The sequence below is a fragment of the Rhinolophus hipposideros genome, assembly GCF_964194185.1.
Source record: "Rhinolophus hipposideros genome assembly, chromosome: 6".
NCBI classification, from domain to species: domain Eukaryota; kingdom Metazoa; phylum Chordata; class Mammalia; order Chiroptera; family Rhinolophidae; genus Rhinolophus; species Rhinolophus hipposideros.
In genome coordinates this window covers 70,017,497-70,089,585 of record NC_138052.1, presented here as the reverse complement: position 1 = coordinate 70,089,585, position 72,089 = coordinate 70,017,497, and the positions used below count along the sequence as shown (strand labels likewise).

The 72,089-nt window shown below is 37.5% G+C and overlaps 3 protein-coding genes across 9 annotated transcripts; 1 reads left to right on the top strand and 2 right to left on the bottom strand.

Annotated features, from left to right (window-relative positions):
- Positions 1-17,123: 17,123 nt before the first annotated feature.
- Positions 17,124-26,453, bottom strand: MAIP1 (matrix AAA peptidase interacting protein 1). Of its 3 annotated transcripts, none has more exons than XR_013993585.1 (5): positions 25,768-26,453; positions 20,843-20,914; positions 20,316-20,442; positions 18,951-19,052; positions 17,124-17,430 (listed from the first exon to the last, which is right to left on the bottom strand). XR_013993585.1 is itself a non-coding variant. In XM_081052792.1 (5 exons), exons 1-5 carry the CDS (start codon positions 26,215-26,217, stop codon positions 18,397-18,399), a joined length of 828 nt encoding a protein of 275 aa, XP_080908918.1. In that variant the 5' UTR covers positions 26,218-26,453; the 3' UTR covers positions 17,124-18,396. The 3 variants fall into 3 exon arrangements, 2 of the variants coding, with proteins under 2 accessions (XP_080908918.1, XP_080908917.1); XM_081052792.1 differs by having other exon boundaries at positions 17,124-18,427; positions 18,951-19,098; XM_081052791.1 differs by having other exon boundaries at positions 18,951-19,098.
- A 45-nt stretch (positions 26,454-26,498) lies between these two features.
- Positions 26,499-47,207, top strand: TYW5 (tRNA-yW synthesizing protein 5). Of its 5 annotated transcripts, none has more exons than XM_081052788.1 (9): positions 26,519-26,620; positions 27,506-28,264; positions 31,972-32,107; positions 35,915-36,006; positions 38,392-38,436; positions 39,296-39,433; positions 41,180-41,267; positions 41,659-41,775; positions 43,793-45,685. In XM_081052788.1, the coding sequence occupies exons 3-9, from the start codon at positions 32,095-32,097 to the stop codon at positions 44,047-44,049; spliced, it is 750 nt and encodes a 249-aa protein (XP_080908914.1). In that variant the 5' UTR covers positions 26,519-26,620; positions 27,506-28,264; positions 31,972-32,094; the 3' UTR covers positions 44,050-45,685. The 5 variants fall into 5 exon arrangements, with proteins under 5 accessions (XP_080908913.1, XP_080908912.1, XP_080908914.1 ...); XM_081052789.1 differs by having other exon boundaries at positions 26,524-26,620; positions 31,972-32,126; positions 35,937-36,006; XM_081052787.1 differs by lacking the exon at positions 27,506-28,264 and having other exon boundaries at positions 26,499-26,620; positions 31,972-32,126; positions 35,937-36,006; positions 43,793-47,207.
- An 852-nt stretch (positions 47,208-48,059) lies between these two features.
- Positions 48,060-59,290, bottom strand: LOC308499397 (mitochondrial protein C2orf69). The gene is made up of 2 exons (XM_081052785.1): positions 58,815-59,290; positions 48,060-50,957 (listed from the first exon to the last, which is right to left on the bottom strand). Exons 1-2 carry the CDS (start codon positions 59,148-59,150, stop codon positions 50,130-50,132), a joined length of 1,164 nt encoding a protein of 387 aa, XP_080908911.1. The 5' UTR covers positions 59,151-59,290; the 3' UTR covers positions 48,060-50,129.
- Positions 59,291-72,089: the final 12,799 nt, after the last annotated feature.

Here is a 72,089-nt window from a genome sequence, read left to right as displayed (position 1 = left end):
ACAGAGCCCTCCCAAGGAAAACAGGAAACAAGCTGCACTGGGGGGAAAGCACAAAACCTTTCTCAAACAAACAATCCTACATGCAAGTGGAAACTTGAAAGGAGATATAGAACCACAGACTCTCACACAAACACTCAGTAACCACATAACAGCTGCTTGATGCAGAGCAGAATCTGTGAATATGTCTTTGAAATTATCAGTGGCAACAGCTGAATAGGACAGAAGCTGTGAAGCCTTCTCCTCTGCTAAGAGAGGCTTTTAGAAAGGATCGGGGAGCCCATGGACTTCATGATTTCAACAGCAGGAGAAGAGTGTTTTAAAGCTCTAAGCCACAGCTTGAATGTAAGAATCGCTTAAAAAGTTATATTTAATTACAAAGAAATCAACACAAATTTTCAATGGGGACACTGTTCTACACACCTGAGGTTAAATGGAAAAGGAAAATGTCAATGGCTGAAGCAGCCTCTCCAAATAATTTAAACACCTTTCCAGAAAGAATTTGACACCATTCTTTGTAAAAACCCTAATCTGCAAAAATATATTCTGGCATTGACAAGGCAAGGTATTTTAGCCACAGTGAAAAAAAAAAAAAAAAAAAAAAGAATCCCCCAAACCAATTTTGAGATAGGCTATTGGATTACAGTTGATATTCTTGCCTGGCGGGAAGAACACTGAGGCTCATTTGAAATACTGTGTGCAGCTCTGATAAGGACATAAATATGGAGAAGGTGGAGCAGAGAGCAACCAAGTGATAAAGAGACTCAAAGGAGACCTACTTTACATTAGCACATATCTTGCAAAATCAGCAACCACACAGCACCTGGTCAGCAAAGAAGAGGATTTATGAGAGAATTGCATTGAGATGTTGAGAAAAAATCTAAAGGGATTACAAATGATAATGCAACAGGGCTGCTTGACTCTAAATGTAAGACCAGGGCCTGCAAATTCAGGTAAATAAGAAAGTAAATTTAAAAAACTGTTTCCTGTTTGTTTCTTTTTTGGAGGAGGTTTAGGGTTTTTGAGGTGGGAGAGCGGCCTTGAGTAGTGTTGAATGAGAAAGAGGGATAGTGAAATAATTGTCAGAACTTTGGAAAGGATAAAGAAAGGAGAAAATGAATTCAATAGCATCTTGAACATAATGGTATAAAACCATTGTGGAGACAGTCCCAGAGAGCAGCTTCCAGGCTCCCGGCCTCACGTCGAAAGGTGCTAACTCAGTTATTAGATGTCATCAGCTGTAATCAGATGGCCATCCACTGTGGCTGGGTGGCCATCAGCTGTTACCAGTTAGCCATTAGCCACTAATATAACTGCTGTGGCTACGCTAGGGGGTTGGTTGGTGGGTTGGTTGGCAGAGAAGCAGACAGCGGATTGCAGCTAGCAAGTGGGGTGGTTTGGTTGGCAGAGAAGCAGACGGTGGATTGCGCATTGTGTGGAGCCTGCTTCCTGTGTCTCCAACCCAGCCGCCAGCGAGACTATAGAGGTATGAACTCCCCATCCATAGCTCCGTTGGTGTTCCTTTTTGGCCTCACCATATCCTATGTTCTTGTACAGGGAGTGGGATCTGAGACCCTGCATGACAACTATCCTACCCTAGACTGGAAAAATAGACATTTCCCTCCTTGGGGGTCACCTGATAACATAGTTTATGTATAGATATTTCCCTTTTTAGGTCCACTACTTGGTGGATTTTGTGTCATCCTACTCCATGAAGCAGAAAGTAACTTGTTTCACTGTGATAAGAATCTAGATCAAAGGTCTTAAAGTTCTAGCAGGCTTTTCTCTTCTGATATTTCAAGTCGAAGCCATCTTCAAGATTCAGCCCAAATTCTTTCTCCTCTGGGAAGTCTTTGCTGGCTTCTCCAGTTGAAAGTGATTTCTTTCTGGTCTGAACTCATCCAGCATGTATTACCTTTCTATTCATTTGATACTCTTTAACTGCAATGGAGAGGAACTGTGGGGACAGAGCCCCAGAAAGCAGTTTCCAGACTCTCGGCCTCACATAGAAAGGCGCTGGCTCAGGTAGTAAATGGCCATCAACTGTGATTGGATGGCCAGCAGCTGTGGCTAGTTGGCCGTCAGCTGTAACCCGTAAGCCATTGGCCACTAATATAACTGCTGTGGCTACGCTAGCAGAAGAATGGGGGCTAGCAAGAAGATGGTGGCTGGCAAGCGTGGAGTGCTGTAAGGATGGAGGGTTGCAGATTATGCAGATCCTGCTTCCTGTGTCTCCAGCCCAGCTGCCAGCGAGAATATATTGGTTTGACTCCCCTATCTATGGCTCCGTGGGTGTTCCTTTTTGGCCTCACCATGTCCTGCATTCTTATGTGGGGAGCGGGACCAGAGACCCCGCAGGCAGCCCTGCACGACAGGAACTCAACTAGATCATAAGAAATATAAAGGCAGTAACATATCTTGTGTGTTTTGTGTTTTCCCTTAATACCTCTTATTGCACTTTTTTGATAAAGGGCTTAAAAATGACCGAGGGTTTGGTTAATGACATACACACAAGCATCTTATAATGAGCTCATTGAATCTTGTATTCCATGGCTGGTTTACAAGGAGAGGCAAGCAGGAAAGTTCTGTCATGGTAATAATAGGGACCATTTATTGTGCACTTACTAGGTACCTACCATAAGTTAAGTCAAGAACAAAGGGGAAAAAATGAAAAAGTTAGGGAAGAGTATGGCATTTTGAGTGGGGAGAAGAAGCAGGACTAGATGAAAACTAGGGAACTCTAGGATCTAATTCTAATTAAGATTTTAAAATTAATCAATTTTCTTAGAAAAAATAAAAAGGTCTTTTAAATACTTATGTATAGTTATATTTATGCTACATTATTTCATTATGTTTTCATTAGGTGGTCTCTCTCTCTCTCTCTCTATATATATATATGTATAGATAGATAGATAGATAGATAGATAGATAGATAGATAGATAGATAGAGAGTCTATCACTTAGTTACTCCATGCCTTAGAGGAAATTGCAGTTATTAGCAAGTATATGAGTTCTAGAGGGACATATACCTGCTAATAACTGCAATTTCCTCTAGGGAATGGAGTAACTAAGTGATAGACCCTTAAAGGAGAGCTAATTTATCTGACCACAACCATGGAGTTTGAGAAGGGAGAGAAGATGATTGAAGATTTTCGATTTGCCTCCATTTGTAAATTATTTTTATTTTTATAAATGCATATTCATGTGTGTTATCAGCCAGAGTGTCAGTCAGAAGGTATAAACCACCACAATTATTTTAACAGAATTTAACATAAAGAATTCTTAACTAGGTATAAAAGAATTGAAAAGGCAAGAAGGGGACACTGCAGTATCCCAGAGGTAATAACTGCACATAACAGCCACCATCTAAGGCTGGGGAACAAAGCGAGGAGGTTGGGATTATTCAGTTTTAGGAGCTTGAAAGGGAGATTGGCTACTGCTGGTGCCTCAGGATCTCGGAAGACAGATTCAGATTTATGACAAGTGGTTGTCTGGAGAGATTGGGAAAACTGCAAACTGGAATCGACTGCCTCTGAGGAAGGGTTAGGATGAAGGGATGAAGGGCCGTTGCTGGGCTACCCCCACAGGAACAGGAAGCATAGAGTAAACGCCTAGTTCATAACTTTTCCTTCCATCTTTCTGTCTCCCTTTGGCGCCCCCTAATGGAGATAAATGGCAGAGCTTCTTTCTCAGTTCCAGAGGCACGTGTATAGCTTATTGATGATCCACATTCAGTTTATTGATTAAGCTGTGCTGCAAACTCTACCATCCTGGTGGGTGAAATAAACAATTCAGCTCTCTCATACTCATAGGAGTCAGAAAAGGCCTCGAAGAGTTCAGAAATGAACCCTATGTTTATTTGTATCTAGTTTTCTTGGAGAGGAACATTGGTTTGGTAGAGTACGCACAGTTAGGAACCAACATTTTTAATTCTGTTTCTGTCTCTGCCACTAAATGGGCAGTCCTATATAAACCATATAATCTTTTTTAAAATAACAATAAGAATTAATTCCTGTATGGTGCTTATAATGTATCAGGCACTGTTTTGTGTATATATATATATATACATATATATACACACACACACACACACACATATATATATACACACATATATACATATATACATGTATATATATGTATATATACGTGTGTATATATGAATGTATATATACATATATACATATATATACATATACACATACATATACATATACATATACATTCCTTGCAGCAGTTCTATGAGGAACAGGGACTTTAGTTAATTTACCCCAGGTCACAAAATAGTAAAGGGGAAACCAGAGTATGAACTCAGCAGTCTGACATATACAGATTTTTCTCTTCAGTACCAAGCCTTGCTGCCTCTCTCTCTAACATTTACATGAGGCTTATCATATGCCAGGCATCTTTCTATGCCCTTAAAATATAGAAAAAGCTTCTGACATAAGGACTGTCATTTTTTAGCTGAGGAAAATGAGGCCTGAAGAGACTATAACACTCTCTGGCCTCCATTTCCCTTTCTGTCAAATGAGGAGGTTGGCCCAGCTGACTGAAGGCTGTTTCTACAAGACACCGAGATTCTGATACGAAAGAGCTTCCAGGTCCTGGATAAAACACAACTAGAAAGAGTCCTCTTACATAATTATAGACCCCCTGATCTCGCAGAGTTGACAATAGCACAGTCTTGTACATCAGCACAAAAATAGCCAATTTGACACAGGTTATTTTCCCCCATCATCTATTCTCCTGCTAAAAATTAGATGGAAAATAAAAGGAAGGAGATCAACAGCTTTTCAAAAACATTATCTAGGATTATCTGTTTTTTGGTTTTGGCAAGTAGCTCTCTGGCCATATCCACATCTGGCTATTGTGAAGCAAAATTAGTTTTAGACTGTAATAAATAGAAAGCATTTATTTGAACAAAAGGAGCTACAGTCCAGAGAACACAGATTCAGGTAGCAATTCAGACTGTGCTCCACTGAAACAAAGGGAGGCCACCTTTTATAGTGAAAATTCCCATCAGTTAGGTGCATTTTATGGAAATGAGGTATCTAAATTGTACAATTCTGATTGGACAAGGCAGGTCTCAGGCTCTTGGTAGAAAGAGGCAACCAGGGTTTCCCAGCAGTGGTTGACCCAGACCACTGCTTGTAAACAAACAGGGAACACATAGTGCAGGAAGCCGAGAGGTCAGGCTGAGGTTTCTCCAGGTAAATAGAGTACATGAGAAGGCCCTGTCAGCAAATGGCTGCGAGGCTGTTATTATTCATAAAATCTGGGTCCTCCATTGATCATGGGGAGCCCATCTCAGCAGATAAATTCCTTCGCAGTGTTCAGATCAAATGAAGCTTTCTTCTTGGCATCCACACTATCATCCTTACTATTAAACTGGGAAGGAGATAACATGCATTTTTTATTACTTTGTTTTTTTCCCATTTTTATATCCTGTTTGACTTTAAAATTTTCAGTCTACCACAAGCCTTTGAGATGGGTCAGTATTTTTACAACAGAAAGGTTCAGAGCCCAGGGAAGCTTTAGAACTTGCTGGAGGACCCCCACCTGAGCTTGGATTTGAACTTGTGATGAGTTTTACCTAAAGTGACCTTATCAGGGCTGCTAAGACTAAAATGGATCTTGTCTTAGAAATCCTCTTTTTTAAATAAAAACTCTCCTGTCAATGTATAACTTTGTAACTCTTGACCAGCCAGGGATAGGGACATTGATAAATTGCCAGCCTCTCAGCCAAGTGACTCAACACCACTGAATTCCTGGTAGCATCACCGTGCAAGTCACAGGCCAACCATGCACCATGTTGACACCATCTGGGGTCCACAGGTATCTAACTTTCCTGGGAACATCACACTACACGATAGGGCCTGGTATGTGGACTGTGGCAAAACCTCCATGACCCTTGGGAATGTGGTGATTTGTATAAGGACAGACACCAATTTTCCTGGAAATGTTCCTATGGGGGGGAAAAAAGTGCACATAAGCAAAAGCAAGTCTTCTCTGTTCACCATAAGATGACTTAGCCAGCACTTTTGTAGTGACCCTTTGGGCTTATAAAAAGGTTTCTAATAGCCTTTAGGGCTCTAATCTGCTGGGAAATAGAGGGTTTACTGTAATAACCAGAGGCCTGCCTCAGAGAGACCTTGATGCTTCATTTGAACATCCATAGAACCCCACAAAATAAGTTGTATAGGGATGACAGTGAAGGGAGGAGAGCAAATCTTCCCAAGGAATGGTACTGTAATGCAGGTGTCATGTAATTTACTCCAAGAATAGTTAAGCAGAAAGAGGGTGGAGAGCTGCTCCAGTTGCTCCCTTTCCATCCCCAGATAGGCTGGAAGTCCTTTGGAAATTCTATACTCCTCTTTACAATGCACCTACCACAGTTTGTGCCAATGTCCTCCTCACACTTGAAAATGAATTATAGTCCTGTGTGCTGCATAATGACTTTTCAGTCAAGACAGACTGCATATACAATGGTGGTCCCATAAGATTATAATGGAGCTGAAACATTCCTAGTGCCTAGTGCTGTTGTAGCCAAACCTAATGGTGTGTAGCACAACACATTACACAGATACTTACCATTGTGTTACAATTGCCTATAGTATTCAGTACAGTAACATGTTGTTTATAGCCTAGGAACTGTAGGGAAACAGAATTTGTCACCCCAAAACATGTCTTCTTGGCATAAGGATTATTTTAGGCTGCTTACTTTTAAGAAACAGCAGACATGGGAGAAGCTCTGAAAACCAAGTAGAAGTTATCCTTTGTAAAAGACATCTATCACAGACAATAGTTTAGTGGTTACCAGAGGGTAAGGGGGGAGGGAGGTGGTAGATGAGGGTAAAGGGGAACAAATATATGGAGATGGAAGGAGAACTGACTCTGGGTGGTGAACACACAATGGGATTTACAGATGATATAATACAGAATTGTACACCTGAAATCTATGTAATTTTACTAACAATTGTCACCCCAATAAACTTTAATTAAAAAAAAAAAGACATCTATATTTGTAAGGGAAATCTCCATTGATAAGTGTGTCTACCTCCCTGTACCAGGAAGAGGGGAATGAACTTATCTCTAGAAACTCTTGTCAATGCAGAAGACAAAGAGTTAAATCTGCCTAACAACCTTACCTTTGTTTACTTTTCCTGGTAACCTCCCATAACTGACTACCCACCATCTCTAATATCTTTTGTTTGCCTTTAGTTAGAGTTGTTATTTAAGGTGATGGCTTGGACCGTTTCGCAGTTACTCAGTTTTCGTAGGCCTCTCTCATGTATACAGAAGGTATATATGTTATTAAACTTTTCTTTTTCTCCTCTTAATCTGTCTTTTATTATGGGGTTGTCTCAGCCAAGAACCCAAAAAGGGTTATAACCCAAAATTATAAAATATTATAATCAGTTATAATATAATAAGACCTGGTATTATATTATAATAAGACCTGGTATTATATTATATCATATCATATTACATTAAAGACCCGGTCTTATATTAAAGTAAGACCAGGTCTTATATTAATTTTTGCTCCAAAAGACGCATTAGAGCTGATTGTCCGGCTAGGTCTTATTTTTGGGGAAACACGGTACCATAAACTGGGTGACTTAAAATAACAGAAATGCTTTCTCTCATAGTTCTGGAGGCTGGTAGACTGAAATTGATATTAACAGGGCCTTTAGGGAAGAATCCTTTTTTGCTTCATCCAGCTTCTGGTGGCCCCAGATGTTCCTGGGTTTATCACAGCATAACTCCAATCTCTGCCTTGTCTTCACATGGCCTTCCTCTCTGTCTCTGTGTTCTCTCATTTTCTTACAAGAACATCAGTCATTAGGTTTAATCCAGGATGATCTCATTTTGCTCCTTAACTAATTATATCTGCAAAGACCCTATTTCCAAATAACATCAAATTCTGAGGTTCCAGGTGGACATGAATTAGCAGGGGGTGCACTGTCAACCCATGACAACTGGGTAGGGGGTTCAATGAGAAGAGTCTCATACAATACTTGCATGTTATAGGTCTTTAATAAATAAAGAGATGGTTATTGTATTTGTTGTTATTGCTGCTGCAAGGGTCATTGTTTTCGGAGAGAATGAAGAAAAAGGTTTGATTTGGAAATGAAAGGGTAGGCCTGAGGATTAGCAGGGGCAGGGGCAGTAGAGAAAAACTGGGAGGTTCAGAAAGCGGAACAAGTTCTAAGGTGACAGTCATCTGCTGGGCTTGCTTGGTTCTTGTGCCCTCAGAGGCCAATGCCTGAGATAAGCTATCCGTGTTGGTCAGGAAAACTGGACACCTCATCCTGGCCCGTTTGGCCATCTCCACAGTGCCCTTACTTCTCTGGGTGAAAAAACAAACAAACAACAACAAAAAAAACAACAGAAGAATCAAGGGAAAGAAACTTAGCATGCCCATTTTTTTTTTTTTTCTGGCATAGGTATTTCAGAATTTTTCTTATGGGAGTGGGAGAAGAATTGATTCTGGAAGCTACACTCTCAGAGTGCTGAGGCCTTCTCACTGAAAATGAAGTGAATCTCAATGCTGAATGTGGAGAGAAACTCCTATGATTTCAGAAGATTCCTGAGCCCTGGAAATGAACCAAGCATAACAAAAATGTGAAGTCAAAGGCAGTTGGAAAAGCTAGGCCCCTTCCTTCCCAAGGCCAGGATAACAGGCATCCTGGATGCTCTAAAATGTACTCAACATATTTCTGAATATGCCAAAATTTCATTCCGATGTGAATTGTACACTGCCAAGCATTGTAACTAATAGCTTTGATGTAAGTGTGACACATCTTTATGTCACCAGAAGAGGTGGAAGGGCAAGAGCTGAGTCATGACTAAAACTTATTAAGTATAAAGATTCCCTTGAACACTTAACTTTTTCCTCCAGAGACAGGCTCCCAGCCAGTTGTTCTTAACTCTTTTTTGTACCATGAACACTTTTGATAGTCTGGTGACCTACATGGGCCCCTTCTCGGAATAAAGTTTTAAACTAAATAAAATACATAAGATTACAAAGCACACTGATGATATCAGAAAAAAGTTATGAAAATACCAACATCAAAAATAATAAATTTATGGTATGGTCCACATGTACTTCTTTACTGATGTGTTAAATAGCAAGATCCAGCAGCAGTTCCTCTAGCTACGGTATTTTGAAGCTATGAGCGATATAAACAATATTTCAAAATCTCTGCAGCAACTACAGCGTGATCTACAAATACCTGTGATTTCTTGCCTCTATTCATAACGGAAGAAAATGCTAAATTTCAGTTGAAATTTAGGGAAAATAAACAGTTTTTTCCCCCATCAAAGTTCACAGAATTCTATCCGTGGAGCTTGGTGGTCCCCAAATTGAGATCGTCTGTTCTAAGCAGACTTTTCAAAGGTACTCAATTTTTGGTGGGGCTCTGTCCGCTAGCCTGAGCACCTGTCAGTTATGTTAGCAAAGGAAGCCTCCTAGTAGCCAAAAGGCTCCAAATCTTCAATCAGAAACTCATTTAATTGCCCATGTTAGAAAACAATAGGTCAGGCAATTAATTCACTGGCTCATAGCGAGAAACGGAGCAGGAAGGCTACTACTTGTCAGCCAGGGCCCGTGGGATCTAATCAGCCCAGATTTAAAAGTGCCGTTTGGCTTCATGGCAAAGTGCTGAAGGTTTGTGCTGTTGGTCATTAGCAGAAGACATGGTGCCAGCCTGGCAGGCTGTTTCTAAGGGGACTGCTGCTCCCACGTCCCCCACTCCTAGTCAACAAAGGTTAAGATTTCCCCATGGGCTTCTGTGACCAAGGCTTTTAGGACCCACTTTCAGTGCATGGAACTTGGAGCCATGAAACAAGGAAAGAGGAGAAATGAATTCAGGACTTACTATGAGCCAGAAACCAGGCTAAGTATTTCCACATATGCCATTGCAATGAATTCCGAAAGCAAACCTCCATGGAAATAATAATAAGTATTGTTATTATTTATAGAGGCAACTAAGGCTTGGAGAGGAAAGTTGTCATTTGCTCATGGTCATTCTGAATAAATGGTGGGGTTGGGGAGCCCATCCAATGCCCTGTCTCTGCCAGCAAAGGCAAGACGAAGAGCTTCCCTCAGCAGTTCTGGGGCCTGGAGCCAGTTGCCCAGTTTGAATCCGGGGCTTCACCACTTACTAACAGTGTGAATTTAGGCAAGTTTATCAATCATTCTGTGCCTCAGTTTCCCTACATGTAAAATGAGGATAACCAGTACCTATTGTAAGATTGTAAAGATTCAAAGTAAAACCCTTAGAACAGTGCCCAATACCTGTAGGCATTCAAATACGTGATAGCTAGCTGTTGTTACTTTCAGACAATATCGTCTCCAAATACCAAAGCACCAACAAGGTTGCCAATAATCTAAACAAGTGCTCCTCTCCTGTTGGTGATTTTCTTACCCAGGGGACATTTGGCAATGTCTGGAGTCATTTTTGGTGGTCACAACCAAGGGGAACCTAATGGGTAGAATCCACAGGTATTGTGAAACATCCTACAGTGCACAAGATAGCTCCCCACATAGAATTATGTGGGCCCCAACTATCAATAGTGCTGAAGTTGAGAAACTCTGACCTAACTGAACACCAGTGAGGCAGAGAACATTTTGCCAGATATGATGAGGTGCTAAGTTGAAATGGCAAGTCTCCATCCTGATAGAGGGAAGCCAGACAATAAACAAATACTTAAGAAACTACCAGATGACAAGAAATGCTGTGAAAGAAATACAACTGGATGGCGGGTAGAGAGTGATGGGGTCAGGCTGCTAAGGATTGGATGACAAGAAAGTCTTAGAGGAGGTGGCATTTAAACTGGAACGTGAATAGCAAGAAGTGTCTGGCTACTCGAGGTCAGAGCAAGGAGCAAAGCTGGCAAAGGGATAGTTCCTGAAAAGAGCAAAGGTAGGGACACTCTTGATGTGACTGAGGAACAGAAAGAATGGGAGTAACCATGAGAGTCATTGCGGGAAGACAGATAGGGAGCTGAGTGAAATTCCAATAAAGCCCCACAGAAAGGCTTTCTTTGGACAATACTACTGCTTGGATTACTCCCTTGGAAAAATATTGCCTCAAAGTACTAGACGGTGACTAAAATATGCAATATTATTATGCATATTTATGCATATAATTATGCAAAATTATGTTATAAATTTTAAGTTTGTTTTAAAGTGTTTTTTTTTTCTTTAGGAAACAATAAAAGGAAGTCTTTTACCTAGCAATGAATTATTTAATAAAGTCAATTATTGGATTGGTTACTTCTGGTTTAAGATAAATCATATTGTGTCTTCCTGTTCTCTATAGAATCGGGACTATTCAAATGTGGTAACATAAGAAGGAAGTTAAAAGGAGGGGAGACTAGAACACAGTTCCGTTTTGCTCCTTTTGAGCTTTTCAGCTGCCCTAAGTCGGATGTAATATTCCAATGCATAGTTTGAGAATCAATAAAGCCAAGATGGAGGGCAGGGAGGAGAGCAAGCAGGGTGGTCTGCTAAACCCTTTGCCTGCAACTACTCTGCATTCATAATGTCAAAGCCTAAGGGAAGGCACCTAAAAAGGAACCAGTGATTGAATTCTTCCATTATTCCTGGTGGATTTCTTTACATGAAGGCAGTGAAGTCAATTTTGATAGAATGTCCAATAGACTGATTAACCAATAAAGAGGTGGGGGGGGCAGGCAGGAGGAGGTTTCTATTGTTTAAAATGGGATAAACTATATTCAAGGTCCTCCAGACAGAAATATGTATGTGGTATAATCAACAGGAAGTGAACCCTCAGAGGTCTGGATATATTATTTGGAGCATCCTTAAAGAGCTTTGAAATCAAAAAGGGTTTTCTGGATACTCTATTACATTTAGGCTTTAAAAATTAGCTGGGCAATGTTTAGGACTATGAGCAGACCCTGAGGTCTCTGCAAGCTAAGCTCTTGGTGAATGAAGCTGGCAAAGCAGGCCTGCCAGCTATTTACCAGAGTCAGCTCTGGTTCATGACTCAAATAACCCAGTTGGGGAAAATTGCTAGTTGCCTCCTCCTCTCTTTAGTCTTAGGACTCCTAGTTATATTTGGGCCAATAAAATGTACCTAGCTAAAAGACTATATTTATACTATTTCCTTGCACCACAAAAATTGTGTGGTCATGTGACTAATTCCTAGCCCATGAAATTAAGTGGAAGTGTTCTGTGTGAACTCTGGGAAAGCATCTTAAAAGACAGCTGTCCATTTTTTCCCCCCTATTCTCCATTCTGCTGCCCGGAATACGGATATGGTGGCTGGAGCTCTACCAGGCATTTTTGTACTAAGAGGATGGGGGTCATATCGTAAGAAGGGCAGTGGTGACTAGAAAGAGCCTGGATCCCCAAAGACTTCATGGAGTTGGCATACTAGCGCAGAGCATTCTGTCTCAGGCCTTCTGTGATGTGTAAGAGAAATCAACTTTTTTTTTTTATTATTATTTAAGTCAGGATCTTCAAAGTTTTTGTTTCATGCAGTCAGAACTAATCCTAGATGATACACCAACATTTGCATAATCCATCCACATTGTGAGATTTAATTACTAAGGCTGAGTACTCTCATAAAAGTCTTATTTTATCTAACTTTCTTAGTTATTATTTTGAAACAATAAGCAATTTATAATAAGGCTTAGCTGATCAATTTTTATTTCATGTGGTATCCCCATTAATCGAAGGGATGTTTTAATGCACCTTGGCATATCTCATACAGTGAAGAGAATGGAATTCAGGTGTCCTATGGCCTTTCTCATTTAAAACTAGTTTAAGACAACTGCAGTCACTGGTATACAGGAAGAGAGACCCTAATCCTCAGGCTCCTATAGCAGAGTAGTCAATAAATCTCAGGTAATAATATGTCACCGGAAGATCTGGGAAATCCCTCTTTCTCCTGAGCCTCCTGATGTCTGATGCAATAATGTGGCTGAATGGCTCTACGATAGCCATCCCTAGGGTTAAAACAAGAGAAATCATTAATTGCTGCTTGTGGAAATCATATTGCTGCTCACAAAATGCTTCTCACTGTCTGCTTCCAGCCTATGCGATAGAATTATACTTCCTGGATCTCTGTGGTTGAGTAGGGCTATCCTCTGGCCAATGAATTGTATCACTTCCGAGTTTAGCAAGTAATTGCTCATGTGCAACCCTTCAGAGTTGTTTTCCATTTGCTGTAGTGTCAGAGAGCAGCTGTTAGGAAGGAGGGTGATGCCACCACCAGAGTCCCCACGTGTCTCTTATTGGACATGCAGTGTGAACAAGAAATATACTTTTTTTGGGGGGGTCTCAAACCACTGAGATTTGGAGATTCTCTATTACTGCAGCATAATCTACATTATCCTGATTAGTACACCACACTATCCAGAAAAACCCTCTGAGGATTGGGGTAATCACAGAGAAACTGAATGATATTATCAATGGTTTCAGCAACCAGAGAATAGATGTGGGGGAAAGTTCCCTCTGACCCTTTTAACACCAACACCTTCTGTTCATAAAATTCTTGTGGCCAGTAGTTTCCTATATCTATCTACAAAAATCTGTGGGTAAACAAAGCAACCCTCCCATTGCTCGGGGACTTCAGACCTTCTCAGGCTCACTGCTGACTCTGGCATTTAGATTCCATACACAATTAGCTCCACCGTGTGGTGTTTAGGATAAAGGACATTTATTATAGGACCGTAAAACCAAGGTCACATATCCAAAACCCTATACACCTTGAGAGGGGGAGTGTACCTGCTAAATCGCATTTAGCTTGCTAGGGCAGCAAATCAAAAGCAATGGGAATACGTTCCTGTCACGTGAGTCAGGAAATTCAACAGTAGTGAGGTCCACTCATTTATTTAGTGTTTCAGCTAATATTCACAGAGCTCTACTATGTACCAATATTGTTCCAGGTTCAAGACACAAAAAGTTCCTGCCTTCGTTAGAAAGACAGACAATGGAGTAAATCAATATGGTAGGCTATTCGATAATGTCAGATGTGGGAAGTGCTATAAATTGAAATAAATCTTGGTTTTGGGCAGAGAGAGTATGGGGGAGGGACATTTTAAATAATGTTGACAGAAATAAAGGCGAGGAGTCCACATTTAGCATTCCCAGAGTTCCTTTAGATAAATGATCCAAAATCTCAAATACTTATATAAATATGAACATTCTTTTGCAGACATAAAATGTCAAAATATTTCAAGATGCCCAAATCTTGGTTTCTAAACATCATTCCTGTCTTGATTTGTACATGCTGCTAAAACAAAATACCATAGACTGAGTGGCTTAACCAACAAACATTTATTTCTCACAGTTCTGAAGACCGGAACGTCCAAGATCAAAGTGCCAGTAGATTTGTTGTCTGTTGAGAGCCCACTTCCTGGTTAGCCATCTTTTCACTGTGTCCTCACATGGTAGAACCTAAGGAAGCTCTCGGGGTTCTTTTTTTATAAGAGCACTAATTCCATTCATGAGGGCTCCACTCTCATGATTTAATCCCACCCAAAGTCCCCACCTCCCATCACATTGGGTGGTAGGATTTCAACATAAGAATTTTGGGGGTGGGACGGACACAGGCATTCAGTGTATAGCAACTGCCCTGAGGAAATCATGACTCCTTGGAGAAGCCACCGAGTTTTCAGGTCTGAGGCAGGAAATGGACAAAAGATCCTGGGACATACTGTTATGCAGAAAGTGCAGAAGCACTAAGACTAACAACAGGGTCACGTAGGGGCTCCCACTGGCTAAACCGGGGGCTAGTTAAGCATCAGGAAGAATGACTCTAATTGATACACTGGATAATTAAAAGCCATGTGCTCGGTGTGATATTTAACAAAAAAATAAAGGGAAGGGGGCTGTTTTATAGGATGATGCCAGTAGAAGATATAGAATTAGAGAATCATCATTTCGCCAACTATTATGTAATACTGATTCATGCAAGGATCACGTTGTGTATTAATTTTCCTGCTGCTGATGTAACAAATTACTGCAAACTTACTTAAAAAAACAGTATGCCTGAAACTTATTTTCAAATGCTTTAGATAAAAACTGTGTGTGTGATATTGTGATTTATACTATGTATGTGGTCTTTATCCCAGTTTCTGGCATAGAGCTCCTAAAAACCTTGGCATTTCCTAAGCGATAAGAGAAATAAAGGTGTCCTGATATTCATAACAAACCTTTTCAATCATACCTGAATTTATGTTGATGAGGTGACTTTTGGAAAGCACCTAAGGACGTGGGGCTCGTTCCCAGAACTAACCATGATTAGAGCGTTGGAACTTTCAGTCCCATTTCCCTGTCTTTGGGGAGGAGAAAGGGGCTGGTGGTTGAATCAACAGCCAACAGCCAATGATTAAATCAATTGCCTTTGTGATGACTCCTCCATAAAAACCCAAAAAGATGAAGTCAGAGAAGATCCATGTTGGTGAACCCTTGCAGCTGTGGTGACATGGGAGCTCCACACCCCCTTTCCACAATCCTAGCCCTATGCATCCGTTCCACCTGGCTCTCCCTGAGTTGAAACCTTTTATAATAAATGGGTGATCTAGTAAGTAAAATGTTTCTGAGTTCTATGAGCTGCTTTGGCAAATTAATGAAACCCACGGAGGGGGTCATTGCAACCTCCAATCTATAGCCTGTTGTCAGAGATGGGCATCTACAGATGTTGTTTGACTGGCATCTGTAGGGAAGGGGGGGGGCAGTCTTGTAGGACTGAACCCTTAACCAGTGGAATCTGATGCTATCCCCAGATAGTGTCAGAATTGAGTTGAATTGCAGGACACCCTGATGGCGTCCCAGAATTGCTTCATGGTTATGGGGAAAGCTCTCCCTAACACACACAATGGAACCTAGTACCAGATTTGTGTGTGTGTGTGTGTGTGTAGAAAAAGGGAGAGTGAAAACAATATGGCAAAGGGTTAACCTTTGTTGACTCTAAGGGGAGAGAACATAGTTGTATACTGTGGTAATTTAAATCTGTCGACTTGACTAGGTCACAGAACTCAGATATTTGGTCAAACATTATTCTAGATGTTTCTGTGAAGGTATTTTTTAGAGGACAATAACAGGACTTTGAATAAAGCAGATTACCCTGGATCGTGGCGTGGGCCTCATCCAATCAGTTGAAGGTCTCAGTAGAAAAAGACTGATCCCCCAGAAGGAATCCTGCTAGCCGACTCGTTTGAAACTATAGCATCAACTCTTCCGTGAGTCTCCAGCCTGCTGACCTATTCGGCAGGTTTTATACATGCCAGCCTCCACTACCTTGTGTACCAATCCCTTAAGCAAAAATCAGTTGCCCAGTATGCATGGGTCCACTTCTGAATCTATTCTGCCCATTGGTCCTTAACATTTCTTATAAAGCAGGTGTACTGGCAACAAATTCTCTCATCTTTTCCCCATCTGAAAAAGTCTTTTCTCACCTTTTCTGGATATTCTTGAATTCTACATCAACAGGGTTTTTTGTTTTTTGTTTTTTTTCTCTCAGCACTTTAAAAGATGTCACATTCTTTGAGGGGGAAAAAAATGCAGTCATTCTCTGCAATGGAATTTTTTCACCAGCTGATTTTACATTTTCCTTTGGTTTTCAACAATTTGATTATGATGTACCTCAGTGAGGTTTTATGTGTTATCCTGCTTGTTGAATTTCTTGAATATGTGGGTTTACAGTTTTCAACAATGAAGAAAATTTTGGCATTAGTTCTTACATTGTTTTTATCTCCCCTACCTCAACTTCTAGGACTCCAAATACAGATATGTTAAGAGACTTGATATTATCCCACACGTGGATGAGGGACTGTTCAATTTTTTTTCTTTGTGCTTTACAAAGCTTCAAGATCTTTGTTCTGCAGTGACCAATCTACCATAATCCCATCCATTCCTCCTTCTCATCTATCCAGTGACTAGAGGTAATCAAATAGCATTAAATTGTAAAAATAAACCCTATATGTAATTTGAATTATTGGTATAAATATATTAACCACAAATAAAATATTTAAGGACTATTAATTTAGAAATGTGTAGTTTTAATACCTTCTTTATTTTCTATAAAATTAGTTTGTATATACACACATATATATGTAACATTAGAAACGATACTGAATATAACACCAACGACGAGCTATTGTAGTTTCTTTATTTTGACCTCTTTTATAGAAGGTGATAACAATCTGTGGAAAATGCTTTACTGTATCATGCCAATATACTACAAGGAGTATTGCAAAATAATACAAAAGTAATCCACAGACTTGACTAAGTGAAGATCAACTGATCCAAAACTTTTCTTCCTTAGTTTTCACAGCAATTGCTGAAAGTCCAATAAACTTACTTTTCCCAAGAAAGTTTATTCTAATAACTTTGAGTGATCAATCCGTGAAATGATCCAGTCAGGCTTTACTCCTTGTGTAAACTCCCTCTGAAATCTCGAAAAAGAATTACAAATAATGTGAATCTTACATTAGTCCAAATACTTCTTAGATATCTATATACTCTGCAAGTGTACATTAAAGCCAGCTTTTAGCAATAAGCTAATGGTCGATGGTAAATAAGAATTAAAATTAACAAAAATTTAATCTACCAATTCAATCACAAAAAATATTCCACAAAATTAGAAGCACACTGTCAAGTAAAATGAGTATTTTTAATGGACTGATTTACGCTCCAACATCTGCCAGTCCTTGAGAGAAACTAGGGTATTTTTATGTTGTGAAATACCAGCTATAACATATGCCTAATATGAGGAGAAATAAATTGGACTATGGTGATTAAAAGAGCACTTTAGTGGAATTTGGTTTATATACATTAGATCAATCTTGAAAATAACAGTGTTTATGAGCTGCCCATGGTATTCGTAGGGAATATGAGAAGAACCAAAGGTTAGTGTTGATTATAGTGTTCTTTAATTATAAATGACGTCTCAAAAGAGACAATTTAGTAGATTTAAATTTAAAAAGTATTTAAATATACAATGAGGTCTCCATTGAACTTGTTGGACTTGTTCACTGCTCCAGATTTTATTAGCACAAAAATACACTACAGTGTCTCTTTTAAACAATTTGCTAATCTTCTACTAGACAGTACCTCCTTAAGGGCAGGAACCCTTCAGTTTTGTATCTGAACCCCTACCAGAGTACTGGGTAAATGGGCGATGGTCAATAAATGTTTAGTGAGTGGATGGACAGTCCATGTGCCCATTATGGCAGATTTTATTTTCCAGCAATGGCCATAACTGTATCTCCCATCCAGTGTGCTCTCCTGCAATGGGAACGTGCTGTTGCCCCATCAAAAGGTGGAGTTTCTCCAGGCCTTTTAACGGTGCAGATCCCGTGTCTGTTTTGACCAGTGGACTATGGTGGACATGTTGTTGTTCCAATCCTGGGCATAGTCCTCTACCGGTCTGGCATCTTCTGTCTTCTGCTTCTTGAAAGCCAACCAGCATAAAACATGGAATGAGCCTGAGACAACCACAAGCCCAAGCCATGAAGAGAGGCCTTGAAGAATGAGACAGTATGTGGAGAAGCCAAGAGCACGCAGGTGCTGCACATGTGAGCGAAGCAGCCATTGTGGAAATGATTCCTCCAGCCCTGCCACCCCCGATGGTGCCAGGTGAAGCAGAGAAAACCTCACAGCTGAGCCTTTACAAAATTCCTGAGTAGTACAATAGCGGGCAAAACAAATGAGCTGTTTGAAACTACTGAGTTTTGGAGGGTTTGTAATGCAGCAATAGATAGCTGAAACACCGTTTAATTACATTCAGAAATATTACCTCCTCCTAATTTCTGAACGCTCCAGCTGCATGGCCAGTATGTCACTGACTTTTTCTCTTCATAAAGAACTTGAAAAATTTTAATCCTTTTCCCCTAAAGCTCCCTTTAGTTTTTACACCTTCACACTACTTTCCGTTTTCTAGAGAAAGGGAACAATGAAATGTGGTTAGACTTACTCATAGCTTGCACTAAGAAGTTGTTTCGTTTCCACGTTCTGATCCCCCAACTTAACCTGGAATACACCGGCTCCACTTAAAGTTTCACTGGGGATGTTGGCACTGGTTAGATACCAAAAGCACATCAGGATGTTAACAAACTTCCTTCCTTAGGGAAAAAACACACACACATACACACAAATACAAATCACAATCATCTATCATCCATATATCCAAAATGAAATCAGAAAGTGGCTGTGGTTGTTATAGACCAAATTCTGTGCTTATTCTAGCCTAACAAGATACCTATATTGATACCTTTTTATTTTTAGAAAATTCTTAGGGGTTCTGATATATTGGCCCTCTTTCCATTGCAGTAATAACAGCGACTATTTACTGAGCATGTACTATTTACTAAGTATACTACATGGATTATTTTCGATTTGTGGCATTTTCTAAAATTATAACGTATCTGTTGTCAAACCAAAAATGAAGGGGAAAATTCCATTCCTTGCTGCTAAGTAATTAACTTAACCCAAACTGCCAGAAAGAAGAAAGACTCCTATTCTTCCCTAATGCACTTTGCTATGCCTGGTGATTACGACAATGTCCTGTATAAAAATCAGGTAGTGACCATGGTGCTAAGATGCAATTTGAAATATTAGGGGAGGAAAAGATATTTTTAAAAAATATGTAAAAGTACCTTTATAAATGTTTCAAATTAATGTGTATGAACACAAATTTTAACTATTAGGAGTCCAAATCAGAATTGCCTCGAGAAGTGTGTAAGGAAAGTCCAGATTTCCTGTGTGCCTGGCACATAATACATATGCAAATATTTGTAGCAGGAATAAGTCAATTCATTTTCAGGAATGCTATAGGGAAGATGTAGCATCAGATAGCAGATACCACTAAAGTTCCCTTCAACTTTTTAAACTGTCTCCAAATAAACCGAATTTGGGAGTTCTGGAATTAATCTTGCTTTGGAAACAGTCTTTAGCTGATATCATTTACTTTTTATTGTACTCCTTTTATTTAACATACAGCTGGACATTTAAAATGCTCAATAGTTTCCATCAAGTTAGGAAATCTGAAACACAAATATTTTTAATTTGATACATGGGAGCAGCTTGTCCTAAACAGATTGTTTTTATCAACCTGTGTGACAATACCCTCTCCTGTGAATTAAATAGTAGAGAGAAAAGTTCCAGGTGGAAGGGCATAAGAAACTATTACCGTATCTCAATTCTTGCAGAGCTAGGTCTTTAAAGACTGAACATATTATTTTATCTGAAGTTCTACAACTATCCACTTGTACCTACAAACCCCCACTATTTCATGATTATCCAGTAGCCTAACTTATTTTGATAACGATGGACCATTTACCTTTCTCATCGTAGTAAATGGAGATGTCCCCTGTTGATGTGTAGACAATTTCATCTATGTCAGCAGCAAGGGCATTTTTATGGTTGTCAGGTAGTGAAGTGATCTTTTCTTTCAATACATTTAGTACCTATGTTTGGAAAAATAAAAGCATAATTCAGCTATTGAGCTTTTGAAAGCTTTTCAAAAGCATGGTGAATTCTTCATGGAATGAATTTTTCTAAACCTATTTTTAAATTTACTACCATATTTACTCATCTTCTAAAACAACACTGAAAGTAACTAGTTATTCAACTAGATAATTCCTAACAGAACATTCTCTATAAGAACAACTGAAAGACATCCTATTTACTTGCTTTTATGCCTCAAGTAGCAAGTCATTCTATGTTTTTATATGACCCAAAGTACTCAAAAGGAATGATGGCACACATACTATTTTCAAGCATAAATAAAGATGATGTACTATATATCATTCTGTTGCAAGAGTAGAATACATTTATTTTTAAAGGAAAACTAAAAGTATACTTTACCTCTTTAGCCACAAGTTCTTCCAAAAGATCAAATTTACACTGTGACAGCAACTTGGACACATGAGCAAAAGCCTTAAAAAAACAGTGGAGGGAAGGTGGTCATTATTTCCAAACACCATGCAAAATACCATGTATGATGCTCAAACGTAAGGGCTAAGTATAAAAAAGACTATTTTATGATAAAGGCGATAAACAATGTCAAACACTAAGATATCAATGTTAGGCATGACTCCTAATCAGTTGGCTTTTGTTTTCTCATACAGCCTTCCCACATATATAGTAGTAAGTGAATGGATTACTAATAACATCCACTCTCAGGACCTGGGAAAAGCTAGTGTGTGGTGTATACACTAGGTCCTCAGTAAAAATCCTCCTCTGTATTTCCTTTTAAAATAATGATGAAGTAATCAACCTGAGTGTTATATGACAACCTCCCTTCCACCCCCCATCATACAGGTAACAGCTGGGAAGCAGCAGTCTAAACTATACTGGGAATCTGGGGATCTGGGTTACAGTCTGAACCTTATTAAACAGATAAGGCAGGCTTAGGAAAGTGTCAGAAAAGATGATGAGTTCACAGTCTACTACAGGGGGTTCTAATTTTGAAGTATGAGGTCCCATTTTAAAGTGTGTGTGTGGGGGGAACCAACTGCAATCCTCCACATTCTGAGCAGTGAGAAATGAAACTGTGCATGAGATGTGACCATATCTTCAAGGAGCTTTCAGTCTACTCAACAAGAGAGGCAAGTAAATTGTCAAGAATTATGACAGGGATAAGAACACGATGCTTTGGGAGCATACAGAAGAGCCACTTAAGTCATCCTAGAACGATCAGAGAGGGCTTCCTAAAGGAAGTAACATCTAAGATGAAATCTGAAGAACTGGCAGGAGAAAGGATACACAAACATGTCAGAGAGATAATACTGAATAATTACTAAGGGATGAATTGTGTTCTCCCAAACGCATATGTTGAAGCCTTAACTCCTAATACCTCCGAAGGTGACTGACTTTATTTGGAGACAGGGCTTTTAAAGAGGTGATTAAGTAAATGAGGGTAGGCCCTAATCCAATCTGATTGTTGTCCTTATAAGGAGAAATTGGGACACACAGACACACCAGGGGCATGGGCACACATGGAGAGGGAAAAAACCACGCGAGGACACAGCAAGAAGGCAGCTAGCTGTCTGTGGGCAAAGGGAGAGCCTCTGCAGAAACCAAACCTGCCAACACCTTGATCTTGGACTTCCAGCCTCCAGAATTGTGAGAAAATAAAACTTCTGTAGTTTAAGCAACTGAGACTGTGGTATTTTGTTATGGCAGCTCTAGCAAACTAGTACAATAATGGAATTGAATTTTGAGAAATTGCACACGTCCAAATGGATTAAAGGACCCTCTGCAAACACTTTAGAAGGGAAGGCCTCAGGGTTCAGAGACGCCATACGAGAATGTTTCAGTAAGACTCCGTGTATGGAATGTGGGTGATATTTTGGTAAAATGAAACGAGACCGTAACCATCATATTGAAACCCAACCATTAGATTCCAGTTTATGTGGCCAAGGAAGATGACACCTAAGCAAGTTATCCTATAACGTAATAATGAACAATTTGGAGGCTGCCCTGATGAGGCTTTGATGATACAGGAGTATCTAACGTAAAGATTACTAAGGGATGAATTGTGTTCTGGGAAATAGCCCTCTTTTTCATAACAAAGTAAGTAAAATGTCCAAAGTAAAATGTGCAAGTAAGATATAGGAAAACTGACATGTGATTAATGTGGTTTGAGAGCAATAAAAGGGAAGATATATCATATGCACATATCAGTGGTGTGATACTGTGATGTAATAAGAAATACATATTTGGCCTTCATTCTGGTTCCTGGCACAGAGCTCCTAAAACAAGCCCCTTTCAACCATACCTGAGTTTAGGCTAACAAGGTGACTCTTGGAAGATGGGGGCTGGTTGTCAGAGGAAGCAACCATGTGTTTAGAGGGTTGGAGCTTTCAGCCCCACCTCCAGACTTTCACAGAGGAGAGCAGGGCTGGAGATGGAGTTAATCACCTATGGCCAATGATTTAATCAATCATGGCTACACAGTGGAATCTCCATTGAAAACCCTAAATGAAGGGATTAGGAGAGGTTCCAGGTTGGTGTCAAGTGGAAGTGAGGGCCGAGTGGTACGCCCCTAGAGACAATGGCAACTCCACACCCCTTCCCACATGCTTGCCTCGTGCATCTCTTCCTTTATAATAAACTAGAAGTAGCAAGTAAAGTGCTGTCCTGAGTTCCATGAGGCATTCTAGCAAATTACTGAACCCAAGGACGGGGGATGTGGGAATCCCTGATTTATAGCTGGTTGGTCAAACGTAGGGGAGGCCAGGACTAGGGATTGGTGTCTGAAGTGGAGCCAATCTAGTGGGGCTGAGCCCTTAACCTGCGGGGTCTGCATTCAATCTGGGGAGTTAGCGTTAGAACTGTTATAAGTACCCCCAAAAAGGCTTTGAAGACATAGAAGTGTTTAACCTAAAGAGTCTTTTAGGAAATAGCTGCCTTTCTTATAGAAAAGGCTAAAGTGTGCCAGCAAGATACAGGAAAAGAAACAGTACATGATGAATGGGGTTTGATGGCAGTAATAGGGAAGATATGTCATATACACTCTGTGAGAGCACGGTCTGCGGGGTTAATAAAGTCATTTATAGCACTGGATCACCTATTCTCCTGGTTCAGGTGATGAATAGAAGCTGCGTACATTGTACGGAACCATCTCAATGTTGGTGACTGGAGGACCGAGACGAGAATGGGTCACAGGGCAGTGCGCCTCAGCACTCACTAGCTACACATCCTGGAGCCAAGGATGGCACTTGGTTATCATCTGCAAAGGGGGATTAGATTAGAATAAGCCCTAAGGTGCCCTTTCATTTTCATATTCTATAATTAACAACAACAAAAAATCTTAATGAACATGATCTAATTGGTAACTTGATGTTTACAACCCAAGATAACATCTATTTGCTGGGAGATTAATCTAAGGAGAAAGAGCCAGGGGAGCTCACGAGAGTAGATACTTGTACACTAGCCAGTGTTTTTGCACCACATTATTTCCAAGCCCTTGAATTATATCCATGCAAGGGAAGGTAGTTTGCATTATGAGACCTAGTATGGGGAAGGTTTTTTAGTTCTGTCCTTTTAAATCTTAGGTGTTGAAGAACTGATTTGCTTGATCTGAAAGATACGTTAAGTGACCACTAATGTAAGGGAATCAGAAACATTTGCCGTGGGTAACCCAACATCCTTTTTGGATATCAGAATAGCTAGATGCACAAGAATTGACTTAGGTGAGGCAAAACAGCATACCAATTAGTTAATGAAGGGGTGGAGATGCTACTTAAGAGCAAAAAGGGGTGCTAACATAGCTAACAGCTGGAGGACCTCTAAGATCAGAGTGACTAAGTGTTTCATGCTCCTCTGTGTTCAAAGGAAAGGGGGACTAAAGCCTGATCTTGTCTACAGTAGGGAGACGATTTCCATTCCTTATTAACACATAAATGAACTGGTCCAGTCGTATGTGTTATGAAGAAGACAAGCTCACGTCATCAGTGGGTATTGCGGAAAACAGTAGGATCACGCCAGTTTACCTCTACGTGGACACATATTTTGAACTGACATGAGCAGAGGTGATGATGTTATTAATCAAGTTGCTCTTTGCTTTTTAATTTTTTAATAAACACATAAAGCAGTGAAACGTTGACTCAGGAAAGCAGGAAGCAGGAGTTAATGTTGACACTGATTATAACATTTAATTTATAACACAGGTCACCTAAATAAATATAAATGGCTTTGTTTACAGAAGTAATCTGAAATAAATTAGGAGTAAACATATCAATAGCAGTACATAATCAAATGTAAAATGACTACACTTGATGGCCTAATTTTAAGATAAATGGAGGTATGAACTGGGAAATAAACTATGACTTCTATTGTTTATCAATAGTTCTGAAATGTTTGGGAATGACGAACTCTCTAAGAGATTCAAAAGAAAGTTATAGACAGACTTTTATCCTAGAAAAATGCATGTATGCACAAGATCTGCAAATAATCACAGGACCCAAAGCGATAGACATGTGGCAAGGAGCTAATGATGGCTTTATTAGCTCCACAGACCCTGTTCTCCACTGATGTCTATACAGGACGTGGTATCGTCCCCATTACTGTCATCAAACCACATTAATATTATCAGCCACTTAGAAAGAGGGGCACGACTGTCAGGATCAGGGGGGTGAATTACCAAACGCTGTTTCTCAGTGTGCAGAGTGGTGTGCCTTTATCAGTGCCCAGGTTGTCTCAGCAAATTCTTTGAAAGGGAAGAACTGCTCCTCTCGACCCAATTCTTTAGAAGTATAACGGGGAAGGTTGAGGGTAGGCGGTAGGATGAGAAACGGGAAACAGAGCTCTGGTGGGAGGTTTTGTCTTTCTACCCAAAATGATATTGTATAGCACTTTAAAAATGTTCTCAATCTTCCAAACAACCTTATCCACTCATCCATTGATTCAACAACCATGCACGGAGTGCCTACTATACGCGCGGCATCGTCTTTTTCCATTCTGCAGATACGCATGTTGAGAAACGACAAAGCCATATCACTTTTAAGTGGCACAAATGGGCTTTGAATCCGTTTCTGACTCAAATCCTGTGGCGTGGAAAAGGTAACTGGGGGCCTTCACCCTGGTGTTTCGATCGAATACCCCTTGTAAACAGAAGCAGAGGCTTAATGTGAAGTCAAGAAGCGGCCCGAGGGGTCCGGGCCGGGGTCACCGCCCACGTTTGATAAGTAGAGATTCCGTGGGGACACCTCGCCGCTAACTACTCTGACGTGTCAGAGGTGAATGCCTGAGAGGCGGACAGGTCAACTCCAGCGAAAGACACAAACCTGCTTCGCTCCCTCCGAGAATTCCGCGATGCTGAACTCCTTGTCGAAATAGGCCCAGATCAGGAAGGCGTAAATTCGAGTCCGAATCCAGGTGATGGGGTTGGACAACCCCAGAATGATCATCTTGGTTTTCTGGCGCTGCTGGGGCTGCTCCTCGGTGCTGTAGCTGCGCCGCGGGCTGCCCGGGACAGCTGGGAGGGCGGCGGGGCGTCCGGGCGGGCTGAGCGGGGGAAGCCGGAGGCCCCGAGCAGGCAGCGCGGAGGCTGCCGACGCCCAAGTGAACCGAGGACCTGGGCTCGTTCCCGAGCCCATGTGGCAGCGACAGAAATAGCAAACTCCAGCCAACGGCGGCCTCCCCTGGGCTGCATCGGGAATCGGGCGTCGGGCGGGCCCGCCGGGCAACCTCCAAGACAGCAGGAAACGGGGTAGAAGCCCAGCAGCCAGCGCCATTTTCGTGACCTTTCACCGCGGGGCTGGCCTGTGCTGTATGGAAAGAAAGTCGGTGGGAAACTACCTCAGCGGGGTTCAGAGAGAGACACTGGAGAGTAAAGCCGGCCTGATGCTGCCACCTCTGGTGAGTACGCCCCACCCCGGCTTTCCACACACGATCCATACAGAGACCTCCAGCCCAGCGCTCGGAACCGGCCCTTTCACGAGTCCGCAGGCCTTGCGGACCTTTTCTCTCCGGGTCTTGTTTCCGGACGGATCGCCAAGTTGAAGAACGTGTTTAGGGCAAAGGCTTCTGGGACTTGTGATAGGACGAGCTTCAGCAACCATGGCCCGGCTGCGCTTCTCTGTACCTCGGCTCGAGGGCGTCTCTCAGGAGCACTTCACGCAACACCTCTACCCACAGGTGAGGCCCTCGCACGGGTCGCATCGCAGGAAGCCGGGAGATACCTGTCCCTACCACTCGAGTGGCTCCGAATTGGTTTCTGGCGACCCCAGGGTGTGGGGAGGAGGTGGCAGGCGGCTGGAAATGCCTGGTTAGCTCTGCGGCCAAGGAGAGGGCACAAGGGGGATGTCAGCTGGTTCATCTATTACTTCTTCCGGAGAGAACAGCTCCGCGTTCCTGGGGAGCAGGGTAACCGCAGAGAGCTGAGTGCGAGAAACGTTTTCACTAGTAAGCCCTGCTCGCTGCGAAAAGCGGCCTTGCCGTAAGTCGCCCTATTCCGTAGTCTTTTGCCGTTATCAGGGCAATGGCAGTTTCTCCACCACCACCTCCGCCCCGTCTCTATTTTCCTTCAGGTTTCCTAAAGTTTAGAGGTTCTGCGGACCCCCGGTGGCGCGAACGGCCCGTCAGTCCACTGGAGTTACTGTATTTAAAGGAGCAATTTTTCACTGTACTGAGTCAATAGAAGAAGCAATGGGAATCCCCCAGGAAACTTCCACCGGTCTTGGTCTTGGATTCTAACTAATCTGGGTTCTAGTTCAAACGTTGTAATCTTTTATATGTGAATCCAAACCTTTGTTCTTTAAAAGAAAATTGAGAAAAATATTAAGGGGAAAGAAGTATTTTTACTTGCCGTGCTTTGCAAGGGAGTCGGGGGTTCCAAAAACTGAGAATAAAGAGCCCAGCAGATATTAAAAAAAAAAAAAAAAAAAAATCCACCAGTTTACAGTTAGTCTCTTGATGGTAGAAAACACCCTCAGCAGTTTTACTTGATATTTACATCTATAAGGGTGGTCAAGGAGCTACAGTTCTAGTGTAAGGGATGAATTTTTTTTTTCTTTTTTTTAGGAGTTAGCAACCTACAGAGAAGATTCAAGCCCTCATTTATTTGGGGAACTAGTGCTGAACGAGCAGGCTGTTGTTGCCCACCTCAGAATGTGCTAGTATAAAATACCTGCAAGGCAGTATTGTGAATATCGAATGATATATGTGGAAGTGCTAAGTAAGATGCATAGCAAAACGTGTTTTGTAGTTTAATCTTTCCAGACTAGACATATAAGGTCAATTAAAGTTTGAGGTCAGACAACTAAGTTTGCGAACTCATTGCAATAATGTTGCTAACGTTTTTTGATATCAGAGGGGTATATTCATGATGAATTTGTACCAATTGGACAGTTATCTAAGTTTACTATTTGGAAGTGCTGAAAAGGCTGCGTGAAAAAGTTAGACGACCTGAGAAAAAGTTAGACAACCTGAACTTTTCACCAACAATTCATGGCTCTTGTATCACGACAATGCACCAGCTCACACAGCACTGTGAGGGAGTTATTAGCCAGGAAACAAATAACTATATTGGAACAACCTCCCTACTCAACTGATCTGGCCCCCAATGACTTCTTTCTTTACACGAAGATAAAGGAAATATTGAAGATATTTTGATGACATTCAGGACATCAGGGGTAATACAAAGACAGCTCTGATGGCCATTCCAGAAAAAGAGTTCCACAATTGCTTTGAAGGGTGCACTAGGTGCTGGCGTTGGTGCACAGCTTCCCAAGGGGAATACTCTGAAGTACTCTGAATACCATAGTGATATTCAGCAATGAGGTATGTAGCACTTTTTCTAGGATGAGTTCACGAACTTAATTGTCTGACTTGCGTATGTCACAAAGAATCACTAAGTTTCATAAAGTGGAAAATCACAAACAACACTCTGGTCACAAAGTAATATAACTAGAAAATTAATAAAATTGCAAAATAAGACCTTGTTATTTTTACTTGGAAACACTAAGGTAAAGCTATGAAGGACATACATACGCCTGTCATATTTTAAATGTTTTAATAATTAACGGTGTGGTACAGGTGCATGAATAGACAGTCCAGAGGAATAGAAAGTCTGTATATGTTATATTCATATATCCACATATACAGAGGGTACCAAAAAAATGTATACACATTTTAAGAAAGGATAAACTATTAAAATTGTAATACTCAATATATACTGACAACAAAAGATGAATACAAGTCACGTTTGACTTCTGCAATTACAAGAGGTTCTCAAAGTGGTTACCATCAGCGTCCAGACACTTCTTATTACGGCAAACTACTGCTTGAGCAATGTTGACCAAAGCGTCCTCTTGTATACATTTTTTTGGCACCCCTGGGATAGATAGATAGATAGATTAGATAGATAGATAGATAGATTAGATAGATAGATAGATAGATTAGATAGATAGATAGATAGATAGATAGATAGATTAGATAGATTAGATAGATAGATCCATATATATATATCCAGAAATAAATTTCCATTCATACGGAAATTTAGTGTGTGATGAACGTGTCATTGTAAAAATCACTGGGGCAAAGATGAACTTTTAAATCAATGGTGCTGGGACAGCTGGATAGTCATTTAGAAAATGATAAAATTAGATTTATATCTGATACCTTACACAAGAGTACTCTCCAAAGGGATCAGAGCTCTAAATGTAAAAAAATGAAACTACACAAGTACTAGAAGAACAGGTAAATTCCTCTCTAATATAGGTGTATAGGAGGGCTTTCTAACTGTGACTGAGCTGTAATTCAGGTGTAATAAAAAGATTCAAGTTTACATAAAATACAAACGGGGAAAATATTTGCAACATATATTTCATAAAAGGATAGTAAAAGCCCATGTATGTGAAGAACTTACAAAAATTAAGTAGGGAAAGGCCAGAAGCCTGATAAAAGGTAAGCAGTTGACAAAAAAATAAAAATGCCCTCTAAATATTTGAAAAGATGTTCAACTTGGCTTTATAAGAGAAATTGAAGCTACACTTAGGTACCATTTCTTACCTATCATATTAGCAAAAATTAAAAGACTTTAATAATACACTCTTGGTGAGGCTGTGAAGAAACTGTCACTCATACTTCATGCCAAGTGGTATAGCTCTTATGGAGGGGAGTCTGGAATATGTAACATACATAGGAGAGTGATTGATTAAACTGTCCATTTACACTGTGGTGTACTAAGGTATAAAAGGAATGGAGATAATCTGAACTGATAGCAGTGATTTCCAGGATATCAGATGTAACATAATTATACTAGTTTAAAATTTTAAAAAGCAAGCTCTAAAAGAAAGTACACGATACGCTACTTTTTGTGTAAAAAAGGAGGGGGAGAAATAAGGAAGTATATGTTTTTGATCACTTTGCAAAAAAGATACAGGAACCATAAGTCAGAAATTAATGAGACTGATTATTTGCAGGGGATGAGTACAGGGTGGAAGAATGTGGCTGGAATGGTCTTTTTGTATAATTTTTACTTTGTCAATCACATTAATATTTTACATTCTAAAATGATAGTAATAAAATTAACAAGGATGAGGAATGATTTAAAAAAAAAATTCTAATATAGAATATGAAAAAAAAACCACCAAGTGTATCTAAGTAATGGGGAGGATGAGAAGTAACCCAAGTCGTTTTTTAACCCAATACTTTGATTGTGTGTTCTCAGTAAAGACAAAAAGAACTGTAAACAAATACTGAATTCTAGTTAGTATGCTTGTTTTTTAGTCTTATGACTTAGTAATTCTAAAAGTACTTGTGAATTCTGGGATTCCGCAATTTGTTAAACATTGAGGGTGATAGGAACCAGGTTCCTCACTGTTAGAGAAGGGAGTTACAAACATAAAAATAAGATTAGAATGAATCTTGTCATGTAAGATCAGAATTGGAGGTATCATTATTGAAAGTGTTGTGGTTCGTATATCCATTAAGTGTGCATACGTATATAGTATATATGGAGAGAGAAATAAATATAGATATATGCATATATGGTGTGTGTGTGTATTTTGGGGGAAGACAATTTCCTAGCTCTGTCCACTGAGAAGGCCTAGAAGTAAAGACACCCCCATAGCAATGAACACATCTAGCACACAGATCATGATTTCTAAATAGGGTTCCCCACTAAAAGAAACCAGAGCTGCTTGAAGAAATGACTGTAGGACTGAGAGAGAACAAGTATAAAGGATGCTGGATTGTGTTCTTTTGTCGTAAAGTAAGGAAGTGCTCAGGTAAAAAGTCCCAAGAGCCAGCTTGAAGGGGCTCCTATTGGTCAAATCTGGGATAACTTGAGCATCAAAATTATGTCAATAAATTATAACCCAGTGATTAAAATAAATAAATGGAGTAGTTAGAGCTCATTACGTTAGAATGCCAGCTAATGTAGAAGGTGATGGAATTTTTAAAAAGCACGAGTTTTGCACTCATCATAGGCATCCTTGACTCAGGCAGGAATTACCAGTTGATCAAAATTAACATCACAAATAATAGGGCAGAATACCATGTGCCACCTGACTTGTTCCACAGAGAAGGACACAACATTGCTTCTGTGGTACATTCCTTCCCAAAATGCATAATCTAAGTCTAATTATGAAGAAACATACGAACCCAAACTGAAGGGCATTCTAAAAAATAATTGGCCTGTACTCTTCAAAACTGTCAAGGTCATGGAAGAAAAAGGCTGAGGAACCATTCCAGATTAAGAGAGACATGACAACTAAATGCAATGTGGCATCTCAGGAATGGGGGGGGGATAACTATAAAGGATATTATTAGGACAGTTCGCAAAATTTGAATATGGACTGATTAGATAACAATAATATATGACAACTATAATTTTGATAATCTGGTTATGTAAGATAATGTCTTTGTTCTCAGGAAATATACTCAACTGTTGATAGAGAGAAAGTAGCTTACTATTAGCAATTTACCCTGAAATAGTTCAGAAAAAATTAAATTATCTTTAATAATATGTTCCTCTCTATACACACATAGCATGAATGAGAGCAGATGGCAAAGAAAATGGGGCAAAATGTTAAACAGTTGGTGAATCAGAGTAAAGGGTATATGGAAGTGCTTTGTGATGTTTTTGCAACATTTCCTTAAGTTTGAAATGGTATCAAAATAAAAAGGTACAAATAATATTTGATGATAGTTACAAATTATAATGATTTATATTTTTGTCATAAGTAACACTCATGAAAATGCTTTAAATAATATTTAGATTTTTTTCTTATCTCTTAGCTATTGGTGGTCTCACTGCTTTGTTTGGTTTTGTATTCCTAATGTTAAAATTTTGTTCTAAGTACATTGCATGAGTCCTCTTCCTGTTATAGTATGAATTGTCAAAAGGTTTGAGTTTGAGCATCTTGGGCTCAAGAATCATTTCTTATTTACTTTTATCCCTCTGTTGTCAAATACAACTCCTGATATATTGTTAGTTTTCCCTAATTGTTTTTTTTTTTTTTTGACTCTTTCCCCACATGTAGAGAAAACCTCTAGTGTTGGAAGGAATTGATTTGGGGTCTTGTACAAGCAAATGGACAGTGGATTACCTAAGTCAAGTTGGAGGGAAGAAAGAAGTGAAGATTCATGTTGCTGCAGTTGCCCAGATGGACTTCATTAGTAAGAACTTTGTATATAGGTATTTCCTCCTGAGGTTTACTCTGCGAATATACATAACTGGTTTTAAACCTTTACGATATTTTTGCATTATACAAAGACCATATGGCACTTCATCTTTTGGCTATTTTGATATAATCATGGAATAGCTTACTAATTTTTAAAGAATGGCTTTTAAAAAGACAAAAATTCTGAGGTTACATAATTATACAAAGACATTTCCAAAGACCATTTGTTAAATAGGGTGTATACCTGATACCATCTGGAATCATGGAAGGAAAAGAATTTTCATAACGAGATAGATTACATCTGAAGTTGGGTGTGCTGTATTCATTCAGTGCTTCACTAATCAATTGATCCTGGCATATTAGTAATTGTTATCTAGAGTTATAAATTCTAAAGTTTTCCTTCATAACCTATTTTGATTTTTAATGCCCTTATTTTTGGAAAATTTTCTAAATCCAGATTGTTTTTAGATAAGTATAAGCCCATGTTTTATTTTTCTACCTTCTCCAGAAATGTAAGACAAGTAGTTGCTATGTTTGGTACAATCTTTCATCAATTCTGATAACGTTAAAAAAAACAATCATAATTTTCTCTTTTGACGAAATAACCTTAAATACTTTTAATTTTCCTCATGGTTGTCATTTAGTTTTAGGATCTCTTAAAAGTAAATAAGAGGTAGTTTAAAGCTTCTGGATGTCTAAATTTGAAAGCTTTAAATGCTGCAATCTTATAGCTTTAATATACTATTTATTCCCTTGAGTTTATTCCCATGAATTTCATTAAAAATGTTAAAAAAACAAATGACCTTCAGATTCTGAGCATATGCAGTTCCCAGAAAATTCAATCTATTGAAAAACCATGTAGTTCACGATAGCCTGATTTTTAAAGGGAGTTAGTTCTCACTGTTCCTTCCAGAGTTTAGAGATGAGTGAAATAGAGCTTTTAATATCCAGGGCCATTCCTTTCTCATTAGAGTTTTCCAAACTCATATAGCAGCTTGCCAAAGCATGTCTCAGTTTTTGATCCTTTGAATATTCGCCATTATAGTTCTGGTTTTTAATAGGCCATGAATTGAATTTAATTGTCATAAGTTTTTCCAAGTGTAAGATCTTTTCATTTTTTAATTAAATCAAAGGGGAAGAAAGTGCTGGAATGATAAGTGTTTTTCAGCCTGCAGTTAATGATGTTTATTTTCCAGAGAGTCCAATGCTATAACAAATGGTTATTGAAACTTCATCTTGAATTGCCTGATGTTTTGTCATGAGCTATAAACTTTTCGAAACTTGTTTTTGAAGCACATACATTATGTAATAGCTCTTACCCCAGCTTCCTCCAAACTTTCCACTAGAGCCACTAGAGTTGCAAGACTTTTTTCTTAGCGCAAGGAAAAAAATAACGCTTAGTCATTTTTGGCAGTTAATGGTGAATAGGAAAGAAGGGAGGCATCTAGGCCAAAGGCAGACTAGAAAGTAAGAAATCCTCCACACATTTATTATATCATTGTTATCATTTCAGTTTAATAATAATTATACAGATGAGCACACGTAGGCTAAAAAATGTTAAATAACTTAAACCTAAGATCATACAGCTTGAACTGATGGAATCAGGGCTTACACCAAATTTGCCTGACTCCACAGAACCCATGATCCTAACCCCTCTTTGGTACCACCTCCCTTACTAGTCTGTATGACAATTCAGACAAATGGAACTTCAATAACAGATGCCCTTCTTTGTGAAACATGCATGGGGTAGATAAGATCTCAAGACCAAGGAACTTCCCAATTCATACACTGCATTTCTCCCTCTCTCAGCTTTGCTTCTGCAGAATGTCTGACAGGTACCACTCCTGAGGGAGAAGGTTGCTGGGTGCACCCCTGTTCTGATTCTCTGGATTGAGCCACTCTATCTGCCCTGTTCTTATAAAAGTCTTGAAACACTTCTGGGTTCTCCGTAGTAAAAAAGCTAAGCCTGGGCAACTGCACCCATTACAGAGGTAGCTGTGGGCCAGAGGGCTTCCATGTGGTTTCCAAATTCTTCAAAGATGCTTTGGTGGGAATGAAGGCTATATAGTGAGGTCAGAGATGGAAAACATTGAGTAGGAAGATGCCAAGTATACAGAGGGTGCCAATAAAATGTATACAAATGACTTGTATTCATCTTTTGTTATCCGTACAGATTGAGTATTACAATTTTAATACAGTTTTGTGCCTTTCTTAAAATGTGTATACATTTTTTTGGCACCCCCGGTATTTATTTATATAATTAGCCAGAAACTATAGTAGGAGATTGGTCTGAATAGATGGCAGACTCCTTTCTTTTCTCTTGCAGTGCTCACTCTACATAATTACCAGCGGTATCCCCAAGTTCAGAGTGACATACACACTCACAGGACCTAGTCGTCCATAATCTGGCATCAGATTCACTTGGCTTTGCAGGAAATAGCATTCTAGAAAGATAATATCAGTGGGATTCCTTATACCAATCCAGAAGGCTTTTATTCTTTATTCTTTTTTTTTTTTTTTGGCTCATCAAGTAACAGTTATAAGGGAACAGGACTATAGAGGGGGCTACAGAAACACCCTAGCTTAGACACCAGTAACATGAAAGACCCATGAATTTATCTTCTAGGTGCCAAGGGGCATACTCAGTTGCAGGAGTACAGTGCACACAGAGAAGCCAAAGCCCCTCTCCTTCCTAACAAGTATTTATAACCTACTCAGCAGCCTTCTAGTCCAGACATAGTTCACCCTTCAGGGGTCATTTATATAATAAACAGCGTTAATCTGATATCACAGCTGACATTCCACATTTATCTTAACCCAGTTTGTTTCTAGGGAAACATTTCTAGGAGAAGAAAAGCCCAAGGTCATCTTTATAGAAGGATTTGTATACTTCCCAGTGGAAAGATATTTGGTCGCAAGAGTGAAAAGATTACAACCCTTAGAGGTTTGGAGGCTGGAGTGCAATATGGGAGGAGAGGGGAGGCTTTTGTCCCAGATGCTTTTGAGGACTTCATTGTCTTGATGTTGCTGATAAGGGATCATCTTCGCATGGGGGTGGTACTCTTTGAATCTGGACGGTTGAAGGGATAGGATGGGACCTAGAGGAAAGATAGCCCTCTTTTACCTCCAGGACCTGGAAGTAAAAGAAACAAACTGTTCACCAGCGTGCTGGGAGCCTGGCATTTAGGCAGAAATTTTGAAGAAGAATAAAACTCAGTCATTTCCCTAGAATTCTCCTCGAGATGTTCCTCCGAAGCCTTAAAATGACAGAGGGTGGTGCAGGGGGCTGAGAACAGTGTTGGCAGCGTCTGTGTTCTGTGGTGCTGCCCTAAGGCAGGACGATCAGTGAGAAGGCCAGGGGAACTTGATCTTCACTGGACCCTTTGCCTACCTACTGTTTCTTCCAAAGGAGCAGAAGTAGTTGCCCCATTCATCACAAGACATTTTTGCCATGATACTTGGAAATAGGTAGCAGTAAGAGCTTGAAAGTTTGTGTATTTCCAAAGGTAACCAGACACCATAGAAACTTGGAATAATTTTTTTTTCTCACAGTAACTTGGAATAGGAGGATATGACATGAGAAGGATCCATCTGTACCATAGATTTAAAAATCTTTCATTTTTGAAATCAACAACTGAGGTCAAATAAGCACACCACTAATGAATTTTGAAAATTTAGAATTCCACATAATATTTTATAATAAAAATTATGACTATCACAAAACAAGATCCTATCCAACTCTTAACAAGCCCCTGTATATAGTAATTAGAGTGGTATTAGTTGATTTATTATTAATTCCAAGGATCCTTTTGTGTTTACTTCAGAACTTTACCTTTTGACAAGTTGATTCAGAGAGCAGCTGAGGAAAAGCATAAAGAATTCTTTATTTCAGAGGTAATTAATTTTAACATTTTCTTTGGAAAGCATTAATATTTGTAAATGGATTTTCTTATAAGAGAATTAGATATACAAGAGCTATAGCCTTCTCTGATAGCCACTCTTAAGGTTTGATTGTGTATGCCGTACATGTTAGTTTTGGTATTTATTAGATCCTAAACCTCGGCCAAATTATCTTTCAGTGCCTCAGTATATTAATCTATAAAATAGAAATAATAGCAGTACCTATTTCATAGGGTTTTTGTGACAATTAACTAAATAAAATCTGTACTTAACACAGTGCCTGACTAGAAACTACTCACTAAATGTTAGCTATTAATATTAACTTTCTTTGAAAATGCTTTAATTTGATATGCCAAACTCAGATGCTAATGAATTTATTTTCTTATTGACTGTTAGACTGTGTATTTTATTAATTTTTATCAGTGTGATTTCTGTTGTGTGTATTTGCTATAACGTTTGTTCAGAATAATTCTTTCTTACATTATAATCCACCTTTAGATAAGTCAGTTTAAATATCTTGAGATAAAGCATTGCGGCTTATATAAATACATTTTTTAAAAATTCAGTGTTATCTCAAAAGCACATTTTAAAAATAAATTGCTTTTTAAGCTTTGAATAAAGCTGTTGTCTGTTTTTGAGTCAGCTGGGCTTGTGGTTAGTTTGATTGTAAAGGGTGTTGCATCTTAACAGTTTTCTCATCAGGTAAAGATTATACTAGATTACCACCAAGGTCCCTAAAAACTCTGGAGGTCTGCGGTTCCATAGAATGACTAGAATGTCTAATAAAACTGATTCCATTAGCTGTACCTGAAAAATGTTTTTTAACTTTACAGCCAAGCTTAAACATGTGTATTCAGTTGCCCTTTGGCATTTTCTTTTCCAAGGGTAATGAGAGGCACAGATTTAAATAGCCATGAAATGTCAAGTGAAGAAAATGAAATAGAAATGAGGCAAAGAATTAAAGTCTAAAAATTATGGAAAGTGAGTCAATAAGATGAGTATGGACTGTCAGTGTGGTCCTCCAGGAAGATGCTGAGATGGAATTTGAAGTGCAAAAGGTTTATTGGGGAATAATACCTGTGAAGGGAAAGGGCGGAGGATTGGGTAGAGGGAAGCCAACAGCCCGTGGTACTGATCTGACAGTCTCTGCCAGCTCACTGTGGAACTGCTGAGCAAAGACTGCCCGGTAGAGGAGTCCTCTGTTGGGTAGTAGTGTCTATGCCTCTTACCGTCTGGCTCAGTCATTGGTTAGGGCTGTCCCAAGAAGAGCTTGACCTTGGTTCAGAGGCTGAGGTGGACCTGAAGGAGTTAACAGCTGGCAGCTACAAGTTAATCTCACTCCTTGCAGCTAAGTAGTGAGTGCTTTCTTGACGGGGTCTGTGCAGTGCATCTCGGTATCTGCCACATGAATTTATTTTTAAATCCTGAACTATTAGAGCTGGTAGAAAACTCTTGGAATTTTGAAGAACATATTTTGAAAACTATTTAGCCGGTAGTAAGTTTATAGCCGGTAGTAAGTTTATAGAATATACCTGATATGGTACTAGCTGAAAATATAAAAACAATGAATCTGAAAGTTTAAATTTATGATCATAGATTTATAATGTATTACTGAGGTAAATACAATGTATTTTGCAGTTTATATTGTAACAGTCGGTTCAGATATAAGAGGTAGAATGCTTGTGTTGGATGGCCCCTGTGCTTGAGCAGGTATATCTCAGTTCTCTAATTCTTATAGGAAATGCAGGCAACAGCAATGTTTTGTTCCCTATTATAGCTACATAGTGAAGTATAATTGATAATTTAAGTATCAACTTATATTTACTACTATAAAATAATGTATTTCTAATTTATACGTGAGCTGACTCTTAAAAGATTTGGCTTGAGAATTTATATAATCAGGGATAGGCTTAGCTTGATAAAACAATGTTCCAGATTTTTAAAAAAAATTATTTCAAGTATTTTATTTATACCCTGTTCTATATTTGTATTATATTAGTCCATTGTTGGCTTTAACAATACCTTGAAATCATGTGTGCTACACAAATGGGAATTCTTTTAAGTCTTAAGACATTATTAAGAGTCTAAATGATTTGGAGTGTAAAGTCTAAATTAAGCATTGTGGCTTTAAATGTGATATGTACGTACTGCCTTTAGAATTTATTTTACTTAATGTTTTGTGGATCCAGTCATTATTATAAGCAGTATATAGAGACATTTCTTTATATGGCCACCAGAGAGCATTAGTAGAAAGGGTAAGAAAACGGAACTGTTTTGAAACTGACTTAATGCGGTTAGATTTTAAGACCGTTTCCTTCTGTTTTTACTTTCTAATATTTTTACATGAGTACTGATGTCATTTTCTTTGGGATGTTTAAGGATGAGAAGTACTATTTACGGTCACTTGGGGAAGACCCCAGAAAGGTAAGAAATCTGAGTGTAAGACAATTGTTCAAAGTCTAAATGGATATATATATATATATGTATATATATATTTTTTGATGTATATATTTTAACTGGCACCGTAATTTGTATTATTACTGCCTGATACATGACCTGTTTTATCCTTTTCCATTTTTTTCTCAATGATTCATGCCCTTAAATAAGTACTATTAAAAGTTGATAACTTAGTTTTCAAGTAGGACCATAGAATCTTAGTGTTTAAAGTCGTCTACTCCAATGTGTGCACAATTAAGAAATCCTTTCTACTGTATATTTTATAGATTGCCATTCAGCTAATAATATACATTCTAAAATAATTATAAAAATTCTGAATAATCCATTATATAAGCTTTGACATGCATTCAGAGTCCAATTAATATGGCTTCAGTATTAAGGAGTGGTCCCTGAAATGATTAAGTAAGATGATATTTTTTTCCTTTATGTCACCATTTACTTCTTTACCTTCTTTTATTCTCCTCCCTCAGTGAAATCCACAAGTTTTACATAGTTGATAACATTCAAGTTATTGACTGCTAAACTTAAAATACTTAATATTAGATGACAATTGTATAAATTTTGCTTAATGTAGGAAGAACCTTTCTATAAATGAAGCATAGCTAACTTAACCATAACGATATTATTGACTCTGCAGTCTTGATACACAGTCTGTTATTCTTCATTTCTTGGCTATGGTCATGTCCTAGTATTTTAAAGCAGTGAAGAGAGTTTTGCCCCATTCCCCCTTAATATCATGGGCTCTGATGGAAACCTTAGATATGATAAGCATTATGCCAATATTGTGTTTATTATTAAAATTCTTACTGTATTTCTCTCAATGCAGGATGTTGCAGATATCAGAAAGCAGTTTCCGTTATTGGAAGGAGATATTAAGTTTCCAAAATTCTTCAAAGAGGAGCAGTTCTTTTCCAGTGTTTTTCGAATTAGCTCACCAGGATTACAACTTTGGACACACTATGATGTATGCTCCATAAATGAGAAATCTAAAGCTAATGGAGATCTTTAGCACTTACAGATTTAATAGTCATAGGTCCAGCTCTGTTGGCTACGCTCAAGATCTTTGACAAGTAATTTGCTGAATCGTCAGGTTTGAAAACAGGTGCTCTGCAAGGCAGTGATACGGAGTGAATTATTAGCTAATGCCAAAGCCTAGTTTTTCACATTTGCATTTCTCTGTGGGCTTGCTCTTGATGCATTATCACATGTATATATACTGAATTTTATGAAGTGGTGGTTTTTTTTTACATACGAAAAATGGCCACCAGATGAGGGTGAAAATTGTGAAAGTGGAAAAAGTGCTACGATTGTGGTATGAGAATATTGAAATGATACACATGACTAGATGGAACTGTTATTCAGGTGAAAGGCAGAAGTTTGTGGAAAGCCATTTCTAGTTACAAGAATTTGGGGATATCGATGGTCTTAGGACATATAACCTCTGAGAATGTCAAATGTCTACTGTATTTGTTGAGTAACAAGATGTATAGATTATTCATTTTGATCATCCTATGGTGTTCTATTTTTATTTGCTTAAATATATACATATAAGTATTAAAAAATATATACATCTAATATTGTATATGGTTTTGATGTTGAGTGGAAAAACTTAGGAAGCTACAGCAATACCTAATAGGTGTCTAAAGATAAAAGAATTTTTTTTTAAGTTCTAAATAAAACTATATTAAGTTTTATATATGTGTTTTATAATTCAGCTGAGGACCTTTTGGGAGGATTTTAACATAGCCACTTCATAATTAAGTGAGATAAGACACAAAATCTCAGCATATTATGTTTTAAAGGTTTTACATAAATGACATGATGAGAAAATGATGTGGTAACTCAACGTTTTTAACTATTCTATGATTTTTAAAATGTTAAGTAGTATTCTTTTTATATTGAATTATAATGGAGTATTATAAAGCTTAAATTAAAAATAAGTCAGAGGCTTGCTAGTAATATAGTTAAGGTTTATATAAGTAAAGAGTGTAGTTAGTGGTTAAAGGAGAAATGCTTTGTAGAAGTGATATGTAAATAATCATGAATATATCTTAGTATATTATATTTTAATTCCTTAATTGAGAATTATGTAGCTCTGCCTTTTAACATTTTTCAGTCTGTACCTACAAAGTGCACCCTTGCATACACAGAATAGTCAAGATTGCTCCGTTAATAGGTATATCAAAAAAATTTGTCAGGTTATATTCCTATAGAAATCATTTAGAAATCAAGATACCTATAACCAAATTATGGCTGGCCATACATTAAGTTATTAAAAGAGCAGTGGTTGCCACAATACCTTGTATTTTCCCAACACCTACATTTTCTAAGTGCTTTCAATCTATTGTCCAATGTTGGCCTGATAGCATTCCTTGTCAGGTAAGTAATATGTACTAACCAAGGGGAGCCTCAAATAGGTGTAACTACCCTCACCGTCATAATGGTGGGGAAAGGGCAAACAGTTTTGACTTTAGATTTCCTCATGGCTTGCCAAGCGTTTCCATTTTAAAGCAGAAATATCTTAGTGAAGGCGCAGTTGTGTTTGGAATACAAGTGTTTTCATTGCAATATTACAATGTTTTATAAGAGTTTTAGATAATGTGAGCCAAGTCCCACTAAAAGACGGGATTTAAACATTAACTGGAACCGTTGTTTCTATTTAATGTGCATTTTAGATATTTCTTATTGAAAAGTTCTTATTGGTCTTTAGGTAATGGATAACTTCTTAATACAAGTGACAGGAAGAAAGCGTGTTGTACTGTTCAGTCCTCGAGATGCCCAGTATTTATATTTATCAGGTACTTTATTTTAAAGTTTATATTTTTAAAGTTTAGTTTATTCAGTTATTTTTTGAGAAATTTCTTTATTCTCATAGGAAAACATTTTAGGTCTTCTTCCTAGTAATTGTAATGTATTCTCCATTGTACGTGTGTATACATGTGATTATAGGCTATATGAAGAATGAAATTTTCAGATTTTCTTAATTGTATTACATCGATGTCAGTGGTCATAAATAAAGGGTGGGTCATTGAAAATTTTCTTAGGTTTCAGGACAGTAGTAATTGTTCTCACAGTTTGGGTACAGTAAGTAATTACACAGAAAAGAATAACTTTTCAAATGTATGTAATTTCTTTTTTAAACATGCTAACTTTGCTTAATCTGTATTATCCTTTCTTGTAACTTTTCAGGTACTAAATCCGAAGTACTGAACATAGATAACCCAGACTTAGCTAAATATCCACTATTTTCCAAGGCTAGAAAGTATGAATGTTTCCTTAAAGCTGGAGATGTATTATTCATTCCTGGTAAGATTTCTAGAACTCAGTAATTTGGTATTTAAAATCTGTACTGTCACTCATCCATTGTATGATTTTTTAGTACAAAAGTATATTTGTTATATGTATCCTGTCCTGCACAAGATGATTTTTATACACAACTGTGTACATGTATTTAAAAGTATGCTTAGGCAAATTACAAAGTTAACAGTCTTGTTTTGCAAAGGCAACCTATAAATATTATACTCTTACTTTATTAAATGACATCAAGCAAGATACTTTCTATCTGGGAAAGGTTACACCTGGTTATTCTTTTTAATCATCTTATTTCTAAAATATTTACATGTTTTAGAACTATGTCTCTTAAGTATTTACCAAGAAATGGTACATATATTTCAAAGCCAATACAGATTTAGAGATTTTATTAAATATCAAAATGTTATAATCTCCAACACCTGTGATGTCTTTTGTATACATTATTTTTCTACAGTCTGAAATAGTGTTACCTAATTTCTTTGTACAATAAGCATTAGTTGTTACTAATGTGATGTAACTAATGTCTATAATTATTCTGAAGTGATACCTGAAAATTATAAAATAATGAAGGGGATGCATTAACAAACCCTATATATAGTTATTTTCCCATGTGTAAGTTAATGTTTATAATCAGTACCGCTTTTCAATGATAAAATTAAGTTTGAAAATATTAATAAAATTAAATTTTAAAATATTAATAAAAATACGATGATTTCATTTGCGGCTAGATTATAAATTTCTTGAGGACAATGAACCGTGTTCTGTTCATCTTTGTTTTCTCCAAGAGGCCTGATACAATGTCCTTCACATAATTGTCTATAAAAATATGATATTTTGACCTCTAATTCTTATATTCATTGAAAATATCTAGCACACTAGTCTTTATATCTAATGCTTAATTTTTTTGTTCTTTTTATCATTAGAGTGTGGTTAAGGATTATTTGGTTTTCCCTTACTCTGTGCACAACTTTAATAAAAAAGGGGGGGGAGCCAGAAATGCTGACTATTTGCATATATTTTGAAATAAAAGCAAGTTTCTCATCTTTGGATTTAAATTTAACAGAATAGTTAACTTTTTTCCTGTTATATTGAATAAAAAAAAGATTCTGAAAGAGTGGTTAAGATTGAAACCACATTTGAAAACTAGTTCTGCAAATTAAAATATTTTAAGCTTTCATTTTTTCTAGAGCACTCTTTGAGTTTATTTCTAAAATTCAGCATCTTATAAATCTTCCTTTCACTAGCTAAAACATATTTTTGGTGTGATTAGTATTTCTTCTTTGTTATATTGTGGTATTGCTTTAGTATTCTTGTAAGCACCTATATTTTGAAAATATTTACACTCAATTGAAAACAAACAAGTAAACTTTGTAGTGGAAGTAAAAAGCAGCTATGTAATATTGTAAAGTTTACTTACCCTCTTCACCAAAATGCTTGCTTTAGTTTTATATACTTATTGTAAAGGAGCTGAAAGAAATATAATTACATTAGAAATATAAAACTGAGGAGGCTACAATGAATGCAAATTTTAGCAAGCTAGAAAACCAAATGCAGCTTGAACAGGAAGTCTTTGAGAACAAAAGTACTGTACTGAGTCAGAAAAGGTCAAATATACTCCTCAAATAATTGAAATGTTCTGTGTACAAAAAACAAATACTTTGATGTGGTTCTGTGACTCAGGAAGTGTAAACAAGTAACACAAAACACAGCCCCAAATTACAGAACTACAAAACAAATATAACTTTATTATGTCTTTCAAGTTAAAAGGGAAAAATTGCTATTTCCAAAGGTTTTAAATGTAGGGTTGTGCTGTTGACACTTTAAATTGGTTGGCAGTTCATAAAAGTTAAAATGATTCTGTTTAAAGATGGGAGCGTGCTAACGAAGGGATCTAGTTATATAATAAGAATTATTTCTTACATTGGCTACATGCAACTTGTGATATTTCACTGACATTTTGGGTTTTTTTTTTTAACTAGGTTTTATTTTTAACTTTTTTTTTTTCCTCCAGCTTTATGGTTCCATAATGTAATTTCTGAAGAGTTTGGAGTGGGAGTGAATGTCTTTTGGAAACACCTTCCGTCTGAATGCTATGATAAAACAGATACCTATGGAAACAAAGATCCTACAGCAGCGTCAAGAGCAGCACAAATTTTGGACAGAGCCTTAAAAACACTGGCTGAACTACCAGAGGAATACAGGGACTTCTATGCACGGCGAATGGTCTTACACATTCAAGACAAAGCCTATAGCAAAAATTTTGAGTAAATAGCGAAGTGAATGCAATGAATATAAACTTTTAAATACAGTTCAGCTCAATTATTAGAATAATATTACAAGACCTAAATTGTTTTTATAGATTGTTAAAAGAGGAAAGGTAAATCAATTTCAGATGTATAGATAAAGTACAGAGGGGTGTTTGTGTAGTTTCTACTTAATACAGATTGTTGAGGTTCAAAGAACGCTGTACTGGGACCATTTTTTAGCTTCAGATGCAAATAACTAAAAATTCCACTTAAAATGACTTAAAATGTATTGAATCATTATACATGAAGTCTGCTGATATATTGGGCTTTACTGTTTCTGATCCAATGACTTACTGGTGTCGTTAAGAAACTCTGGGGCTTTTTTTCTCTCATTTTCAGCTGCAGCATTGGTGTCATCCTAAGGCTGGCTATCCTCGTGGTCATGGAATGATTGCCAATAGCATTGGGCTGTGTGCACCTTCATTTACATGCAGTGGAGGATTCAGGCTGGATTCCAGGGGCCCTCTCTTAATACAAGAGTTTTCCCAGAATTTGCCGCCAAACCCTTGGGTCTCATTGATTTGGCTTATAAGTGTCCATCCCCGAGCCAGTGACTGGCAAAAGGTATGGAATAACCCTTAGGTCAGTTGGGTCTACTGGAGCTGGAAGTGGAATCCTCTTCTTCTGAAGTACATGAGGTACATACATGGGAATAGAATGGAAAATTTTTTAAATCAGGATTCTGATAAAGGAAAAAAAGGTGGGCAACCAACAATGTCTACTGCAGTGATTTTTGAGCTTTTAAAAATAGATGGCTAGGTCCCAACTTTATAGACTTTGATTCAGTATGTTTGGGGTTTGGTATGGGTATACATATGTAATAGACTTCATAGGTTGTTTTGATGTGTAGTCAGGATTGAGACAATTGGATTAGATGATAGTAATTTGGATTACTAGTTTTATTATCCATCCAAGACAATGTTTAATCTGATCCTGGTTTTCTTGGCACCCAGTATAAATCAGGCCCTGCCCCCTTTTGCAGTCTTTGAATGTCAGAAAATATTCAAATCAGTTTTAATGTGTACCTACAGCTAAACTTGAACCTAATTAAAGTTTTCTCCACTAAACGCTTTTCCACCTATCACTTATTTTAAAGAAAAAAGAATTTTAAGAACACATACATGAGAGATCCCAATAATGTTGTCATTGAAAACAATGAGCCATTGTATGTGGATCTGTGCCATTCTTTGTTTTGGACCTAGTAGTTATTTGTACTGCTATTGAAGATGAAATATATTTACTGGATACAAATGTGCCCATCTAAAGGGATCAGAGTATATCAATTTGGTGCATTTTTAATTAGAAAATAATTTGATCGAAAACAATTCATCCACTCATACCCTGTGTTTGGAGTTAGATAAATTTCAGGTATAAAAAGCAAATTGTAATAAATAAGAAAGGAAAAGTATATAAAAACTATTTTGAACTTCCTAGGCATCTTTGAGGATACTGAAGTTATTCAGGTCAACACAAGTGAAGAGAATCTGTCAGAAAAGGAATTGTTGTATTAGCCAGATATAATTACTAGATTTTGATATTTGGTTACTTCTTAGGTTAAGCAAAGAACTTTTTAAATGACTCTTTTTCCTTTGGGAAGGAAAAAAAGAAAAAGAAAACCCGTTAGTTTGAACGGTATTTATAGTCAGCTTTTTAATAAACCCTCCTTGGTTTTGCTTTTTTTTTTTTTTTAAACCAGTAAGAGAATGAATGCAAAGCATATGTCCAGGGCCACATAGAAAATCTGGAAGTAAAAATGAGATTTCAGTTTACTTAGTGAATATTCATTTTAATTAGTTTATTTGGTAAGCAAACTGAATGACCTTAGGCAAGTTTAATAATCTTTATGAAGCTTATTTTCTTCACTTTTAAAATAGAACTAACTTAAGCTTTCTAGGGTTGCTACAAAAATACAGGGAGTTCAAGGGCAGGCACATGATTGATGGCTGGTACTAGCTTCTACTTAATTATAGTCCTTATTTGCTGAGAGATTTGAGGTAAATTATGACGTCTAGAAAGCTTGAGATGAACACTTTGGGAAGTTTTAAAATTATTTCCCTGGTCATAATTGTTAATGTTGGTGTTTATTTTATATTTTAATCTTTTTTGCCTACCTGGTTGAGACCAAATGAGATGTTTTTAAATGTATATTACACAGTATTTGTTAGCTGTAACTTCTCAGGAATTCCAAATCTTAGAATTTTGTTGCTGAAAGGGATCTTAGAAATCACTCATCAATCCAGATTGCTTAAGTGATTGTCCACGCTCACAAAGCTGGGTGATAGAAATTGGAATTACAGTTGTGACTAGATTGGTAATTCTCCATTCTTTCTCCTTTAGGCATAGCTCATCTCAAACACTTCTGAATACATTATATAGTTATTTGGCTACAGTTTGGGGCTTGACCTCACCCACAAAGGAATAGTTTTCCTCTGCCAGGGAAATTTCTCATTGTACTGCTTGTTACATAGACAAGGGATACAAAATAAGACTAATGACGAATAGGTAGACAGTAGAGTGTAATATAAAAATGGAATATGTGCAGTCATAGAATGAGACAGACATATGTATAATGACAACAAATTTTCCAAGATAATTAAATGAGAAAAAAGTTTGAAGCTATGGGTATGGTATGCTGCCATTTGTATAAAACAAAGATATGCTCTAAGTAGACATACTTGTCCAAACAGAATTATCACCGCAAGGACACATTAGAAACCAGTGACAGTGGCTGCCTCTGAGAAGAGGTTACACAGTAGGTGGGCAGACTGGAGTCTGCAGTTTGTATTATTTTAATTTTCTGCCCCGTATTAGTCTTAAAAAACAAATTTTAAAAATACATGTGGATAGTAGCTTTTCACGAACATTAACAGTATTTGTCTTGGTACATAGTTATGTAACTATGTACCAAGACAAATACTGTTATTCAGTAATTAATTTCACACTTGTCACTTCCATGAAATATCAAAACAAGAGAAACAAAGTCAAGGAGGCTTATTTTCCATCTTTCCATACTTTTGAACAGCAGCTATTTGAACATTTGGAAAGAACCTTAGTAAAGGCAGTTCTCTCACCTATCTAAAGTTGCCAGTAGAAATCTAAGCTGAATTTAAGAAGTTGACCAAAAAAAAAAATGCAGGTCTGAATGGAGTTGGAACTGTGCTGCTGTGACTCCTTCCCCCAGTGCTAAAAAACAGATGTAGTCAGGAGGAACTAACAGATTGGCAGTCCCCCACACACCTCTGGTGTTACCTTAAAGACTTATTTCAAGCATGAGTGTTTAGATGTCTTAAATACACCTCAGCTGTATTGTTTTTTAATCTTCCATTAAATGGAATACTAACATGACCATCTAAGTGACTGCCTATCTCAACCACTAACTTAAAGCTACTAGGCCTCTCTGCCTTTGTAAAGAGCTACCAGAATTTACAAATAAAGTCAACCTACATGTATATCTTACCCTCTAAAGCATGTTTCTCTTAAAGGCTCTTACACAACAACTCTTACATGAATACTACCTTTTGTTTCATACTTTACCTCTTAAGTCTTACACATTTCTATACTCACACGCTGAGTTTTGTCTTTACTGTAGCCTTAGTGCCTAGACCTGCCTTGTCCTTGCTGAGTGCTTAGATGTTACACAAATGAAAAACAGGTCACACCATATTCTAACCAAAGAATACAGACACCTGAGACGATTAGCACCAAAAAGGAAGAACTTCCTTATTTTTTGAGAGATTTGTTCTCTAAGAAATTCAACAGAAGAAATGGAAATAATGTAAATTTTTGAGAATATAAAGCAGATATGTATTGTTATAGGAAAGTTTCAAAGTCGCTCATTTGAAAAAAACATGGAGGCTAATGAAAACACATGTAAACCCAAAATGGCAAAGTGGAGAGAAATAGCTTCCTTCTAAATAACGATCTGAAGTTTTAACACGTATCTAATAACATAAAGCACATCCAGACAGACTTCTGTAGATTAAATTTAATACAATTATACATTCATGCTGCGGCAGTAACAACTTGCACATTTGTATGTATGACTACTTTTCTCAGTTGACTCATGACATAAACACAAAAAGGCACAATCCAAAAGGATATACTAACATTTACAATAGTTTTAGACAAATGGGGAGAAAAAACAAATCTGAAGTATTAAAATACGTGGATCAACTTGAACATATTTTCATTCAAGAAATACTCTACTTTTCAACAGTCTCATTTTGATGCAGTGGCAGTTCCAGGTGTCTAGTGAGTTATTTTAATATCCATTCATTTTAATATTCAATGTAACAGTTACAATTAAGCATTCATATGACTAGATAGCTAAAGAACCCAGATTTTTCATATATCAGATTTTTTAATGAATCCTGCTTGAAAGTCCTACTTTTTCCATTTTAGTTAATCTTGTAAAAACAAATGCCTTTTCTTGCCCCATCATTAGAGCATTCAGTAACTTAGCTATTTTACATTAGATACACATGAATTTAACCAAAGACTACTAAACATTGAAAGCCGTCCAATCAATCAAGGTGCTGACTTAAGACAAGGTAGTATTAGAATCAGGCTGACTTGTTTCCTTGTTGGGAATTTTTGGTCTCAAAAGAAACAGCAGGTATTTAAAGAAACCAGCAATATAAGACTACTTTGTCATTTAAAAAAAAATAATTTGAGAGACACTATAGAATTAAGGGATGTTATTTTTAAGCATTTGGTAAGAATCATTTCTTATAAGTATGAATACTTGGAATGTATTTATAGTCATTAAAATATAATTCTGGGGAAAAAAATTTTAATTGTATATTGTTTTAAGAATTTAGGTCCTGTGGGTTATTAAGGTATTAAGCTTCAGTCTTTTTTTTCCAGTTTGAAAGCACCATGTTATTGCCATACTTTATTTCATGTCCTGCAAAAGCTAATTATAAACAAACAATAAAAAAGTGACCACTCACCTTTTATTGTAATCATACAGCTATATTTCAATATTGTTTGACATTAATTAGATCTTGGTTTCTCAAAATGTATTTATGTAGGTCAAGAAAAAACAGACAGAAGGAAACTTCACCCAGATTATGTAGCAGTGGTAAGCAAATTCAGTTTCTGAGCCAAAATTAAATCATTTGTGTCTTCAAACTTTCCCTTATAACTTTTCTTATAGCAATATAATTTTGCATTTTAGCCAAAGAGAGCTACTTTCTTTTGGTAGACAAAAGCATGCTTCTGGAGAAACACTGACTTAGATCTATAGAATCTGTCCCCTTGTCTATAGAACACTAACAAATAAAGTATCATGTATTTATTTTCCCTAAGTTGATCTCTTTCAAAAGACTGATATGAAAATATTTTAAATCAGTAATATATCTGTAATTAACACATGTAATTATGTTCAAAACAGTTTTCCCAAAAGAATTGGTTTGGGCCAAGATTCAAGAAACTCCAAAATGTCTTATGCTAAAGTTGTCAATTAAAAATTTAGCCACAGTGCTTAAGTGTAATGTTTTTAAAAACCAACTTTACACTACTGCATGTTCTTGGTAATCTGGAAACATATATTTTGACTCTCAAAAAAAACTGGTGGCACATTAAAGAAAGATTCCATGAGTCTATAAAACAATGGCAGGGCAGTTATTCCAAAATGATGGAAAACATCAGTGTGCCTTTGCTTTGAAGAGAAATGACGTGTTTCTATTCAAAAGTTTTTAGTGCCAAAATAGCTAATTATTTTTACAGTGCCACCAAAATTAGTTTTAAACATTACTCAGAAAATAAACTATTTCCAACAATTAACAATTTTAATTATCTTTTATAAGGACTATATTGTAACTCTCATTCTAAAGGGTCTTATATCTCCTCAGGATTATCACAAACCACCTTTTAGATTTCAAATGAACTAATTCTAACCCAGTCCAAATTAAAAGCTTCACATTCACAAGCAAAGAATTCGATTATTGCACATTACACTCATATTTTAGGAATGTGTGCTCCCCACAAAAAAGTGCTTCTGCTCTTCCACTTAATAAGTACATGAATATTCTTGTAATCTTAAAATACTTCATGAACCCTGAAGTGATTCTCTATGGAAGGAGCTTCCTTTGCAAAATGAATTTGGCTAGTCACCTGCACACCAAAATCTCCAAGTATCTGAACAAATTTCTTGTGCTCCTTTCCAATCCAAGATCTCATTGGATCACGTACTTGGTAAGGTGTTACATGGGTGTGAACAATAATCCCTGTTTGTGCAAATTCTTTCAAGACTTCTGGATAAGTAACCCAAGTATTGCTTCCTCCAGAATGACCACCATCCAGCCAGTACATTGTTCTTATCCTTTTGATAAAAGCATCTATGTTCTTGTCTTTCTTAGCTTCTTTCAATTCAAAAAGCAACTGATTCAAAACAACACAACCTTTACTGAATCCAATTAAAGTAAAAGAAGCACTATTTAGTGATGGTGGATAGAAACTCATAGCAGACTCATCAAAATTTTCACAAGTCCTTTCTTTTTCTCCCTGGCAACCATTGGTAGTATGAGAAGAACTGGATCTACAATTAGATGCTTTGGAGTCCTTATTCAAATCTTTCCCATTCTTCTTTGATAGCAAACTGTTCTGACTTAAGTTAAAAGCATTAACTAATAATGTATAAAGGTGCTTAAAAGCTCCAAAGTCAGTATTGTGTTCTGGAGCACCAAACATATTACTTTTCACAAAATTATCATAGCAGCTGAATTTATGCAGATGCATTCGGGAACACTTTATCACCCAAATATAACTATTGGGGAACCGGTGGGCTAAAATAGTGGCAACATTTTCTAGACTCCAGTTTTCCCACTGATAATTCTCAGGATGACGAGTCATAATTTCATGATAATTCTGAAAGGTAAGAAAGATGAAACAAGCATTAAATATACATTTATATAAAACGATTTACACAAAATAGTTTCCCATTTTCATTGTGGAGTAAGTTGGGGTGTTATGACCCATGGTTAATATACTATAAGTGTAAAACTATAAATCCGCCATTACTCTCTGGTTATGAGATTTTGAACAAATCACACTTTCGGTTTAGGCCTCAAATCCATCAAAAGATAGTGTTATAAGGTAGCTAAACAGCATAGTAGGAATTTAATAAAACACTTTGGAAGGATTATAGATATTTTTAATAAATTTTTATTTAGCATACATACAGTCTATTCATAACACATTAACAACATATAAATTTGGTTTATTAGACTTTTTGACCAACACAGAATTTTAAAATATTTTCTTATTAAAGCTGCTATCCTGAACCCCTCCCTCGTTGGATCACTCTAGCAACCTGAATGCTGTCTGATTTCAATTTCTATTTTACAAACAAAGCTACAATGAACATTATAGAAAAATCTTTTTATACGTCTGTGATTACATCCTTAAAAATAAATTCCTAGATAATAGAAAAACTAGGTGAAAGAATATTCATAATTTAAGATTGGTTATATAGACTACAATACTGTCTTCTAGTGAAGTATGTGTTAACTTTTATCTTTGTTAAATTTCATAGGCACAGGAATGATATTCTAGTTTAGATTTGAAAATTTGAATGAAGTTGAAATTTTGTTCATATATTTATTAGCCATTCTCTATTCTATATGTATTAATAACTTTAGTTTTTTGGACATGCATGTAAATTTTATTTTCCTTTTAATTTTTATTCATAGCTTTTTTTAAAAAAGGGAAATTTCATTCAAATTTATTCATTTATTTTATGAAATTTATTGGATACCTACTGATTGGGTCTGGATCAGAACAGACTAAACTCCCGCCCACATGGAGCTCTAAGAACTGAGATACACAACAAACAACTCCATTAGTAAGTAGAGCAACACTGTCCAACAGAAATATAACTTGAGCTACATGTAAAATTTTCTAGTAACTACATTTAAAAAGTTAACAGGTGAAAATTATTTTTAATAATACATTTTACTGAGCCCAATATATCTAAAATATTATTTCAACATGTAAACCATATAAAAAAACTACCGGATTATACATTGCTTTTTCTTACGAACTCCACTGTATATTTTACACTTACAGCACATCTCAATTTGGATGCTATATTTTCACCAGAAAATCTGAATTTAGATTTCATAAAATTTACAGCTGAAAAAGTAGATTCATATACCAAGTTGTTCAAATATACTTAAAACTTTTCCAGGAACAGACTTGAGTATCAGTTTTTAGATTTAAATTGGACGTTACATACGATTAAAAATGTAGTTCCTTGATTTGACTAACAACATTTCAAGTGGTCAACAGCCACAAATGGCTAGTGGCTGGACAGCAGAAAACATTAGATGGTGGTGAGTGCAATGGAGTGTAATAAACAAGGCAGGGAAAAGGAGTCCAATGTTTTGGAGAGGGTGGGAGACTATTATTTAAAACACAGGTGGTCGCCAATAAGGCGAGCGTTGAGAAGGACCTGAAAGGGCTGAGGGAATGAATCGTGATATTTCAGGTATAAGAAACGAATTGCAAAAGGCCCTGAAGTGGAAGCATGCTTTACAGAACCGTGATGCAGTGATGAGGCCGGAGGAGCTCCAGTGGAGGGAACAAACTGCAAAGCCATCGCCAAGGAAGTCAGAGGGAATGCTGGGGAGGAGCGAGCGTGCCAGTCATGTCTTGGGAGACTGAGGACTTCAGCTTTAACTCTGACCAGGTTTGGAGGAGAGGGCTGATATGACCAGTTTTGAAAGGATTTGTATACTATGTGTGAAGGGGCAACAGTTACAGCAGAGGCTACTGCAGTCTAATCCTAATGAGAGAAGGTGGCTTGAACCAGAGTGGGGTAGACACGAAGGTGATAAGAAGTGGTCAGATTCTGACCATATTTTGAAGGTAGAGTCAACAGCATTTGCTGATGGATTGGATATAGTGTGAGGGAGACAGAAATAGAGATGTAATTTTTCTTTATTTCTAACAGTCATATATTATATCAAAGTTTTAAATGCACCTCCCTTTTGACTTAGTAATTCCTCTTCTAGGAATTTATCTCAGTGATATACTTATGTACATGTATAAATAAATATGTATATTTATTTCTGCTTCAAAAGAATGAAGCAGCTCTATGAGTACTTGTATGGTTTGTAAAATAAGGGCTAAATAATCCCTGTAGGCTATACTACCATTTGTGTTTCTTAGAAAGTTTATATCAACACTGAATGTTTCTGCAGGGACATATAAATGGGTAACAGGGATAGCTTTGGGGAAAGGAAATGGGAGACTACAGGAAATGGGATGAAAAGACTGCCTTTTCAAAGTACAACTTTAAATAAACTAAATTTTTTAGCAAAATGGATTTTTTTTCTATTTAAAAATTAAAACTAATACTACAAAAATTCAGTCTACATACAAAGGTATAAAAAACACTCCAAAAAACTACCAATTAGAAAATCACTATTAAAATTTTGGTGTCTAGGACTCCAGTTTTCTTTAGTATACATATACATACGCAAGTAGTATGTATGTAAGAGAGCATTCTTTACTTCTCCCTCACAAGCTTATACATACAGTTTTCACTTACTATATTATAGGCATGATTCCATATCAATAAATTTAAAATTTAATCTGCACCATAATTTTTAGACTTCCCATCGGAAAGATTAATATCAACTTACATTTCCACTGGAAGTATACAAGAGTGCTTATTTTCCCACATCCTGGCTCACACTGACGATGAGCATTAATTTTTAAAAAAATCTTTGCTATGAAAAAATGATATCTCACTTTTGATTTTATTTGTATGTTTTGATTCCTAATCAGGTTGAATATTTTTCTATGTTTATTGGCAATTTTCATTTTCTTTTGTTAACTTTCTTTTCATGTCCTTTGGTAATTTTCCCAATAGGATGCTCAAAGTCCTTAACAGTTTGCATCTCATTAATATTAACAGTGTGTATGTTAAAAGACTATTATTTAACTTTATGGATTATGCTATTGTCTTCTGCACATCCAGATTTCTGATATAATTATGATTAAAATTATCATAGGAGCTTACATCTGAAAGGGCTCGTCTAAATCCTTTTTATAGCTAAGGAAAGTGAGGTCCTAGAAACTATAGTTATTTATTTCGTATATTTAGTAAATGAGCCAAAAATTAACTCAAGATTTTATGATTCTCAGTTTAGCCTCTACTACATAGAAGGTGATCAATCTCAAAACTTGGGTGTTTGCTTTTTATTTTCCCCATGATCAAAGGGAGGAAATGTTTATACTAAGAAACTGTGTATACTAAAATGTAAAAATGGGATTCTCACTGTGGTGTCAAAACCCAGATCTGAGAACAATGGATAAGCACATTTGAAAAAAAAGACACCAGACATTCTCATATGACTTGCTTGTAGCCCAAATTATTTCTACAACCCAGGCTATGACCCTGACCCATCTACATAAAAGGCTAAGGACTGTGGGAAGAGAGGTTTTCTTTTGAGAGAATTTTCATCCCAGTGGGAATGCAGTGCACTTATTCTCCTTGTAGGGGAAAAGGGTGGGGGGCACGCTTCTCCTCATCCCCAGTGAGGCAGGTGGCAAGAGAATCTCTTGGAGAGATTAGGAGATGCTTACTGCACAGGCAGATGTCTGAGAACTTGCAAAACTTATAGGCCTACCTCATACTGCTACTGAAGTAAAGGAAAGGATTTTTAGGAAAACTTGACATGTGTGTTCAAGAGTTTGTAAACATTCACTATAAAGATTTAAACTAAGTGGACTACTCGTTACAGCAGAATGAGAAGAATATTGCGTACAAGCTGTACTTCCACCAAAAATGGGGCAAGGGGGCATTTTTGCTGAGCAAAAAGTGGACATCCCAAGTAAGCAGGCTAGAAGGATAACAGGATCCCGCCAAAGAAGGCTGCCCGACGGAGGCCTAAGGCATGATCAGGTATGACTAATAGTGTGTAACTGTGCAATATCTGCCCCTGGTTCCTGGCACAGAGCTCCTAAAACCCTTGGCGTTTCCTGGGTGATAGGAATGTCTTTTGTTTTAATGACAGGAATGTCTTTTGTTTTAATGAGGTGACTCCTGGTGGGCTCCTGGGTCGGGGCTAGTCATTAGAAAGACCAAGATATCATCAGTGAAGCCTCCTATATACAATAAAAATCCCCAAAGTACAGGCTTGGGTAGCTTCCAGGTTAGTGAACAGTGGAGGTGCCAGGAAAGTGATAGGTTTAAGAGAGCGTGGATGCTCTGCACCCCGTCCCACATACCTTACCCTATGCATCTCTTCTATCTGGATGTTCCTAGTTAATGGAAATCTAGAAAAGGCAAAAAATTATAGTGCAGGAAAGCAGATCAGTGACTGCCTAGGGCTGAGAGAAGAAATTGACTAGAGTGGGACACAAGGGCACTTTTTAGGGTGATGGAGACGTTGTATAACATGATTGTGGTGTTAGTTACATAACTGTAATATTTGTCAAAATTCATCAAATTGTAAGCTTACACTTTAAAAATAAAGAGGTGAATGTAATTCTATATCCTGAGGCTTTAAGAAGCAAGATAACGCAAGGAAATTAGACAGTACCTACTTAAATCCTGATCTCCCTCTAAAATCATTACTGATGGATAAGAAAAACATCAAGAGGTATCTAAAGAAATATATATTAAGACAGCCTCAGCTTTCCTGTACTTTAAATGCTAAAAGGACAGGTATAAAATAAAAAAGGATATAAACAATAAAGTAATGATAATTAGGATTTTAAATTACATGGACAGCCAGATCCAATTAATACCAAATAATGAATCTATGTTAAGATGAGGCAAAGCTTATAATTATACCCTACAAAGTTCTTTTTGACCTTATTCTGTTCAATACTGATCCAAATTAAGAATAAAGATATAGAAAAAATGCTTATTTAATCTATAATATGCTGCAAACTGAAATAAGTTCTAAAATGATCAATAAAAAGATGAGCTGTATCTAAGAGGGCAAATTTCATAACGATAAACGTGAAGCTCAAAAGAATCAAGTAGAAAGATATGGATGAGGAAATCTGAGCCTAAAAGCATTTCATATAAAGACTTATCAAACACTTCATACACTGTTCAAAGCAACTTACATACATTCATTCATTCAACAAGTTATTTAATGAATAGTCACTAAGCATCATAGATATATCAGTGAAGAAAACAGACATGAAGCTTACATTGTAGTAAGGTGGAAGACAGATAAAAACCAAAATGAATAACTAATATAGTAAGTGAAATGGACAAAAATTAAACAAAAAAGTTAACAGGGGTCCTGTACATACAACTGATTATTAAATAGGATGGTCAGAAAAGGCCTCACTGTGAAGGCAACTTTTGAGCAAAGACTTGAAACAGATGAGGTAATATATCCTACAGATAATCTGCAGAAAGACCGCTCCTGACAGCATGTTCAAAGCTTTTGAGGTGAAGTGTGCAATTTGAAGAAGGCTGGTATGGCTGGGACAGAATAAAACAGAAAAAGACAGTCAGAAAAACAAGGTGGAAAAAGGTAGACCAGTGAAGGGATTTGCAGGACATCAAAAGGTCGCTGGCTTTTACTCTGAGTGATACAGGAAGTTATTGGAGACTTTTGAGCAGAAAGATATGGAATGATTTGATTTACATTTTAAAATGATTATTCTGATCACTTTTAGATACATTAAGAAGGTGAAGCCACTTTATTTGTTGATGGATTAAAATATGAGATGTGAAAGAGAAGACTAAAGGATAACTTCAGGATTTCTAACTTGAGCAACTAAAAAGGAAGTTTCCATTAACTGAGATGAGGAAAACTGCAGGAAGAACAGGTTTAGGGGCAAAGATCCGGGAGATTTTAGGTTTGAAATATCTATTAAATATCCAAAATGAAATATTGTGCGTGCAATTGGTAAGTCTAAAATTTGGGGAATATGTCTAGGCTAGATAAACAAATGTTGTATGTAAAGCCACAGACTGAAAGAGATCATGAAGAGAGTAATTTAGCATTTTTTTAGACCTCATATGAAGACAGAGGAAAAGTTGAAGAACTGAGCACTGGGGTACCCCCAATAATTAAAAAGGTCGCCAGAAAGATGAGAAGAACTGTAACTCTTTGGGTATTCACATATTTACTCCTCATTGATGGCCTATAAATTATTATTCATACTTTATAGTTGAGGTAGCTGCAATTGGCCAGAGAATAGCTAAAAAGTGCAGAATCAGGGTTCAAACCTAGGCAATCTGGCCTCAAAGCCTTTTGATGCATTATCCTTTGATGCATTCCTGGGTTTTTAGAGCACTTCATACTCTGCATAAATCTACAGTACATCACTGTCCAAAAAGCTAATGGAATTTCAGGCTAAATAAAGAAATGGATGATGTCAAAACAAAAAGATATTATTCCATCTGTATTTAGCGTTTTTTAGACATCAGATGAAGACTTGTACTTACATTCTAGCTGGCACACTTTAAAAACACTTAGTAGGTTTAGTTATCTGTAAGTTTAGTTATCACACTATCATCGTCATCATTATTGCAGGTGCACAGTTAGCTGGTCCATAATCTGGAAGTCATGATCAGTAATGTCATGCTGTTTTCCCAAATTGAGCAAAAGGCCATCGATTGAGTAAATTAAATTTCTTCTCTTAAATCTAAATACTAGTTTTTTCATAGTGTTTATTATCAGTCCATTATTTTGAAAAGAGAAAAAAACTACAGGTATCTTAATCATCATTTGACTTAGGGCACAAAGTTTGTAAGTGTATCATTTTCAAGCATCAATTTCAAAAACAATAAATATTGTTTCATGGTATACGAAACACATCTAGCCATATTCTAGCTTTACCTGTCTACACCAACACTATCCAGTAGACCGTTGTGATGATGGAAATGTGCTGTGGAACAGTTCTTCTGTATTTGCACTGTTCACACACAAACCTTAGCTGCTGCCGAGCACTTGAAATGCAGCTAGGGCAACTGAGGAATTGGGTTTTTAATTGTACTTAATTTAAATTGCCAGATAACTAATAGCTACCCGATTAGACAACGCAGTTCTAGAATAAAATCTAGACTGACAGCCAGCTTTCCAGGACAACATATTCACGGTAATTTGCCTGCAGCTACACAATGAATAATAAAGATAAAATCACACAAAAAACAAAAGTACAGAATTTTAAGTGAGCATCAAAATACCGATGCTCTTTGCAATTACTTTGCAAAATGCTTTGCAATTACTGTCTCTCTTCTCCACCCACCCTCCCTTTCTTAGGATTACTGAGTGTCATACGTTTGTAGTGGGTTTTTGTTTCTGTTTACTTGCTTGCTTTTTCATTACTGCCAGTGGAACACTATGTGCTAAGTTAATTTAAAAGCTATCGCTGTCTCCTGTCCCCTCCCCCGCCCCCACGCACACTCCACTGAGAAACCAAGTTGCAGAATGAATATACATCATGCGTCTCAACTCATTCCTTCTGTTTCACATTCTACGCCCGTGAAGCCTGGACCGACACCCGGCTCTCCCCAGGTCGGAACTCGCCGAGGACACCGTCCCGCCCGGGCTACCGAGGGGGTCACGGGTGTGGAAGGGGCGGCTTTGGATTCCGTGTGTTAACGGAAGAGCCACCCTGTGACTGCATGTGCGGTTGAGTTCAGAGGAGGTAACAAACTCGGTACCAGCTATGGGGCAGAATCCAGGGAATTCGCACACGCACGAGAGGGAGGAACACGTGCCCCGAAAGGCCCCAGGTTACCTGCACATCCCCGGGGAAATAGAGGACGTGATGCTGGGCGGGCGGTGGCTGCCCCTCCTTCGCCCGGTCCCCAGAGACATCCCGCCATTCCGGTCCCTCGGCCGCCGCCGCCGCCACCAGGAGCAACTCGTTGCTGCGCTGCGGGTCGGCTCCCGGCACCGTGGACAGCTGCACGCACTGCGGTGCGCTCCCCTCGGCCGCGCCGGAGCATCGCGCACTGCTGCTGCCGCCGAAGTTCATGGCTCCGGCCCGAGGTCGTGAAACAGCGATTCCGAGTCCGAGCTGCGGCAGCAGGAGCAGCAGCGGCGGCGACCGCAGGAGCGCGAACCCCAACATGGGTCGCCGCCGCAAGAACGGTTCGTGGAGGGGGAGGGCCTGAGGGAGGTACTTCAACAGGCCGTTCAACGGTCGCCGGGAGAGGCCCCGGCGGGAGTCGGCGCGGAGGCGACCGTAGCGTCAGAGGCCGACGTCTGTGCGCGGCGTGCGTAAGGCAGGAGCGGTGTGCGCGAAATTCGACTCGGGTTCACGGAGGGGGCGGTGGAGGGGCGTGGCCCGAAGGACGTTCGTGATTGGTGGGTTCTGACAGCCGGGAAGTTCGAACGAAAGTCTGGGAAAGAGCCGGGGAAGAGCAAAGAAATGGTTTGAACCGAAGACAACAAACTCGAAGGCCGGCCATTGTGACGCATGCGCAGCAGCAAAAGCGGCCTGAAGGTCGCTGTCCGGTAATGCTGTACAGAGTTTTAAGTAGACCATGCACCTGTTTCAGTAGGCTCCCCTTTCCGGTGAAGGTTTTCTAGTCGTTTGAGCCTTAACAGAGACGCAATCCTAAAGATATAAATAGAATAATCCTGTCCTGTAGAGAAATCTGCAGGAAGTCTTCTGCATGCCCTGGATAAAGGGACTCTCCCTCTTCTCATACCATCGAGTTTTCTTTGTAGATATATGAACCTATAGATATATAGGTTCGTAAGAATCTATGGTTAGATATGAAGTCTAATGCATCTCTGATTGGTAGCGGGGAACAGGACGTGTAGACTGGGACAGGAAAAATGGGGGCAAGACAATACTGGTTACGCATTGGCTGTTGGTGGTGTTTGCAACCAACGGGATTGGCTACTTTAGGGTTTTCAAAAACTTGTTTGAACAGTGGGAAAATCATAGGTGTCCAACAACCACTCATGGCGAGTTGTGTAAGAATAATATTTGGCCAAGTGTATGCTAAAGATAGAGGCGGAAGGGGGAAGGATCTAGTATTTTAAACTCAAAAGCTTGTGAGGCATGGCACTGTAAAGAACCTTGTAGGAGAGAATATTAGTGAGAATTATAAAAAGTTTAGCCAACATTTATTTAGGCCTTCCTATCAGCAGGACTCAAACTAAGCACTTCATATATTAACTGTCCTGAGTCTATATATGTGTGTGTTTAAACACACGTACTGTTTTATTTGCTCCGCATATCAAATATTAACAGCCTTGAAGTAAGAACACAAATGAGCAAATGATAAAATATAATTTTTATATATATGTATATATATATCCATGTGCTAATTTCACTACTTAGTGAAGTCACTAAGTATATATATATATATATATATATATATATATATATATATATTTAATGACTTAGTGACTTAATAGAATTGAAATATGCTATCCTACTCTGGTCTAAATTATTGAGTTCTAGCTGACATCATAGTAGTATAAACAATCAAAATAGTTAATTAATATTACTAATTAATACTCCAGCTCCTCTTCCTTTTTCCAGGAAGACCAGTTTAATTAATTAATACACTAAGTAGATCTGCTGCTTTTTGAAAATAACAGGTTAAAAAAAGCAAAGACTAATATATGATAATGAATATATAACCATATTCAGACAACCAACCTTCACTCTATTTTGCAAACTACATACAAGTTGTTACTTTCTCTTGTTAGGTAGAGGATTACTGAAATATAATCCAAAATCCCCTGCATGTATATGTACTCCAAACACAGCTTTTGATTTTTGTGGTTTTGTTTTTAGGTTGACATTTTAATTGAATCTATCACTATTGAAGAGGATGGGGAGTTCTTGTGTTTTAGGAAGAAAATTAATTGTAGTAAAGATAAATATTGCAAAGTTGTTTCAGTGTCTTTAATATGATTGAGGTCTTTGAGAAATACAAATAAAGATTTAAAGGGCAGAGTAAATAAATAAACGGAAATTAGCACAAGTTTTTTTGTTTGTTTTTTCCCATGATCAAGGATTTACACAACGGGACAGGAGCCACTTCCAGAGAGAGTTACAGCTCTCAGTTCATCGGTTGATTTATGGTAAGTCATAGAAGTTGTAATTCCTTCTCATAGGTCCCATTGATGTTACTGTAATATCTGTTTTTCTTATTCCAGCTCCTCTTCCTTTTTCCAGGAAGACCAGTTTTGGAAATCACTACTTTTCTAACATCCATAGGCGCAGATAGCCCAGTACTTTCCCCCTTTATTCTCTCTTAGAGCTGGGATTTGCTTCCCCACAAGAGGCCTTATATACACAAAGTGTGACCAGTTGTTTGAGTCTACCTTCCTTTTTAGTAGATAGAGATCTCCACAAGGATTTTATTAGGTTTATAGTGTGCAAAAGACTACAGCTCATCTCTGGATTCTTGACAGTTCTCAGGGGATCCTGTGGGGCTCTCAAAATTCTTGTTATATGACCCAATATAATAAATAGAAAAAGTTGCAAAATTAGAATTTGAAAAAGACTAGGTTTCATAGGAAAGCACATTAAAAGATCACAAACTACAATATCTACAGAAGCTAGGCCTACATCATAAATAGTAAAATGGCCACGTGTAATCAATAGGGAGTGGTAAACGTGTAGCAAACTAGAGGGACATATCAGATTTGAAGGAGGTAGTCATGTCCACTACAAGTCACTTATAAAATGAAGCCAACATTTTGCCAAACATTCAGTTTTTTCAAGAGAAATTAGATACACAGATACTTATGTGTCATTTCCCAATTCATAAATGTTGACAACTAATTGAAATTGTTTTTAAAACATTGTGTCAAGTTAAATGCATACATTGGTGAAATTTGGCCTGTGGGCCACAAATGTGTAATTTCTCTACTAAAAGGTAAAATGAATGGATACAGGAAGGCAGAGAATAGGGGGAAAAAGACAGACCTTAAATGTGAGTTTCTGTAGAAGATGGTATGAAATGAATGGGAAAAAAGACTAAGCAGTTTATCATGGGATTTGAACTGGATCCCATTTGATGTTCTTTGAGAGATGCCAATAAATGTTTTAATTCATTTCAATTATTCTTGGTTTGGGACAGGTAGGGGTGTGTGTGTGTGTGTGTGTGTGTGTGTGTGTGTGTGTGTGTGTGTGTTTTAGTAAGCCTCTGTGCTAAAATGGACATGGGGTGGAGCAGGCTTCATATGAAGTTTGCAATTCTAGTATATAATTTTGCCCCCAAAATGACTGATAAAACAAAACTAGAAAGTAAAGACATTTGGGGATTTGAAAGATTATTTTTTGTCTACTCTCACTAGTTAAACGATACCTTTTACACTGCTTTTGTAGAATATGATTTAAACATCTGCTTCAGCCAAATCCATGCTTCAGCAAAGTACAAATCACTATAAACCAAGACCTTGCAATAACAAGTTGGCAACCCTTATCCCCTGCTGGAGTGGTATCAGTAAAGCAAGTTAAAATCAAAGGTTTATATAAGATATAGAGTCATAAAACATAATATGAAAAATTCCAGGTTTTATTTGAAAACCTCTTATTGTACCAAGAATGAGGTAAATCTCAAATTGCATGAAAAAAGACAACAAATAGATACCACAATGTGATGTCCAAGATGTTAGAATTATCTGATAGAGATTTCAAAAATGCAACAAGCAATTTTAAACACACTTGAAACAAAATTTAAACATAGAAAGTTCCAACAAATAAATTTTAAAATCTCAACAATAAAATAGAGGATATAAAGAAGACCTAAACAAACAAACAAACAAACAAACAAAAACCCATAGTGGATAGGCTTCAAAACAGAAAGTAGGGAATAGAGGAAAGAACAGTGAATCTGAAGATAGAGTAATAGGAATTACATAATCTGAGAGTGAAAATAAACTGGAAAAAAAATAAACAGAGCGTTAGGAGCTTGTGAGACTATCACAAAAGATCTAACATTTGTGTCATTAGAGTTTAGGAGGAGAATGGAAAGAGAGTAGGACTAAAAAAGTACATAAAGAAATAATGGCTGAAAAGTTTCCAAATTTAGCAAGAGACATAACTTACAGATTCAAGAATCTGAGTGAACCCCAACAAGATAAATCAAAAAATAAAAACCTATACAAAAACCTATAAAAAGCCAATACAAATCATAGTTAAATGTGTAGAAATGAAAGACAATTTACACCTTACTTATAAGGGGAAAGCAATTTAAATGATAGCACAGGAGACATGTAGAGTAGGGTAATGAAACCATTAGTGTGATACTGTAATGATGGGTATATGGCACTATACATTTGACAAAATTCATAAAATGTAAAACACAAAAGTGAGCCCTAATATAAACTATGAACTTTAGTTAATAATAATGTATTAACATTGGCTCATCAATTGCAGCAAATGTACCAGCTAATGGAAGATGTTAGCAGCAGGGAAACTAGGGTGGAGGGATAGGAGGAATATGGGAACTCTCTATACTTTCCACTCAATTTTTCTATAAAACTAAAACTGCTCTAAAAATAAAGTTACTAATTTAGAATTTCACTAAGCAGTATGTATACAATTCATGCACTTTAGTAAAAAAAAATTTAATTGTGCTTTGAAAAAAATGGTTATTGAAGTAATTCCCAGAAATAAAGGCAGTCCAGGGCTTCAGGGACCGAAATTATAGATTTGATTTTTCTTTTGTTTTCTTTGTTTTTATTCTCTGGTAGGTAGGCAGGTTTTCTTCACATGTAAGGAATCATGACATTCCCTCTTTCCCCACCCCCTAAAGGCCTAGATTGATATTTGAGGCTGGTGGCAGTGTGGGGAATCTGGGAGACTAAATCAACTAGGAAATTATATTGAAGCCTTGAAATGTGGTGACTTATGTGATAATAAAACAACTGGCAAAACTGTTGTCTGCAGTAAGATGAAAAATGAACCTAATGAAATTTTTAAAAATTAAACTTATTTTCCACTAATTGTAGATTTATGTGCTGTTGTAGAAATAATAGAGACCTGCGATCCTCCCTCCTTTCTTTCCTCTCCTCTGGCAACCTCTGATCTTTTACTGCTTCCATAATTTTGCCCTTTCTGGAATGTCATATAGTTGAAATTGCATAGTACATTGGCTTTTCATTGACTTCTTTCACTTAGCAATGTGTACTTAAGTTCCCTCCGTGTTTTTGTTTTTTTCTTTTCATGGCACAATGGCTCATTTCTTTTCATTGCTGGACAATATTCCATTATATTGATGTACCACAGTTTTTAATCCATTTCCCAATGAAGGACGTCTTGGTTGCTTTCTAGTTTTGGCAACTATGAATAAAGCTGCCATAAACACTCATGTACAGGTTTTTGTATGGACATAAGTTTTCAAGTCATTTGGGTAAATATCAAGGAGTGTAACTGCTGGATTGTGTGGTAAAAGTATGGTTAGTTTTTTGGGAAACTGTCTTCCAAAGTGGCTGTACCATTTTGCATTTCATTTCATATGCATTGCATTTTTTCATATGTTATCTTCTAGGAGTTTTATAGTTTTTCGTTTTACATTTATGTCTATGATACATTCTGAGTTAATTTATGTGTAGGGTATAAGATCTGTGTCTAGATTTATTTTTTTGCATGAAAATATACAGTTACTCCAGCACTATTTGTTGAAAAGATTAAAGTCATTTGACCATATTAGTATGGTTCTATTTTGGAGCTCTCTATTCTGTTCCATTGATCTTGTCAGTAGCCTTTTAATAATTTCCCTTGTTTGCTCATGCTTATTTGAGTTGAATTTTTACAGTTGCAGCTGAAATATCACTAATTCGAGCACTTGATACATGCCAAGTACTGTACTAATAATCTCTTTACATAAATTCAATCACAACAGTATTTTGAAATAAATGAGGAAACTGGGTTTGCAAGTTTAAATAACATGTCCAAGATCATACCGTTAATAAATAACCCAGGTCTATACAGTACTACCTGTCAAATATGACTTTGTTATTCCTCACTCAGACTATTAAGACGGTTGCTCTAATAGTCTCTTTCACTAATTACTGCCTTTAATTACACCATCGTTGCCTTCTAAATTAAATACTGTCTCCTTAGCCAGTATTTAAAGCCTAACTTACTTCTCCAGCTTTTTAAAAATACTCTCTTACATGCTCAGTGGGACTACTCTATAACCTTGTTTTACCCCCACTGTTTTACTATATCAGGATGTGACCTAACCTATTTCTTATGCTTGCTGCATCTCCAAGGGTTGAATTTTTTTTGTCAGAATCCATCTCAAATGCCATCTTCTCCCTTGAACCTTTTCAGTTTTGTACCCCGACCTCACCCTAATACTGGAACTGAGAGCTCCCTTTTTAGAATAACCAAAGCATCTCACTTACCCCTCCATTGTGGCACATATGACGCCTTGTGTTTCACGTATATGAATTTGACTTCTCCTTACTACTAGACTGTCACCTCCTTGATATCTTGTATACAGTGTAGAACCTGGAATTCACTTTGAAAATTGTATCAAGTGCATAATATCTGTACCAAAACTAGCACTAAATGCTGGGATGGCAAAGATAAAAGACATAACCACTGCCTTAAAAGTGTTTATAGTCTGGGAGGAAAAGCCAGACTACAATGCAATTACTTTTCTGTAATTCAAGTTCTAATATGAAAGTAAACCTCCAGTATCGTGGGTTGGAGCACAGAGTATGGAGTACTTAATGCAGTTTGAGTTTGGGAAAGAGAGAAGACTTTTCAGAAGACAACAAATAGAAGTTACGCCTGCTGAATTAACAATATATGCAATAGCAGAAAGACCTCAAAGAGCATCACACCTTCGGAATGCAAGTATAATAGTTCAGATTAGCTCTACTCTAGTGTTTCCAAAGGATGAAAAGGTACGGAGGGTCGATGTATTAAAGAAATTTCTGAATCTTGCAAAGGGGTTTGCATCATTATCCTATGGACATGAAAGTCAATGTAAGGTTTTCAGCAAGGAAACTTCATGATCTCACTTATGCTTAGATGGGTCACTCTGACCCATCTAATAGATTGGATAGTAGATGGGAATTAGCTGAGACTAATGACAGGAAAGAAGACCAGCTAGCATTATGTTACAGTAGTCTAGGTTAAATAGTATTAGGATCTGAATAGGCCAAAGGAAAAAAGGACATATTTGAGAAATATTTAGAAGATAGAATTTATAAGGCTTGATGGGGTAATTCTTTAAGACTTCCTATTCTCTACACCTGGGGATTCATCTAAACAGCAACTTTCTCATGCCAGTTTGAAGAGATACTTTTTCCTATTCCACTGTGTAAATTACTGAGACCCTTCTCCTCATCACTAATAGCCACCTTGCCAAGAGATCTTCTACCACCAAAGGAACTCTCCAAGGAGGTTCTGTCTTACTACCAGAGCCTCTGCCGCTCACACTGCCAAACTTGGGAGAGATGTACTTCTTTTTCTTTTTAATTTATTGGGGTGTCAATTGTTAGTAAAATTACATAGATTTCAGGTGTATAATTCTGTATTACATCATCCATAAATCCCATTGTATGTTCACCACCCAGAGTCAGTTCTCCTTCCATCACCATATATTTGATCCCCCTTACCGTCATCTCCCACCCCACACCCCACACCCCCCTTACCCTCTGGTAACCACTAAACTATTGTCTGTGTCTATGAGTTTTTGTTTCTCATTTGTTTGTCTTGTTCTTTTGTTGTTTTTGGTTTATATACCACATATCAGTGAAATCATATGGTTCTCTACTTTTTCTGTCTGACTTATTTAGCTTAGCATTATACTCTCAAGATCCATCCATGTTGGCACAAATGTTCCTATATCATCTTTTCTTACCACCAAATAGTATTCCATTGTGTATATGTACCACAACTTCTTTATCCATTCATCTCTCGAAGGACATTTTGGTTGTTTCCATGTCTTGGCCACCGTAAACAAAGCTGCAATGAACATTGGAGCACACGTGTCTTTAGAGAGATGTACTTCTAAAATTTATTTTTTCTTAGAAATAATGTTAAAATATAGGTACTTAGGTACATCATGTGTTAAATGGCTCCTAACTGTTTATGGCGCTTTGATTACAGGTTCTAAACAAACTTCAAAAAATAAAAAACTTGAAAATTAAGTTGAGGGCTTCTTATATATTCTTGTGTATCAAGGAATGGTGATACCTCAGCAAGAGGAATATTTTATTGTTGACATTCTTTAGGATTGCTGTCACATAATAGTAATAATAATAATGATGACGGTGATAATAATAATAATAATAATAATAATAATAAGTAGACCTGTTTTTAGTCTGTTTTATTATTGTCTTTAACTTTTCTTGCAGCTAATGTACCCCTTGTTGCTTACTCCTAGAGCTGGTTTTTCCACTCTTTCCTCGAACCCACTACTTGGTACACCACTGCTCATATATGAATTAGAACTTGGGAAATGGAAATTAGATTTACCTTATAAGACAAGGAAGAATTCTAAAGGGAAAAAAAAGCCTGGATGTGAATTTATGTTCTCCATTTTACTAACAAAATAATCTGGGGCTAGTAACAACTTCCATGAGCCTCAGTTTTCCCATCATTAAAATAGGGTTAAAATATCTATTTTGTTGCACAGTAAATGATGTAAAATATTTAAAGCACCTGGCATTTAGCTTATATTCTCAACAAATATTAATTCTCTTCTGTTGTAAATGTTGTCATATTTCCTGGCTGCCCAGGATGTTTTGAACATATTTGCTGGGTTTAGGGACTTTCCAATCTTAATGTAAGTGCTGCTTCCCCAAAGTAAACTGCAAAGTAAATCTCCAGACTCTTATGGCCAGGGCACAGACATGTGATCTAGACCTCAACGTTCAGCACAGCTGCCTCAGACTTTGATTGGAAGTTAGTAGCATGAGGAAGGAAAGATTCTGCTTGGAAGCCAAATTGCTGATAAAGGCATCTGACATTTGGGGGTGGCAGTGCTTGAAAGGTGAAATCCTAGTGTAGAAGTGGCCTTGGTGGGCAGTGTGAGTGGCAGCAGTTGCTTTTAGTGTTTGTTGGGGCACTAGTAAGTGGTGGCGTGACTTCCTCATCAGGCCAGTTTCTACGGCATGGTTGTAAGCATTGCTCCTGAAAGCTTAGTTCCATACTCTTTCAACAGCCTCCAATTCTTTCCTTTTAAATTTTCTGCTCACTCAGCCAGAATCAGGTTCTGTTACTTACAATTTTGAACCCTGACTGGTCCTTATTTTTTCATTGGTATTGTTACCTGTAAGAGGCCAAGAAGAATGTCAAGAAGTAATTGTGGGGACAAAGTCCCAGAGAGCAGTGTCCAGGCTCTTGGCGTCACGTGGAAAGGTGCTGGCTCGGTTACTAGATGGCCATCAGCTGTGATCAGATGGCCATCCGCTGTGGCTGGGTGTCTATCAGCTATTACCGGTTAGCCATTAGTCACTGATATAACTGCCATGGCTAAGCTAGGGGTTGGTTGGTTTGTTCGTTGTTTGGCAGAGAAGCAGACTGGCAGATTGCGCATTGTGTGGCTCCTGCCTCCTGTGTCTCCAACCCAGATGCCAGCGAGAATATAGTGGTATGACTCCCCTATCTATGGCTCTGTGGGTGTTCCTTTTTGGCCTCACCATATCCTGTGTTCTTGTGTGGGGAGCAGGACAAGAGTTCCTGCATGACAGTAATGATATAATTCTAGAAAGCAAATCATAGAAAAGTTTATTGAGCTAAAATTGAGTGGAAATGGAAGAATATAGCTTTTGAGGAAATTATATTTAATATTAGAATACTTTTGCCATGTTTCTCTTTCTCTATTAGTACTGGGAATAGTTAAGTGAACTTAGACTTTAATGTTCCCCAAAAGAAATTATTTCATACCCAGTTTATAAAAAAACATTTTTAATCCCTGGATAATAATTCTGCAGAGCAGCCCCAAGTGAAATTACCAGTTCAAGTCAAAGCCAGAATCAAAATAAATAAGGTATTAGATAGCATATTAAATTTCTGGAGCTCAACTCCGTTCCTGTAATCTCTTAGCAGCAGTAACAGAGTGGCAGCTCTCACTCATTGCAATAGGGAAATAATAAAGCAAGAGCAAAATTGCTGTTGCAAAATGAAGCACATCACTGCATTTCCACCTAATGCGCTATAGTTCATGAATCTCCCAGGAGCCAGAAAAACACAGGGAAGTCTTTTAAAAGTGAATCCAGATGTCAGCCATCACCTTAGCAGTACTTTAATTATCAAAAAACAAAGGAATAACTCCTTAGGTACATTCTAAGCAGGTGTTCCTTCACAGAAAACAGAATAGCTGAAGAAACAGCTGTGGCATTTTATCTGCTTCAAGACTAGGGAACAGAACTACAAACTAAATAACATACTACCTAGAAGGCGCATAGACAAATCACAATTATTAGAATTTTGCAAGTAATAATCTATAAAACAGAATGATTAATTAATATTAATTACTCCATTTTACAGGTGGGAAAACTGAATGCCTTGTATAACAGCCATTTCTAATCAAAGTCTCTCAGTCTTTGCCAAGTTCACTACATAATGAATTTATTTTGTAATATCTTTTAAGTACACCGTATAGCATGAGGTGGTTTTTAGAAAACATTGATATATTTTATCACAAATAATCTATTTTCATTTTAGGAGAGTTAGAAAATAAAAATAAGCAAAAAGGAAACCATCTCTAATAACTGCTAAATGTTTATATCGGGATTTTAAAACTGAGTCCATGGTTGGGCTTCAGGGGATCTATGAATCTTTGACTCATAGATTGTAAAAAATGACTGTGTACATTTTTTAAAATATTTTTTTATTAAAAATATAGTTAGCATACAATATTATATTAGTTTCAGGTGTACACCATAGTTATTCAACACTTATCACCATGGTAAGTCCAGCAACCATCTGACACTGTACCACGCTTTCACAATATTATTGACTATATTCCCTATGCTGTACATTACATCCTCATGACTTATGTTATACCTGGAAACTTGGACCACTTATTGCCCTTCACTCCCCCCCCCTTTTTAATTTTTAAATTATAGTTGACGTTCAATATTATTTTATACTAATTTCAGGTTACAGCACAGTGGTTAGACATTTACAAAATTAAAGAAGTGATCCCCCTGACTACTGTAGTACCCACCTGGCACTATACATAGTTTTTACAATATTATTGACTATAATCCTTATGTTATACCTATATCCCCATGACTACTGTGTAACAACCAATTTGTAGTTCTTAATCCCTTCCCTTTTTCACCTACACCCTTAACCCCCTCCCATTTGGCAACCATCAAAATGTTCTCTATAGCTATGAGTTTGTTCTTTAGATTCCACATATTAGCAAAATCACATTGCATCTGTCTTTCTCTGAGACTACACTCAGCACAATACCTTCCAGGTCCTTCCATTCCACTGCAGACATCAAGAACCCATTGCCTTCTCTGGCCAAGCAATATTCCATTGTATGGATGTACCACCTACTCTTTATCCATTCTTCCCATCGACAGACACCCCAGCTCCTCTACATGTTGGCCCTTGTAAACAATGCTGCAATGAACATACGGATGCACATGTCCCCTCGAAGTAGTGTTTTTGGTTTCTTTGGGAAAATACCCTATCGTGGGATTACTGGGTCCTTCTTTGTCTCTTGTTATAGCCTTTGTTTTAAGTCTATTTTGTCTGGTATAAGTATTGCTATCCCAGATTTTTTTTTTCCATTTCCATTTTAATGAAATAACTTTTTCTATCCCTTTACTTTCAGTCTGTGTGTGTCTTTCAATCTGAAGTGACTCTCTTGTAGGCAGCATACGAGTGAGTATATGAAGGTTTTGTTTTTTTATCCATTCTTCCACTCTGTTTTTGATTGGCACATTTAATCCACTTACATTGGAAGCAGTTGTTGATAGATATGTAGTTATTGCCATTTTATTATTCATATTTTTTTATCTCTTCCCCTTTTCTCTCCCTCCCCCCCCCATTTTAAAGAAGTCCCTCTAACATTCTTTGTATTCTTTGTAATACTGGTTTGGTGGTGATGAACTCCTTTAGCTTTTTCTTGTCTGGGAAGCTCTTTATCTGTCCCTTGATTTTAAATGACAGCCTTACTGGGTAGAAAACCCTTGGTTGTAGGTCCTTTTTTTTCATAATTTTGAATATTTTGTGCCAATCCCTTCTGGCCTGCAACGTTTCTGTTGAGAAATCAGCTGACAGTATTATGGGAACTCCCTAATAAATTACCAGTTCTCTGTCTCTTGCTGCTTTTAAAATTCTCTCTTTGTATTTAATCTTTTCCATTTTAATTATAATGTGTCTTGGTGTGGGTCTGTATAGGTTCATTTTGTTTGGGATTCTGTGCTTTCTGGGATTGTATGTCTATTTCCTTTACCAGTTTAGGAAGTTTTCAGTCACTATTTCTTGAAATAGGTTCTTAATCTTTTACTTTCTCTCTTCTTCTGGTACCCCTATGATGCGAATGTTGGTACCAGAGGGTGATGTTGTCCTAGAGGTCTCTTAAACTATCTTCATTTTTTTGGATTCTTTTTTCTTTTTGCTCTTCTGATTGGGTTTTTCTGCTACCTTGTTTTCTAAATTGCTGATTTAATACTCTGCTTCATCTAGTCTGCTGGTGATTCCTTCCAGTGCATTCTTCATTTCAGTTATTGCATTCTTCATTTCTGACTGGTTCTTTTTTTATGGTTCCTATGTCCTTTTTTATGCTTGCTACCTCTTTGTTGAAATTCTCACTAACTTCTTTGAGCATTCTTATAACCATTGTTTTGAACTCTGTATCTGATAGGTTGCTAGCCTCTATTTTGTTTAGTTCTTTTTCTGGAGTGTCTCCTGTTCTTTCATTTGGGATGTATTTCTTTGTTTCCTCATTTTGGCTGCCTTTCTGTTTTTTGTTTCTATGTTTTAGGTAGGGCTGCTATGTCTCCCAGTCTTGCCAGGTGACCTTATGTAGTAGGAGTCCTGTGGGGCTGTCATGCAGGGGACCCTGCTCGCTGCGCCATTTGTCGTGCAGGGTCTCAGCTCCCACTC

What these genes read in the sequence shown, in the direction of transcription:
- MAIP1 (XM_081052791.1), bottom strand. Translation starts at nt 26,217, where the DNA reads ATGGCGCTGGCTGCTGGGCTTCTACCCCGTTTCCTGCTGTCTTGGAGG. An exon ending in AAGAACTTGTGGCTAAAGAG is followed by an intron (nt 20,443 to 20,842) that starts GTAAAGTATACT and finishes TTCCAAACATAG; the next exon opens with GTACTAAATGTATTGAAAGA. An exon ending in CTTCTTAGTGCAAGCTATGA is followed by an intron (nt 17,431 to 18,950) that starts GTAAGTCTAACC and finishes TTCTTTTTCGAG; the next exon opens with ATTTCAGAGGGAGTTTACAC.
- TYW5 (XM_081052786.1), top strand. Translation starts at nt 26,543, where the DNA reads ATGGCCCGGCTGCGCTTCTCTGTACCTCGGCTCGAGGGCGTCTCTCAG. An exon ending in TTGGGGAAGACCCCAGAAAG is followed by an intron (nt 38,437 to 39,295) that starts GTAAGAAATCTG and finishes CTCTCAATGCAG; the next exon opens with GATGTTGCAGATATCAGAAA. An exon ending in AGATGTATTATTCATTCCTG is followed by an intron (nt 41,776 to 43,792) that starts GTAAGATTTCTA and finishes TTTTTCCTCCAG; the next exon opens with CTTTATGGTTCCATAATGTA.
- LOC308499397 (XM_081052785.1), bottom strand. Translation starts at nt 59,150, where the DNA reads ATGTTGGGGTTCGCGCTCCTGCGGTCGCCGCCGCTGCTGCTCCTGCTG. An exon ending in ATTTCCCCGGGGATGTGCAG is followed by an intron (nt 50,958 to 58,814) that starts GTAACCTGGGGC and finishes CTTACCTTTCAG; the next exon opens with AATTATCATGAAATTATGAC.